Consider the following 72089-nt stretch of genomic DNA (forward strand, 5'->3'; position numbering starts at 1 on the left):
TCTCCAGGCAAGAATACTGGAGTGGGTAGCCTTTCCCTTCTTTAGAGCATCTTTCCTACCCAGGGGTTGAGCACCAGGTCTCCTGTATTGCAGGCGGATTCTTTACCATCTGAGCGACTAAGACAAGCTCCTATTGGTTCAAGTTTTTTGGGAGAGATGATATGGTTCAAAGTCAGTGAATCTGGAGTGCATGTGTGCATATATGTGTGTTTGTGTGCACATACATTCGTTCATACAAGTGTATGTGTTTATACGTGTATATGTGGTGTGTGTGTGTGTGGGGGGGTGCACAGCTGAGTGTGTGTGGCTGGGTGCTACTGATGGCTTTTACCAGGAAGACATGTCAGTGGGCAGAAATAGGAGCACTTGTATATAACATTGCTCCTGCCATTTTTGGTTCATATTATCTCTTTTCCCCCCTGCATATACCCCTTTATTTATTTTGGAGCAAAGCAACTGTTGAAATGATATCAACATTTCCCCACACACCCTGTTTCTCATTATCTCTCAGAGCAAAATGAGAGATAAAGATAAACAGCACAGGGTAAATTCAGACTTTAACAACTCAAATCAATGAACATTTTCTGAGAATTTTTTGTGCCCAGCTTCCATTCACTCCTGCTGCCATGCCCTTCTGCAAGCCATCTTCATGGTTGCCTCTCCTCTGGCCTGTGCCTTATCATTCCTGTTCATCCCTCAAAGGCTAACTCTGGTCCTCCTGCAGCCTGGAAGCATCTTCCAGCAACTCAGCAAATCTAGTGGGTTCCACATGCTTGCTGGTCTGGGAAAGGGCCATTCCTCACAATCACTCAGAGGCTTTAAAAAAAACACCAAAACCAAGGTCTCTGGGCCCTATAAGGTGATCAGTGGCTCTGGGGTGGACCCTGGCATCTTTATTTTTAAAAAGCTCCATAGGTGATTCCAATGCTTACTTGGGATGGGGCCCCATAGCTCCAGAGGCCTCACAACAGATTCAACACCCATGTGCTTTCCAGGTGGCCTGCTGGTTACTAAGCAACCTGAAGACAGGAACTAGCTTCTTGTCTCTCTGGTCTCTCCTGCAGAGCCTATCTGAGTTGGAGACAGTTGATACCATTAGTATTCTAGCAAATCACTGAATCACATTCACTGATGACTGGAGTTTGTGTCCCCAGTCCAGGCCTATCCTTTGGGTCCCAGTCTCACATAATTGCAGAGAAGGCAATGGCAACCCACTCCAGTACTCTTGCTTGGAAAATCCCAAGGACGGAGGAGACTGGTAGGCTGCAGTCCATGGGGTCGCTAAGAGTTGGACACGACTGATTGACTTCACTTTCACTTTTCACTTTCATGCGTTGGAGAAGGACATGGCAACCCATTCCAGTGTTCTTGCCTGGAGAATCCCAGGGTCAGGAGAGCCTGTTGGGCTGCTGTCTATGGGGTCGCACAGAGTTGGACATGACTGAAGTGACTTAGCAGCAGCAGCAGCTCACATAATTGTGTTATTAAGCTGATGTCTCTCAGCCTCTACTCCACCTTTCTGGACTTGGTCTCTGATGCTGAGGTTGTGGCTCTGCAGATAGCTTTTTTTTTTTTGCCAGCTGACTCCATGATGCTCTGCTACTAGGGGACACCAGAGGAAGATTGGGCTCCTGGGAGGGGGTGTAGGAAAAAGTTTCTTCCAGTCTTGCCTCCTCTTCGGGGCAGTGTCTCCTCCTAGGCTGTGGCAGCTCAGCTGTCACTGACAGTTTCCAGCTTTTCTTCCCACACCCTAGAACGGGCCTCCAGGAACTCCCCCAGAGATACCAGCATCAGCACCACTGGTCCTGACCCTTGCTCAGAGATCTGAGTCCCAGCTCAGCAGGGCTCCTCCTCCAGCCTCTGGTTCTGGTAACCACACCTTCTTCCCTCCATTTCCCTGGCCATGGGGGTGACGATGGCACCTAGGGATGACAGTTGCCACCTCTGTGTTATCCAAGTGGCTCTTTTCTCTCCTGAGTCTTCCAACATCTGTTGACCAATTCCTGTACTCAGTTCACTCTGTTAAAAGGGCTGGTGTGGTTTCTGTTTTCCAGACTGAATTAGATTGAGCAACACCCAGATGCCGCTGATTCCACGAATCCTTCAAGCACCCTCTTTCACCCAAGGCAGAACTGTAATGTTTCCCTAAAACTGAAACTTGTCTCTTCCCTTTCTGGATCTGTCATCCACCCAATGTTTAATCTGGAATCTTTGACACCATCCTTGGTTACTTTCACCTGCTCACCCATATGCACCATTGGTCAGAAAAGGCTCTTGTTCCACCTTGATTCTGTCCCTTCAGCCCAGGTACCCACGCTGGTGCTAACAGTCCTCCTGCCTTTGCTCTTGGCTCCTTGCAACTCACTGACCACACAGAACCAAAAGTAACACTGCCAATACATAAATAGGGTTGTGACATTGCCTGGGTTACAGCTTCCTTACATGCACACCCTCTCTGATGGCCTTTAAGTTCTGCCAAGGCCATTTACCACCCTTCTTTTCTCCTGATTTCCTGCAATCAAGCCTCGAGGATTGCTGTGCTCCTGTTTTCTTCCTGCCTCAGGGCCTTAGTACTGCTGCCACTCCATCTGGGATGCTTTTCTCTTCTGCTTGTCACATGGCTGGTTTCTTCCCTTTCTTAAGGAGATAGCTTTAAATTCACTTCTTGGGGAGCCCTTTACTAACAAAGTATCATAGACTGAATGTCTTATAATAACAGAAATTTACTTCTCACAGTTCTAGAGGCTGGAAGTCCAAGATCGGGGTACCAGCATAATCAGGTTGTGGTGAGGACCCTTCTTCTGTGGGTGTAGATGGTTGTCTTCTTGTTGTTCCCTCAAGTGATAGAAAGACAGTGAGTTAGTTCTCTGGCTTCATCTTATAAAGGCACTAACTCCATTCTTGAGGGTCCCATCCTCATGATCTAATTACCTCCCAAGGCTCCACCTCCAAACACCATCACATTGGGATTAGGGTTTCAACATGAATTTTGGAGAATGCAACATTCAGGCCATTTCACCCTCTTTTGAATTGATACCTCCCAGGTCCATGCTCCTTTCCTCCCTAGCACTTTTCATCATTTCTAGTCATCAGCATACTTATATCTTTGTCTTCCTCATTAGACTGTAAAATATGTGTGGCATGACCATGCCTATTTAATTCCCCACTGTGTTCCTTGTACCTAGGTCTCATTACAGATGTGTTAAATGAATGAATGAGTTTAGAGTGAAAAGAAAAAAAAAGAAAAAAGAAAGAAGAGGAGAAGTGCTAGAAAACTACCATTTTCTTAGCTAGCAATTAGAGTAATATACTACAAAGTCTTTTCAAGTAGACACAGCCACTAATTATCTGTTCCTGATCTCAAACACTGTTCTCTAAAGAAAGACTGATAGGGATGTTGAAATATGCAGATATACAGTGAGATTATTGCTCAACATAGTGGTGTATATTTATGAATCTCTTGGTTACATTAGTAACACACACATATATGTACTACCATGCACATGCAGAATTATAAATCACTGTTTTTTATGGCTGTAACTTATGAAATACTGTGCATCAAATATACTTAAATTAAAAAAACTTTCCTCTTTAGAACAGACTTGTAGACACAGTGGGGGATGGAGAGGGTGGGACTTGAGAGAGTGCCACATTAATGTATGTGAAATAGATAGCTAGTGGGAAGTGGCTGTAGAGCACATGGAGCTCGCCCCAGTGCTCTGTGACAACCTACAGGAGTGGGTTGGGTTTGGGAGGTGGGAGGGAAGTTCAAAAGGGAGGAGACATATGTGTACTTATGGTTGATTTACGTTATAAGGCTGAAACCAGCACAACACTGTAAAGCAATCATTCTCCAATTTTAAGAAGAAACTGACAAAAACTTCCTCTTTAATAGTATTTTCTACTTTGTTACATGCTTTCATGTTTATTACTCATTGGCATTTGACAACAGTCCTAAGAAGCAGGAAAAGGAACATTATTCTTATTTTATTAAAGATTAGCTGTAAAATATCTAAACAAACCACATCATCATATAGACAATAAAGCTGACATTCAGCTTTATAAGATGAGAGGGACTCAGGCAAGGTGAGAGAGGAGCTCATTCAAGGTCACACGGCAGGTTAGGGAAGTGCTGGTTTTACACCAGATCCTTGCCTCCCTTTTTATACCACAGGAAGAGTCCTGGGAAGTTGCACTCTGTGTAAACTATAACCCAGGGACCCAATGATGTGCAAGGATTTCTGCACCATTAAGAAACTCCATCTTGCATTTGGGAGAATAGTTCAGCTACCAGTGAAGTGGGCTTCTCAGAGACTCCCACTGACTGTCTTGGTTGCTGAACGCAAATTTACATGTTCTCTAGAGAGACAAGATGGGATGCTGAGGCTTATCTGATTCTGGTCATTCTTCTCGGCTCTGAGTAGGTGTGATCTTTGTAATACAAAATTGGTATTGTTCTATTTTTTTTTTCATCTAATTTCATTTTAGTTTATCAGTAGTAAAATCCCTGCCGGCATGTCATTTAATTTGCTCCCTGTGCTAATGATGATTCTGAAGTCTTTTACAAAAATGATTATATGGTAATACCAAATCTGATGGTGGATTCAAGCCATCATTTATAGTAATAGGATCATGACGAAGCTCCCTGCGGTACTGCTTCTTCTAATACTGTTGGGGGCAGGGCAGGAATCAGCTGAGCTTCATCTCACATTATTAGAAGATCATCACCAGGGACTTCTCACAGGGAAAGGCCCTTTTCTGGCTCTGATATTGAGCCTCTGGGCTAAATTATGGGTTGCAAATGCCATGGTCCTATGGGTGAAGCTAGGTTGGCTGGCCACATATGCCAATGGGACAGCTCATGAAAAGGATGGGATTAGAGAAAGGGGAGACCACTGACCACCTGTCCCTTTCCACGCCCCCTCCCACTTCTGTGTATAGACCCTCACAGTGCAATTTAACGTGTGGGGGGTGGGGTTCACAGGAGGGTTGTTCTGTGCACCTGTCTCCCAGCACTAGTTCCTCTGTCCCTGGTACTAATGTGAGCTTCACTAAATCAGCCATTGGAACAGAATAAATGAGATGCTGTCCCTGCCCTAGAGACTAGGGACCAATGAGTGCTTCTGAGCATCATGGACTGGAATAGATGACTCTGTGGGGGAGGGGGTGGGGAAGAAGTGCTCTGTGTTTAGTGAGAACCCAGGGAAAAAAAGGAGGTATCATTCCAAATTAGACCATCTGGAGATTCAGCAAAGACTTCCTGAAGGAAGTGGTTGAGCTGGGGCCTATAAGACTGGTGCTGTCTTCTAACCAGCAATTGGGTGCAGTTCAGGAGAGGGTCATTCCAGGCATGGGTCCTTGTCAGGCAAGAAGCTCTGGAGGCTTCACGTTGTCTGAAGGGCCTGGCCAAGTTCAGCGAGGTTGGAGCTGACACACAACTCTGCCATTCTTTACTGCCTTACTTCAAAGAACTGTAGGGGGGCCTTCCACCAGGCATTCTACTGCTCCTCCTTTGCTCTGGGGACCAGAAGGAGTGAAGAGAAGAGGGAGCACTCGCATTCTTTTGGTCCGAGGCATGCCATAGGGTTAAAGTTATGGGAAGGCAAGTCCAGGCCCAAATAATTAGGAAGTGCATTCTAACAATATTGGCTTTTTCGTATTAAAACAGACTGAATAGGAAGGGAGTGATAGGCATATGTTCATATGTGCCATGTGCTTAGTCATGTCTGACTCTTTGTGACCCCATAGACTGTAGCCTGCCAGGCTCCTCTGTCCATGAAATTTTCCAGGCAAGAATACTGCAGTGGGTTGCCATTTCCTATTCCAGGGAATCTTCCCTACCCGAGATCAAATCTATGTCTCCTACGTCTTCTGCCTCCCCATCCATCAGTGATTTGCCCAAACATTAGTTCTAGTAACTAGAACTACTTAGGCCAGGATCAGAATGCTCACCCAGGGACCTGACTTCAAAGACAGTGACTTTTTTTTTTTTAACCAATGCTGCCTCCCACGAAACACTACAGAATTCTGAGCCTAGGGTTAGACCTGAGATAATAAAACATACTGACTTGCTGACTGTTTTGTATCTTAGTTTCAATTTAATGAGCAAACAGCAAGCCAAGACATCAGGCATTTCCTTTTATTAGCTCTTAGTAGACTCCTGCTGAAATGGCTCAGAAGTCCAGGGAATATTGTCTACAACCTCACTGAAGAATGTGGTGAGAAAAATATTTTTACATATGTGTGTGTCTCTGTGTGTCTATTTTGTGTTGCATCTCTGAGGTTGCTGCCTGCTCTGCGGGGCTGCTCAGAAGCGTTTCTGGAGGGCAGTCTGGATATTCTTCAGCAGGCCCCACTTAGCTCGGTTCTTTCCACGCCCATCTGGTGTTACCACCTGCAATCAGAAGCAGAGAGCCCTGGCACCAACCACAAGGGGCACAACAGCTCCCAGAAGCCTGGCCTCTGCAGTGGGCCAGACACTACACACATTATCTGATGAGCTCCTCATGCCAACAATCACGTGAGGCAGTGCCATTGATTCCATTTCAAAGATGAAAAAACTGAGGCTCAGAAGAACCAGGTAGATTTCCTAAAGTCTCAGAGCTAGTATGTGGTGGGTTTGGGATTTCACAGAGAAGGTCCCACTTCTTTAAGGCAGCTCATGGGACTGGGTGCTGATTATTGTGTTGAGGTTGTGACCCAGGTGGGCTTCACCAGAAAGTAGCCCCAGGGTGCTCCCCACCCAACCCATGGAAATTGTTTCTGTCACAGCTCTTATCATTTGTACATTTCAGTGAGTGTGTTTCATTTTCTTACCAGAGTGTGGGCACCTTGATTGGGATGTGGAGGCAATGACAGTCTTTCATCTCTGTATTGCCAACATTGGACATGGTACAGAGAAGTGTCTTAGAAAATTGAATGAAAGGTGAATAGAACCATAATTTGTACATCTGCCAACTGCTTCTCTTTGATGCTTCATACCATCCCTGACCACAGTGCATAGTCAGTGCTCCCTAGAAAATGCAGCTTGCATTGGGTAGCAGGACTTTCCTAGAAGTCTCACTGACTGAGCTTAGATGTGGAGCTCCATGCCTTACCTTGAGCATGAGGGACTTACCCAAATCTTGCCCTGGTGGCATTTCTGTTCCTTCCCAATACACATTTACTGAGAAGGCATTTAGGGAGTGAGGTCAAAATCCAGGTGTGATAGACAGCACACAGGATCAATGAGCTTAGTCTCAATGGATCAGGACTCATGGGGGAGGTAGAGAGAGGGTGCAGTTTGGATTGTGAAGAGCAATGTTTGTACAAAGCACAAAGTCTGTCTATATAAAGATTTTTATGTTTGTATTCAAGGGGAAAGGACAAAAAATAGACACTATTACCATTATGCTCTCTAGTTTTACAAAATTTATTTTTAGTTTTAGAGAAAACAGGGCTTCATGCAAGATAAAGATTATATGTATGGTGTTAGATTACCCATCCCTAGATAAAAATGGAAATAATACGTGGAGATAACCCTGATAATGGTTATATAAATGTGTAAGATACACACACAGAGCTATTGGCGGCAATGAGGAAGAAATAACAGTGTTGCGACAGGTTGAGAATTGACTCATAAAAATAGGGGATTTAAGCTCTATCTTAAAGGACAGGATCTTCAGAGACAAAGCCTGAGTATGACATGTGAATGGGGCAGTGGGGACTGAGGTGTGTCTATGAACAAGAGGATCAGATGAAACAGGACAGAAGCAACAGAGAAAACTTGAGATACTAAAGACACTGAAATGATAGCTGATAGGCCTTCCCCTGACCCAAAACCTCAGATGGCTTTCCAAATCAATTCTATCAAACTTTTGAAAAAGAGTACTTTTATAAAATAGAAAAAGAACAATAGTTTCTTAGCTCATTTTATCAAGCTAGTAAAATATTGGTTCCAGAAGCAGATAAAACCACATAAGCAAAACAGTATAGGTCCAGTTTGTATATGATCATAGATGCAATACTCCAAAGCAAAATATGAGCTAACTAAAACCAAGTATATTATAAAAACAATGCATCATGATCATAGAGGGTTTATTTCATGAATTAAAGTAGAGTTTAACATCAGAAAAATTAATGTGATTTATTTCATTAATGCCTAAAGGAGAAAAATCACATGATTATCTTAAATGATATAAAAAATTATAAAGTTGCATAAGCTCTCAAAAATTTAAAAGTAGAAAGAACTTTCCTTAACTTAAGAAAGATTATACATCACAAAAACTAAATAAAAACACCATCAGGGATCAATGCAAAAACATTAAGATTAAGAATAAGACAAGGACATCGACTCTTACAGTTGCCATTTCTACAGGACTCCTAGCCCTGGCCAAAGGTATAAGGAAAGAAAAAGAAATCAACGAATGTTCAAGAATTGCAAGGAAAGAGATAAAACTATCATTATTTATAGCTGATATGATCTTATGCTTGGGGAAAAAAAGCAGAATCAACAGATAGACTCTCAGAATAATGAGAGATTATTGAGATTGCTGGAATCATGATTAACCTATCAACACAGTAGTTTTTTTTTTCTTAGCCAGCAATACATTAGAAAATATAATTAAATAAAAATAACATTAATAATATAAGCTAAGTCTGTAAAATATATAGTTTAACCAGAAACATGTAGTACCTCTACAAGAAGAATTTTAAAACCTTAGTAAAGCACACAGGAGGTGATTTGAACAAAAATCAGAACTATTACAAAAATATTGTCTCCAAAGTAGAGACTCAATGCCTCGCCAACTGAATTCTACTTGTTTTATCTTTTCTTTCTTTCTTTTTTTTAAGGAATTCAATTTACTTACTCCAAAATGGAGTTGGCCTTCAATAAATGAGACCTTTAAGAAGCATTAGTTTTCATGCTTTATGTAAAGGAACGCATTTCTATGATTAACTAAGTAGACCTTAAAAAAGAAAGAAGGACAATAGGGAGACTTACCTTAGCAGTTCATTAAGACATAACACAAAACTGAAATCAACAATAAAGTAGTGTGATATTGACATAAGAGCAAACAGACCAATGGAATACAACAGAGGGCTCAGAGAAATGCCTCTGAATATATGGCAATTTAATACCAGATCAAAGTGGCATCCTTTTTGTATTCGAATGGAGAAGATATTGCTAGGTAGATGATATTGGGAAAACTGGCCCATTCAATGCTCAAAAAAGTCAAACATACATACCTAGCACTACACGCAAAGGTGAACTCTGGATGGATTAAAGTCCTAAATTTCAAAGGTGAAACTAAAGTTAATAAAATATGTGGAAGACTACCTTTGTGATAAAAGCCTTCTTAAGGACTTCTTAAACAGAACTTCGAAAGGTCGAACCATGAAAACAATAACTGGTGACACTGATCACATCGGAACGGAAGATTTATGCTGTTTCATGAAATACACAATGAACAAAGTTAGTAGACAAATGTCAGAACTGAGAAGACATTGGCAGTATCTAAAACCATGATCTAGAATATATAAGGTCATACTGCAAATCATCTAGAAAAAGAAAAATGCAATGGAAGAATGAGTACATGATATTTAGCAGGCTATCTGCAGAAGAAGGAATCCTGAAAACAAGCATATGAAATGAAATTTTAAATAATAAGGAGACAGCACTTTCTACCTATTGGGCTAGCAGAATGGTAATGGGTTAGGTGGGGTCTAGAATATAGGGACCCTCATTCACTCCTTATGGAATGTACGTGCATCCAGTCAGATCAAGTACACACACACTCTATCCCCAGTAATTTCACTCATGGTATACGTCTGATAAGGGCTGAATTGTGTCTTTCGAAAATTTTTATGTTGAAGTTCTATTCCCAGTATTTCAGAATGTGATGCATTTAGAGACAGGGCTTTCAAATAGTTGATTAAGTTAAAATGACGTCATTATGGAGGGTCTTAACAAACCTAGACAGTGTATTAAAAAGCAAAGACATCACTTTGCTGACAAAGGTCCATATAGTCAAAACTATTGTTTTTCCAGTAGTTATGTTCAGACATTGAGAGTTGGGCCATAAAGAAGGTTGAATGCCAAATAATTGATACTTTTGAATTGTGGTGCTGGAAAAGACTCTTGAGAGTTCCTTGGACAGCAAGGAGATCAAACCAGTCAATCCTGAGGGAAATCAACTCTGAATACTCATTGGAAGTACTGATGCTGAAGCTGAAGCTCCAATACTTTGGGTATCTGATGCGAAGAGCTGACTCACTGGAAAAAGACCCTGATGCTGGCAGAGACTGAAGGCAGGAGGAGAAGGGGGTGGAGAAGAGAAGGCAGAGGATGAGATGGTTACATAGCATCACTGAATCAATGGACATGAGTTTGAGCAAATTGCAGTAGATAGTGAAGGACAGGGAAGCCTGGTGTGCTACAGTCCTTGGGGTCACAGAGAGTCAGACATGGCTTAGCGACTGAACAACAACAAATCCAAAGTGACTGTCCTTGTAAGAAGAGGAAGTCTGGACACACAGAGACACACCTGAGGTGCACTTGCATGAGAAAAGACCCTGTGAGTCTTTTCTCACAGGGAGAAGGTGGGGAGAAAGTAGACATCTTAAACCATGGGGAAGGGTCTCAGAAGAAGCCAGACCCTTCGATACCTTGATCTTGGACTCCTGGCTTCCAGAACAGTGAGACAATACATTTCTGTTGTTTAAGCCAACTAGTCAGTAACATTTACTGTGACAACCCTGCTGCTGCTGCTGCTAAGTCGCTTCAGTCGTGTCCGACTCTGTGCGACCCCATAGACAGCAGCCCACCAGGCTCCGCCGTCCCTGGGATTCTCCAGGCAAGAACACTGGAGTCGGTTGCCATTTCCTTCTCCAGTGCATGAAAGTGAAAAGTGAAAGGGAAGTCGCTCAGTCGAGTCTGACCCTAGTAAGCTAATAAAATGTCCCAGAGGAAGTCTCACTTCCCCATCCCACCCATGAATAAGGCTGTTCACCGAGCATTATTGGAGGTCACCTGAGTGTCTATTCTGCTGAGTAAACAGGTATAATGTGGTGAACACCAGCTCATTGTAAAGGATGGGGCAGTGTTAGGAGTTAGGGGCTAAATGTGCCCAACAACATGGGTGGTTCATAAAATCAGTGTTCAGAGTAAAAAGGTAAGACACAGTAAGCTATGTAACACCATGATGTTTGCTCAAATTAATAAGACATTCAAAATGATACACACCATGTAAGCATACATAAAAGCAACAAGATGCACAGAAAACATACTGGAATGGATATTTAGGGAGGAGTAGTCACAAAAGGAATTAAATACATAAATAAGAAAGGGCTTGAAGTCCTATGATTTTTTGCCCAATAAAACATAACTCTCAAGAGCAAAAGCACCCCCTAATACAAAAAAGTCAAACAAACAAAAAGAAAAGGGCCTTAAATAGACCCATGTTGGTAATGGACCATGGATTGAGGTGTCTGACTAATTCCACCTTCTGTGTGTGAGGTTAAAAAATGATAGATCAGGTCTGAGCCTAAATTATACTCATTCCAGGGCTCTAACTTATTGGCAGGGAAAATAGGAAGGGACCAATAAGGTTCTATTTACATGAACCATCAAGGGGCCCTTTGGAAAATAATGAATTCTAAGGAGACAGAGCATGTAAACCACTTCAACTTCATTTCAGGGCATGGAGTCACTGTGAGCACGTGGGTGAGTGAGAGGGTAGCTTCGGGGTAGTTATTTCGAATGTGTACTAGTGTTGGTCACTTAAATTATCCTCTAAACCCAGCCCCTGAATATGTATGTGTTACCCTAAGGCAGGGTGTCTGCAGTAGGGACAGAAGGAAAACCAGAAGGAGGCTTTTGTGAAACTGAACATTTCCAGGAAGGCGAGGTAGCCCTGGTCTGCGGCTGGACTTCCAGCCTAAGAGCAGCCTGAGCAGGAAGGAAGCAGCGCTGTGGATACTCAGGGTAGCTGGCAGGACCACTTCCTGAGCACACATGAGGCACAGTGAGGGGCGGGACCCAGTACAGCCTGAGAAGGAATTTGAGAGTATGGGTGGGGACAGGGATTGCTGCATTTCCTTGAGAACTATAGGGAATGATACAGAACAGTACTGGTTTGTGATTATTCTGGGGCCTGAATATCTGTCCTCAGACTTGATGTCATCTGGGACATCTGGTTTATGTCAGATTGTGGTAGGCAGAATAAAGTGAAAGTGAAGTCGCTCAGTTGCATCTGACTCTGTGACCCCATGGACTGTAGCCCACCAGGCTCCTCCCTCCATGGGATTCTCCAGGCAAGAGTACTGGAGAGGATTGCCATTTCCTTTTCCAGGGAATCTTCTCGACCCAGGGATTGAACCCGGGTCTCCTGCATTCCAGGCAGATGCTTTAACCTCTGAGCCACCAGGGAAGCCCAGGCAGAATAAAGCTCCCCGCAAAGATGCCCACGTCCAAATCCCAGGAGCCTGTGAACGTCATGTTACATGGCTCTGCTGTGCGTGCTTAGTTGCTCAGTCATGTCCGACTCTCTGTGACCCCATGGACTGTAGCCCGCCAGGCTCCTCTGTCCCTGGGATTCTCCAGGCAAGAACACTGGAGTGGGTTGCCATGCCCTCCTCCAGGGGATCTTCCCAACCCAGGGATCGAAGCCAGGTCTCCCACAATCCAGGCAGGTTCTTTACCGTCTAAGCCACCAGGAAAGCCCTGTTACATGGCAAAGGGGGACTAAGGTTGCTAGTCAGCTGGTTTTAAGATAGGGAGATTAAGGACTTCCTGGTGGCCCAGTGGCTAAGACTCCAAGCTGTCAATGCAGGGGCCTGGGTTCGATCCCTGGCCAGGGAACGAGATCCCACATGTTGTAACTAAAGAGCCTGTGTACCGCAGCAAAGACTGAAGAGCTCATGTGCAGCCGCTAAGACCCAGTGCAGCCAAATAACTATTAAAAACAAAAAAAGATAGAGGGATTATACTGAATCATCAAGCGGATCCAATGTGGCCACAAGAGTCCTTCAGAGTTGAAGAGGGAGAGGCAGAAGGGAACCAGAAAGAGGATGACGTGAGGACTCAGCCTAAAGTTGCTGGCGTTGAAAATAGAGGAAGAGGCCATGAGCCGAAGAACATGGCAGCTGCTTGAAGCCCAGAAAGGCAAGGAAATGAATTTTCCCCTGGAGCCTCTAGAAATCACATAGCCCTGCTCACACCTTAGGTATCTGATCCCCAGAACTGTGAGTTAAGAGGGAAATTTGTATTGTTTAAGCTACCAATTTGTTACAGCAGCAATAGGAAACCAAGGCACAGGGGAAAAGTTAGATTTGTCATGGAGAGACTTCCCAGAAGTTTGAAGACTTCCCTGGAGATTTGAAGTCAGAGGGAGACAATGGGGTGAGAACGGGGGCAGTGGTCATTAGGTGCACTGAGGTCTAGAGGAAGAGCAGGAGGAGGGACGGAGCCCACAGAGTACATGATTGATCCGAAACCACGTCTCCATTCCTTCTCAAACATCAGTGAAGCTCTTGGATGGTAGGAGCTCTCACCTGGGAACTAGGGGCCAAGAGGGGTGAGCAAGGCCAGCATGATGTCTGTCCTCACTGAATGGGCTGCCTAGTGGACTTGGGGCTTGGACCCAGGTACACTGCTCAAGCCCAGAACTCTTTCCGATGTATGATTTTGCTTCGTCAAAAAAAGTCCCACTCACTGCTGTTGTTTGGATGGCATCCTTCCAGAGTGTGAGGCCAGGTCCCCAAGGCTGAGCCCACCCTGCCCAGACTTCACTGCATGGGACGAAGAACTCCTGCCTTGGATGAAACCTAGGTTCCCACTCAACTCCTTCAAGTTACATGAGGCCAGTCAATTTCCCTGTCTGAGCCTCAGTTTCCTCTTCTGTAAACTGGAGGCAGTAACTCCCTGCCTTTGAGTGGTTGGGATGATCACTGATAATGAATATACAGTGTTGGACACAGAGTCAGCCTGCAATGAATGAGACCTTTAAAAAGTGTTAAAGTTAATTTTCATGCTTCATGTATTAGGCTGCAAATAAAATCCCTAAAAAATAAAATCAACAAGCCACAGACTATGAAAATCAAATATAAAAGGTGTTATTTCACTTCCTTAACAAAAGGATGGGAATATTGCATTTTGGATAAGAAATGATTCTGCTGTCTCGTTATGGCATTTTAAATGAAACCTTTCAGGAATACCTGCAAAGTACTGATGCCGAAGGAAAAATATTTCGATTTTATAGGAAAGAGCTGAAGTCATTACTTTTATGAAGCTTTATAAATGTCATTCAAACACACCATCTTATTTTCATTTGCTATTGAAGCCTTTACTTATGCAAATCATGACAAATGTTAAGGAAAGCTGAGTTTCCCCTGGAATGCTAATATAATCACAAAGAAGGAGGAAGAATTACTTCTGAAGGAAAAATCTATATTGCAGCTCTGTGAGTCAGATAAAAATGAAGCTTCTAGAAAAGCTCATTAATTAGTGCTCAGCTTATTTAGAAGTTGTGTTAAAAAGAAAAGAAACTGGAATGAGTTTTCTTCCTTTATAGGGAGTGCAAATGCTTGACATAAACAGTTTCAGGGGGATGTTGCTTCTCAATTGATTGTAAAATAGCACATAACAACTTTCAGGCCTTTTACAGTAGTTTGCAATTATTAATTTTACATAGCAGTTTCTTTCCTTGCTCTTTGATGTAGACATTTGTTCATATATTTATTTGGTTGGTCACATTTTCACTTGTGTATTCATTCAATAACCATTAAGAACCTGCTCTATGCACAGTGCTTTGGTAAGCATTGTGGAAGAAAGAAAGATGAATTAAATGTGAATTTTGTTTTCAAGCAGTTCAGACTGTAAGAGGGATGACAAAATATCTGCCTAAGGAAGGCTGACACTCTTTGGTCTCTCCACCCACATCTTTGTCCCTTGCATCTAAAAATGACTTAAGATACGTGTATTAAAAAAAAAAAACCTAAAAAACGAATAACAGCACTGAGTGCCCTTCATGGGCAAGACATTTCAGAGGAATGTCTAAAAAATGAGAAGGCAGATGGAATTGGATTGAAGGAAAAATCCATAGTCAAAAGGACATGCTGTCAAATGTGGCAGCAGCAGAGGGTGTTCTTTGCTCTGGAGAGAAGAGTACCAGCAAGAACTGGGCTGTGGGGCAATTGACTCACAGGATACCTGGCTGGGGTCTAACAAGGGGAGCAAGCAGGCGACTTTCTCATCACTCACTCTGCCTTCCCATGTGAGTATCTGACCTCCGTGGAGGGGCAGGGGATGCACAGGGGTGCTGTGCTCCAGAAACAGCACATCGGGGTGGAGTAGAGGGCCCCCACCCCCCAGGAGACTTGCTTCTAGTGTAATAAGCAACAGCGCAATCCTGCCCCACCCTACCTCCCACTTCCTTTTATCACTAGAGGTAGCAACCAGTCAGATTCTCTTCTGCAAACGTTTGACCAGAGTCCAAGGGCATGGAGTTAGTCAGACTGTGTTGGTCACACACCGATTGCATGACAAACCTCCAAAACCATATGCAAGCTGAATTTAGGGGAGGAGAAATGATGGGCTAGCTAACTGTGGTGCAGATTTGGACAGAAGCAAAGATGGAAGAAGGGTGTGTGTGGAGGGAGTAGAACGAGAGATATTGATGGGGAGACTGAGAAAAACTGATGACTTGCCAGTTTTCTTGCGTATCAGGTGTGTGTCTCATGTGGAAGTGGTCTCATGAAAGTCCTCTCTCTCTGTACTATAAATTTCTCTTTTCAAAAGTCAAAAGGAATGGATTTATTCTCTTTACTTCAAAAGAATCTCTGATTAAGATATAATTTACTCTGATTCCTAAGAGCACCATCATGATTGTACAGTAAGATAGTTCTAGGCAGTCTTGGCATTTTTCTTCCCTTTCTCTTTTGAATATCAATAAAATTATGCCCCTGAATGTATTTTCCCTGGAGATAAAAGGAAGAACCAGCCTTGCATCACATAAAAAGATAGGAATAATCTTATCCCTTCCTTTTTGGGAGTCCTTCCTGGCTTGCTCACTGGCAACTCCTTGACTTCCAGATACACAACAAATACATTTTTTAGTATAAGTATTTCCTAAATATGGCATAGGATACACTAACACTAAAAAATTTATTCATTGCATGCATCCTGTATTTATATCGGTTAAATCTGATACACTATCTTTGCTTGAGTCACCACTGGGGCTAATGTGTCAGTTTTTTGGTCCTTCTTACACCAAGATTATTTTTTCTAGACCTTGAGCTCCTTGAAGGCAAGAATTATGTCTTATTTTCCTTGGAATCTCTACATCCTAACCTGATACCTGGCACGAATGTTTTCTGAATCAGACGGAAGTGGATGATTCTCAGGCCTCATTGGCAAAGTTGATTGAGGCCAGGGGCCCTCTCTGTGTCCTTGAGTAGCAAGTTTTCTGGGAGTAGAGGGGCCTGTCACAGGGTGAGTTCCATGATCTCACGATCATCCTGACAGCTGCATCCAAAGTGGATCAAGAACATCTGTCTGAGAAGTAACGTGTACAGTACCTTGCAAATGTCACTCCACTGCCCGGGACCGTTATCATTGATGGCTCGCACTTTAAACAGGTACTCGGTGTTAGGGGTCAGGTTGTGTAGCTCCAGATTCTGCTGCATTATGTCCCGAATTTGTCCACAGAGCTCTGTCCGCACATTGTTAGGAGGGGAAGTAATGAGTTCATAGAATTCCATCTCAAAAGAGTCCACGTCTTCTGTTGGGCATGTCCAATAAACCTAGGAAGAAGTGAATGTGTTAGTGGGGTATTAGCAGACACCATGCAGTTTTCTTTTCCTTGAAGATCTGTGTTATTGACCCCATGGGGTAAGCTTGAACTGACTCAGCCCCTCTAGCTGCTGAAGACCTTGTGCAACAGTCTTGAAAGGCTGGGTGATGAGTCCTGACATGATGTTTATCATGCATTTTAAGAACAGATGGATGCTCCTCTGGCTTCTGTTCCTGTCAGTCAACGTCAAGGTGATCTTGCCCTCTGAACACCACTGACCAAAGTGTCTACCATTTACTGAACACCTGTTGTGCATCATGTCTGTGTCAGACATGGCCTGACTCATGTGGTCCTCACAACTTCCTTGGAGGAAGATTTTATTACCCCAGTTTACAGTGGGGGGCTTCCCAGGTGGTGCTGTGGTAAAAAGCCTGCCTGCCAATGCAGGAGACACAAGAGATGTGCGTTCAATCCCTGGGTCAGGAAGAACCCCTGGAGTAGGAAATGGCAAACCACTCCAGTATTCTTGCCTGGAAAATTCCATGGACAGAGGAGCCTGGAGGGCGATAGCCCATGGGGTTGCAGAGTTGGACACAACTGAGTGACTGACCATGTATGCAGGCATTTTACAGTGGAGCTCAGAAAGGTTACATTTAGCAGTTTCAACTAGAAGTTGAAAAGTGTATATATTTCAACCCTTCATTTATACACAAAAGAGTCCCAAAGAGGTGAAATGACTCATCCAAGTAGTGGAGAATATATTTTCACACTCAAAGCATAAAATGTCAACTCTTGGGAAGAGAAATATTAACAAATGTTAATTAGTAGATTGTGTCTGACATATAAATATTTTATAATAGCTGTATTTTTAAACAGACATTGCATACTTTATTTAAATTTTCATAAAATTAAGTGTTATTGTGTGCATAGGGAGCTCAGCCCAGTTGCTCTGTGATGACCTAGAGGGGTAGGATGGAGGTTGGGGTGGGAGGGGGGTTCAAGAGGGAGGAGATGTATGTATACTTATAGCTGATTCACGCTGCTGTGTGGCAGAAGTCAACCAACATTGTAAAGCAAATATCTATCAATTAAAAATATAAAAATGTTGTTGTGTATAAAATAAATTTATAACTACACGTATAAGTATACATATTTTAAAGTTGCTATGAATTTGCATGATTACTTTATAATTATTTTTATATATTTACACTTTTAAAAGTGTAAAAAGCCTGACTTATTAATAAGTCATATAAATGTATAAAGTTTTTAAACATTTTTTGATTATCAAAATGTACTCGTTTTAAATACAAACTTGGAAAACACATAAAAAGTATAAGAAAGAAAGAAAATAAGCATCTCTTATAATCTCAGAGTTCAGTTAATAATTCATTATTATTTCTTTCCAAGTTTAGAATACACACGAATATAAAAATGTATGTAATTTGGATTATATTGCTTGAATTCCTGATTTTTTCCACTTATTGCATTTTATATATGTCCCTATATCATTAAAAATTCAGTAAAGCACCATTTTAATAATTGCCCCATAAATGATTTGGTCCTTCTATAGTTGAACAGTTAGGTTGGCTCTAATTTTATACTCTAATAATGATGCATTGAACGCTTTGGGGCATGGATCTTCATCACATTTTTAATCATTTCCTCAGGGGGGATTTCTAGAAATAAAATGGAGTTTTTATAAAAAAATCTCTTTAAGATTTTTAAGATACATAGTGACAACTCATAAGACTAACTTAAAGAGTATTTCCTGTGCCAAAAGGAGACAATAAATTTAAGGTTATCAAAGGAGAAATGTGTACAGGTGGAGGTATAAATTAGGAGCTTGGGATTAACACACACGCACTACTGTATATAAAATAGATAACCAATAAGGACCTACTATATAGCACAGGGAAATGTATTCAATATTCTATAATAACATATATGAAAAAGAATCTGACAAAAATGAATATATGTATATTTGTAACAGAATCACTCTGCTGTACATCTGAAACTAAAAAATCATTGTAAATCAACTATAGTCCAATTAAATTAAAAAAAAACAATAACAAATATCCCCAAACAAAAGAGAACTGTTAGTCAATCATCACTTAAGAGAGATGCCAATACTGATTTCAACTTCTGTATCACTGAGCACTATGATTCCTGTGTGAACTATACCCCATGATCCTGAAATAGGTGTACTTCACCTATTCAGGTGAAAATATATATATAAAAAAAGATTTTTTTACACCAAATGCCACTGTCTGGCAGTAGGTTTAGGTGTCCTATTTCGAGAGTCAGTGACTTCACTGAGTTTTCCTATGTACGTTCCTTTCTTGAATTCATCAAGGGTGTGTTAATCCCAAGGGGCCCAGGGAGACTGTTCTTCAAGCCCAAGTATAGAGCAGACATCACCAGTCATTCCCATCCAGAGCTACTACTACTACTACTACTACTAAGTCGCTTCAGTCGTGTCCAACTCTGTGCGACCCCATAGATGGCAGCCCAGCAGGCTCCACCATTCCTGGGATTCTCCAGGCAAGAACACTGGAGTGGGTTGCCATTTCCTTCTCCAAAACATGAAAGTGAAAAGTGAAAGGGAAGTCGCTCAGTCGTGTCCGACTCTTAGCGACCCCATGGACTGCAGCCTACCAGGCTCCTCCATCCATGGGATTTTCCAGGCAAGAGTACTGGAGTGGGGTGCCATTGCCTTCTCCCATCCAGAGCTAGATCTTGCCAACCTCTCAAGTGGTCTGAGTTGCATGGAGATGAGACCTAATGCAATCCCTGATGCAATGTCACGTACATTGCAGGTGTTGCTGATCTAGTATCATTTGGAAGTGTAGGTTCAGCTGCTTAGTTGTGGGTACCTGTTATGTGAAGGGCAGAGATACATTTGCTGTGTCTGACAGCCCATGGGAGGATATGTGCTGTATGTTCTACCTTGCAACATAAGGTCATTCTTGGAGTCAATTATAAATGCCAAAACATAGATTAAGATGTTTCAGGAGAATAAAAAGGTAAGGCCTGGTCAGTGTCTCCCTTTAATTTTCTTGTTTCTAGATCCTTTGATGCTGAAGTGTGGTCTGCTAATTGGCAGCAATGCCAACATCTGGAAGTCTGTTAGAAGTGCAGAATCTCAGGCCCCACTGAGACCCACTGAAGCAGACTCTGTATTTAACAAGATTCCCGGGTGCACGTTAATGTTTGAGAACCACTAGTTTAGGCTTCAAGGACGTTAAGTGTCTTTGTGAGTGCTCTCAGATCATGAGGACAGAAGGTGGATTCTGCTACATGGAAGCAGGTCATGGGTTGGCTTGGGAATTGTCCCTCTAGTGGTCCCAAGAGGAGGCAAGATATGCTCTCATAGAATACATTTTTTTCCTTCCTGGATGCTAATAGAACATTATATAAACTATTCAATTTAGATTCAATCAGCTAGATTTGAAAGGAATGTTAAGAGATGGGCTATTTGTTCTGTTCATGTTAGGCCAAGAAGGTCAAGGAAGAGTCATATCCCTTGACGCTGAGTGATGGCAGTTGCAGAGGTCTGTGAGAGATACATACCCTCCCCTCACTAAAAGCTGAATCTCAGGAGATAAGAACTGGAATTCCACTGGGGATTACCTTCTAATCTTTCCAAATCATGAAGAGTCTAGATATTTTCTTTAGAAAAAGTAGCAGTTTAGAGGAATCACAGCTGATAGATCATGGAGGCTGCTTTTCTAATTCCAATTTCTGTTCTCTTTCTACTGTTACAGGCTTTCCTTTGGGAAATATTATTCTCTTCAAGCAGTCTCTTCAAATTACTTTGGTTCCAAAATTGCAGTCTCTTTAAATAGAGAAGCTGCCTTTGAAGTGGAATTGGGGCTTTCAGATGCATTTCTGGCTATGAGTTAAATATATGTTTGGTTTAAGCCAATCTCGGGCTCTTAAGATTTCAGGAACTTATCCCTTTTGAATGGGCTGACCACATAGAGTCCAGAGGAACAGATCTGAGTGACCAGATCCTAGTGGTCAAAGAACTAAGTGCAAACTTTCCTGACTACCCACCTCCATGCCATAGCTCACACCCTCCCATCTTTCCTACAGGGCCCAGAGCCTTTCTTACCTTGGCAGCTCTTGGATACACCAGAGTCTGGTAGATAACAATTGGGCCTGGAGTCTGTACAGAGCTATCGTTGAATGAGTACCAGTTGTGGAAGCTATTGCTATTCTGCACAGGCTGGTTTTCTACCCCTGTGCTCCAGTAGGTGTAGAGGCCGTCTGTGGGCTTGGCAGGTGCAGCTGACTGGGCTCGCCCATAGGCTTCCAGACCTATCTTGGTCTTCTCACAGGCAGGGGCATTGAAGGACAATAAGGAGGAGCTTCGCTGGTATATCTGCTGGTTGTTGAAGCTGTGGGTGCTGAAAGTGACCTTCCTGGCGATCATCATTTCTGACTGCAGGGGGTAGGGGGACGGCAGGGAGTCCCCAGAGGAACACACCTTCTTGGGTCCTGTGGGGAAGAGCTCGTGAATGGCACTGGAGAGCTCAGCAAAGTCCAAGGGCATGCAGTTCAAGGAGTGTAGCCGGAGCTGTGGGTCGGGCCTATAAGTGCTCTGGATGCCATCCTCGATCTGGTCCACCAGGATCTTGGCTGACTGCAGGAATGCCACTTGGCCTGTCTCCTTGAGCGCCTCCTTGGAGTAGGCAATCAGGCCATCCATTTCGTTCACCTTCATGGTAGTGACGTACACATACTTTTCAATTTCCTTTTGCCTGGACACCTCCAGATTCTCTATCTGCTCCATGATGGTTTTCTCTTTCTCCTGGAGAATGCTGCGCAGCTTGAGAAATCCATTTCTGATCTCTTTCCGCTTTACCTCCTTGTCAGCTTTAAAGCTGTTTTTTAAAATATTGAATTCCATGAGGTCATTATCAATTTCATAGCGGACTGCAAAACAATCAAGTTAGTTACTTCAGTTAAATTTTTCAGTTCCCCAGATATCAAAGCCAGTGGCAAACTGGAGCATACTAACTTGGGCTCCAAAGAAGTGGGTGGAAAGGGAGGAAAACCACTTGTTGCTGGGCTTAAAGATGCTAGCATAGGTTTGTAAAGTGACTCTGGCCCCTCTCCACACACCCTTCTCTTCCTCTTTGTCTAATATTTCCCTTAGGTATGACAGCCAGCCTTCCCTGGCATACTTCTATCTAATAATTCTTACAGCCTTGGGTCTAAAGGTGGAAGTTCAAGGCCACCCTTGATATTAGTTTTCACTCAACTTTACCTGTTAGCAAGTTGGACGTGAGAAGAGGTGATGTCACAAAGTGATGGATTTTCCCTATGTGAAAGCCTAAGCTTTTGCAGGGGTGGGAGAAGAAATAAATTTCTGATGACTACTTCTAAATATTGCTTTGTCTCATTCACCAAAACCCAGCCCTAGACAATAGTGGCAAATCAGCAAAGTTCCCCTCTTTGACATGTCCTTTTCCTCTGCTGGGGGCTTTGACTCCCTTGGGTTCAGCTGGACTCCCTGTCTTGCCTACCCCACTTCCCACTTCCTTTCCAGAAAGGGTCTGCTGTTACAAGTCAAGGAAAACCAAGTTCATCCTGCAGCCTTGACATGGCATTTGGATTTTAAGTCCACTCAACCATTCAACAACCATTTATGGGACACCTATTCCACATCATATTCTTCTAAGCTCTAGGGATACAGATATGAGTATGAGAGGCCACTGATGCTCTAGGAATGCATAAACCCAATGATACTGCAGTGGGGAGGATGCCAGGGCAGGGTGAGCATGTGGCCCACCTCTGTCTGTGAAATGGCAACTTCATTGGCTTTACAGGGTTTTAGGCGTTAGACAACAATATGAATACAGGTCAGCCTTCTGTGGCCTATTCTAGAGGTAAGGTCCTCGCCAGGAAAGGCTGACTCTGCAGTGAATTGATGGGCTATAATCCTTTCCAGATTTTACTCAGCCATGAGGGTGACCAAATCTTGGTTGGTAACATGGTCCTGGATCCACAGTAAGTTGGATCTCTGTGGGTGGTGGCCTTTGTGACAATGATGTGCATTAAACCCTAGGATTCTGGCAGAATGTGAGAACAGGATGACGACTGTCTTGGTTACCACCATGACTAGGATATGTAGAGGTGCTGGAAAGGTGTTTGTTGAGTGTAAGCCATTCTGTTGTGTTTTCTAACATCTGCAGGGTGAATGTCAACAGTGTTGCTTTCTGGTCTACTTTCTGAAGCCCTCATTTCCTCTGCCCACCTCCTTCCTCACACTGGCCCAGAAGGGTGGATGGAGAGGCAATACAGATAGGGGCTGAACAGGGGACTGTCAGGATGTGATTGCAGTGGTGCTGAGAAATGCTCCCTGCCGTCCCTACATGCAAGCCCTGCTTGTGACTTAGGGCCCCAGAAATTCCGCTTAATGATGCACTGATTCCTTTGACTCTTCAGCAGTTACTCACTGTTAAAGATATTTGAATAGGAAATTCCTTGCTTTATTAGGGATTAGTTAGGTATCTGTAGAGCGGAGTCCAGAGAGACAAGATAAAAATGTCCTGATGAGGGGGAAGGGGGGTTATCAGGAGAGGAGAAAAGAGGAGAGACCAGAAGCACTACCCGCCCCCACCACCACCCCCCAACCAAATGCGGTTTTGCAAGAGCTCTTCTTAGAACAAATTCAGAGCAAGGTCTCTTTCAGGCACTGTATTTAATTAACCACTATTTATTAAACATTTACTATAGATCCAATCCATACATTATCGTGTATCACACCTTGAATCATATCCATATATTATTTTACATTGCATATAACTTCCTATGAGGAAGACATCATTTCCATTTATAGAGGCCACTAAGGCTCAGAGAGGTTAAACGACTGTCCAGTGTCACACAGCAAGTAGAAACCAGGGCCTGTCCCTAATTCTATTTGCCTAACTCCAGAGCCTTATGTTTTTAATTGCCCCAGTTGCCCTTCTCAGCCCTCTGTGAGCACCAGAATCACCTGGGAAACTTAAAAAAAAAAAGAAAGAAATTTCTTAACTTTACTTGCTTAGTGAATCAGGCTGAACTGAGGCTTAGGAATCCAGGTGAGACTGTCTGCAGCTAGATTTAGAATCTAATCCAGGGAACCTTCAGGGGGTCTTATTAAAACTGCAGATTCTGATGAGGGTGGGACCTGAGACTCTGCATTTCTAATAGGATCCCAAGTGATTCCCATGCTGCTGGACTTGGATCACACTTTGAGCAGCAAGGCACTAAACTTCTGAGTTGCCTTTAAGTCAGTGGTTCGCAACACTGGTGTCACATTAGAATTACATGGGAGTTTTGAAAAATCCTTATTGTTTAGCCTATACCTCTATGGGGACAGGATACATATATCAGATGTTAGTAAAGCTTCCCCCGATGCCAGTGAGCAGCCGGACACTGCACAGCATCAACCCAAACTGAACCTTCTCTTCAGAGCCCAGAGCTTCTCAAAGTGTGTTTTCAGATCATCTGATTTTAAATTATGTGGAGATCTGTTAACAATGCAGACTTATAGCACCTTCCTGAAAATGAATTGAGTCCTTAAGAATAAGTTTGAGCCCTGGTTTAAAAAAAATTTTTTTTTAACAAGGATGGACAGGCTCAATTTTTCCCCTATACCTGAATGGATAGGCCACAAAGGTGGCCGTTTCCCAATGGCTGGGCTCATTGGAATTTGTAGCAATGTCCCCTTGTTGTCTGGTTTTCCAGGTGTCCTGGACTTTGAGAAAATGATCCCAGCATGACTTTGTTAAAGACCCAGGCTTTCTATGATTGCATGAGGCCCATAGCAGTTTACATGCAGCATCCCCTTCCCTAAACCGAGGCTCTGGAGAATCCAGTCAAACTCAGGCCATGAGTCCCACCTGAAAAAAATCCCTGCAGGAACAAGTGGGGCTTCCATTGGTCTGGCAGCATGGCTCCTGTAGGATTTCTTTAATATAAGGGCTTCCCTGGTTCTGTTCCCAAACTTAATAAATGTCCGTTGACAAACCATGTTTCTAGGCATGGAGCAATTGAGAAATCAAGGTGTTCTGAAATAAGATGGTGAGAGGTCCTGAGAGGCATAATTAGCAAAGTCTGTCTCTGACCCACCTCTCTGTCCAATGGAACCTTTCTGTGCAGTTCAGGGGAAAGCTGCCCCCTTGTCATCTGTTCAGACATGCTTCTATGGACACTAGGGGAGGAGCTAGGCTGATCTGGGGCATCCTGGTCACTTGACTCTAGGCCACCACTTAGAGGAAAAGGCCGCAGGTGGTGGCGGTGGTCACTGTTGTTTTTCAGCCTCTCTGTCTTTAGATTCTGGCCACTGTTTAGCAGAGTAGGTTGTCAAATGAGTGCCGTGGAATTAACACAAGTTTTGGACTCAGAGAGACTAGGTCACCATTTACGAGGGGCCTTGTGCCAATTACTTCTTGGAATCCCAATTGTCTTATTCATGGAGGGAATTTTAATGCCTGTACTATAAGATTATTGAAAAGATTAGACAATTATTCTGAAAGGTTTGGGTAAAGTAGGCTTCTGTTCAAGGAAGCTATTCCCACTGATAAAAGGGCCTAAAAGAGTCAATGAGATCCTCTTGTCTACACTGGTGGATATACACATGGAAATTATTGGGCTCTTTGCTGATATCTGTTGTACCGGGTTCCATCATGAGAACTTGAGTCAGTTTCCCTTATGGAAACTATAACTATGGTATGTGTAGTATTTACATATACCATGAGCAGGTATGCAGAGGAATAGCAAGCTGTGGACTAGAATATTATTGGCTATTTCTGGGTATTTGCTACCAGTTCATTTACTTTACTGCTTGCAGCTTGGGGGAAATTGAAAATCGAAGTAACTCTCAACATCACTTAATTCTTTTCCCCTTCAAATTGGGAAAATACTGCAAGAAATCCATCCTTAAGGACAAAACATATTAGACAGGCTCACAGAACTTCAGAATACTATAGGATGAAGTTCCTTCATTCTCCAAAGAGCAATATGAAGCCCAAGGTCATGAAAATTATAACCAAGATTATAGAATCTTTATGCATGTACTATGTGTGAGATCTGTTTTTACATGTTTTAGATAGAGTAATTAATTTAATCCTCGCAAGGAGTTATTACTATTGTAACAGGGAAGAACAAATCTGCCTCCATATTAGATCTGTTCCTTTCGTTTTGTGTTTTGTTAACCTGTGTTTAGTCCTGATGACTCTGCACGTTTTGTAAAAGAATAGTGCCTGTAGCCTGAAATATACATGACAGCCTATTCTGAAGACTGGGATCTTCAAGAGTCCATTCATATAGAGATTAAAAGTTGCAGAACAGAGAATAACATTTGTTTCGTTGCAGGTTTGCAAGAACATGGTGACCTGATCTAGGTGGACAGTTGCAAGAACAAAGGATATAGACACAGAGAAGTTTGCAGCGCCCAACCTTGCCCCTCCCTTACTCTGCCTTTAGAAAAGTGCTTTGCTGAAACCCTTTGGAGAACTCAGGAGTTGGGTGGGGCAGGAGCCACCTGTCTCCTTGCATGACCCTTCAATAAACCTTTCTCTGTTCCAAACTCCAATATTTCGTTGGTTTGTTTGGCCTCACTGTGCGCTGGGCACATGAGCTTGCATTGGGTAACACTATTATCCCCATTTTCCAGCTGAGAAAACCAAGGCACAGGGAGTTAAATGGCTGGCAGTAGTTGCCAGATGTGAATACCAGGCCACTGATGTGCAGACTGGCTCAGTGTCTCCCAGGACTTGGACCCCTCCACCAGGTGGAGCTAAGCCTCTGTTAAACAGATCCTCCCAAATCACCCTCCCCATCAGTTCCTGGACTAGGAGTAGTGGAGGGGGAAAAAGGGATCAGGACCTGCTTTGAACTTGGCGATGGCGCTGAAGAGCGCGGCAGCCCTCTCCGAGCAGGCGTCGATGAGGCTGATGGTGTCGTGGCCGTTGTGGAGGGCGGTCTTACAGAAGCCGCAGAGCAGCTCGTTATCGTTGCGGCAGTACTCTATGATGCGGCTGGACGGGTGGTGGATGCAGATCTTCTCGTCCTGGTCCTCCGTGCTGGTATCCACGAACACGTGGTCCTGCATGGCCACGTCCGAATGGAAAGTCTTGAGGCACTCGTTGCACAGATTGAGGCGGCAGGTGAGGCAGCGCTTGTAGGCAACGCGCTGGCTGCGGCAGACCTGGCAGACGATGGGCCCGCTGGAGCGGTCGAAGCGCCACTTGAGGTAGCCGTGCTGCTGCATGTAGCGCTTGGTGAGGCGGCCGCGCAGATAGTTCTCGGGCAGCTGCATCTTGTGGCTGTAGGGCATGCAGTGCGAGCGGCTGCACACCGGGCAGATGAGGATGAAGAAGTTCTCGGTGACCTCGGCCTGCTTCTGCAGCCGCCGCAGGCACTTCTCACACAGGCTGTGGTGGCAGGGCAGCATGAAGGAGTGCAGGCGCAGGCGGCCGCAGATGGGGCACGACAGGTGGCCGACCAGATTGCTGTTGGCCTTCGGCATCATCTTCACCTCCTCCAGCTGCGTGTCGCTGCTCCCGATGCGCAGCGCCGTCTTGGAGCTGCAAGGAGAAACAAACGTGCCAACTCAGGAGGGGGCCTCCGTTTCTCCCTCTCGGAAGGAACAGGTGCATCGCTGAGTCGCAGCGCGGTGTGATGGGAGGAGCATGGGTTGTCCGGCAAACCTAGTTCTAAAGCCGCCTCCACTATCCTTTAGCTGGGCTCCCGCATTTAAGTTAATTAACCTCTCTCTGCCTGTTTCCTCATTATAGAATCACTTGATGGGGCTTCTTGAGAAACTTAAAATGGAACTGAAAACCTGGATGGCCTTTCAGCAGTCCCTGGAATGCTGTACCTGATATGCAACTGCTTGTTGTTATTTTTGAGCAAGAGAAAAACAGACCAAAGGGGCAGGCACTTTCAGCTGGGTATTGGGATTCTGTTGGTCATAGACAATATCACAGAACACCCTCAGCAGACCATTCTGGGACTGTGGTGAAGCAAAGCAGAAACAAATCACTTCCTCATGTTTGAACTCAGAAGCAAGAACATTGTCCAAACCACAAAAATCACCAAACATCCCCTGTCCTGATTAAAAGCAGTGACTGCTGCTTTTTTTTTTTTTAACCCAGTTATTTCCATCTTCTATGCAAGATTTATTAAGATACCCAGTCGGAGATTTACCCCTGTGTCCTCACCTACCATGAGCATAAATCCTGTAATAACTTAGTGATGCCTTCCTACTGAGACAACTCACACTTGCTCATGGTGTATCTCTCTCTTGTTTCAGTGGGACAGTAAATTCAGTCTCCTTCAGCTACAGGTGTGTTCTTCATGGGTGTTACCTGGAGGGCACTGGCATCATTATTGTCGTTATGTGTGAGAGGGAACACAGAGATGGGGAAAGTGTCCTTCCCAGGACACCAGGCGGTCAGTCTCCCAGCCAAGCCCAGAACTTGAGTGTTCTAATGATCAGACCACAACTGTGGCTTAAGGGGGTAGAAGCCCCCTTAAGGTCGCACATGATGGAATGCACTGCTTTAGAGTTGCACCACTGAGATGCGTCATCACCTCTCTCATCCTCAGCTTCCTCCTCTATAAATCAAAGCTCACAATACTACTTCCATCATGAGGATTTTAAAGTCTCCATGGGATAATCCATGATAAGTGCTTAACTGCCTGGACACAGAAAGCATTCAATAAATGTGCGTTGTAATGACTTCGTTCTGCTCCTAGCCAGCCCATGTCCACAGCAGAGAAAGACAATGGTCAAGTCTGTAAGAAGTGTATATTTCTACTGTATGTGTCTGTTGAACCTTTATCTAATATCAGAGGCTGATTTCATATATTGTAAGAACTGTGGATGAAGTAAGTGCATACTTGTAAAACTCAAGTGCCTATTCTAAGAAACTACAATCAGGGCAGAAGCAGGTTGTGAGAATAAGTGAATTAGATGGAAGTATGATAAGATACTTAATTTGTGACTATTCCTATCTCTCTTATCCTCTGTATTAGTGATGCCTGGGAGTTGAGTTTGACATTGTGCCTGTGTTTTTTTTTTTTTTTTTTTTTTTTTTAACTTTTGCCTTCTTGCAGTCCTTATATGTCCCTGGCTTCTTCCCCCTTCCCCCTTCCCTTAGGTCTCAGAGCCCAGACAGTCAAGTGTGATGCCCAAACACGCTGGAATGGAGTGGCCTTTTGGTGACAGTGTCCTTATGGAGACTTGGGCACCTGGGAAGTTCTGTCTTGGAGATTTGGATGCTGGTGTCCAAGGCTGCTAGCCTCAGTATTTTCAGTCTCATTCCTTCTCTGCTTTCCCAGCCTCTCTGCTTTCTCAGCCTCTCTTTCTCCTGCCCAGGTCCTGAAGGGGTCACCTGGAGAAGCAGGCTAGTTTTACAAATGGCAGCTGGATAGACTACTCGAGTTTGATAAGGTGGGACTCTGAGAATCAGGGTGTAATATAAAGAAAAATAGCAAGAGAATTCAGAAAGAGAGAGGGAGAGACAAGGGTGTTGGTGGAAGAGGGAAAGAGAACACGGTGAGGAGACAGGTGTTAATGGCCCAGGGAGCTGGCATGGAGGTGAAAATGAAAGTGGGAAAAGGAGATGAGTAAGGCAAGGAGGGATGAATGAGCTCAGAGTGAGGCGGGATGAGGAAGATGCTGAGCAGGAAGCAGTGATGAAGAACAGGGGAGGCAGGGATCAAACACCAGGAGGGAGGCCAAATGGAAGGAATATGTCTCAGTGTACCCAGCACAAGCTGCCTGACACTTGTGGTTGCATCTCTGACCATCATCAGAAAGCCTCAGGCCTGGACTCGGGCATTCGGTGACCATCATTCCTGCCAAAACAGTTACCAAGCCAAGCACTTGTCTTCTTGTTGAGATAATGGCCTCTGCTCCTTTGTACAATGACTGCCTGCTCCCAGATTTAGGCCTGTTCCTTTTGTACTTGGGTTCCCATCATATCACCTGCAAGTCTCCTGGCTTCCCTTCTTGTTCCCTCCAGGCCATTCTGCACTGTAGCATCATCTGGGGGTAGGGGTGGGGCTTTTCAAATCCTGATGTCCAGGTCCTACCCCAAGCCAATGAAATCAGAATGTCTGGGGGTGGGGGCCAGGTATCAGTAGTTTGTAAAGATCCGCAAGTGACTCTCATACAAAACAAAGTTCAGGAGTTCCTGGACTAAGCATCCCCCAAAAGACCAATGTCATCCCCCTCTTGTTGGAATGGCTCCAAGATGCTCCATTGCTGATTTGCAGAAAATGGGGCAGTTGAGAGGAGAGAGGGGGTGGAAGCTACTTCCTGTTCCTTAGACCTTCGGGACTTGCGTTGAGAACCCCTGGGTTCTCTACTCATGCAAAAATCACAAGAGGTGAGTTGAGAGTAACCTTTACAAAGCATCTACTAAGTGCTGACCTGTGAGAGAGAGCATATCCTTCCCTGAATTCACTGAACTTTTGCTCACAGGATTGTTCTTCCAGCCTTGAAAGGCTTCCAGCCTGCCTCCCATCTTTCTGCCTTTCCGAATGCTGTTGTCCTAGAGGGCTGGGTTTTGGTCTTTCTCCTATAAGAAGTTTGTCTCTGCCACCCCAGACAAAGTGACATAGACTGCTGTGGTCAGAGCAGGAAGAGGATGTTCAGTGCCTGACACAGCGGGTTAATGCTCTAAGTGAGTAATTGAGACTCTTAGTGCTATGACATCTGGTTAGGAACAAAGAGAAGGCTGGCAGGAGTTCACAGCCATTTGGGGTATTTACTCAGGCCACAGGGTCAAAAGCAGCCTGTGGAAGCTACTGATTTTCCAAGAAGTGTTGCAGATATGAAGGATTCAGAGGAGGAAGAGGAAGAGCAATTTATATTTTTATATCACAAAATAGATTTCAAAAAGATATTAATCCTCATACCCCCTGAATCACTGCAGGTACCATACTCTGCATTTTGAAAGACAGCATTTCAATTTAATTTTAATTTAAGCACACAAGCTCTGGGTTCAAATTCTGACTACATCTTACTAGTGGTGTGATCTTGGGTCATTCAATGTCTTAAATGCTCAGTTTCCTCATAGGCGAGTGGCCATCGGGCAGGGATTATCTGGGGTCATGCACATGGGTCCTGGAAAGTTGTTTTTGCACTAAGCATCAGCTATTATTATGTTGTAAAGGCGAGAGAGGTGGAGTTTAGGAGAGCTCAGCACTCATACGGGGTGGGGCTTGGTTTGGAACTCAGGTCTATACTGGTTAGTGACTGTTTAGGGACACCTACACTTCATTGCTACAAAATTCTTTTTTGATGTGTAAGTCATTTTTATTGCTACATTTTGAAATGCAAACAAAAGTATTTAAAATAATAAAATCATTCAATATATATTTTTATTGTTACATTAAATACAAAACATTATTTGTAGTATTTTTTAGCTCTTCTTTCACCTTCTAGTTTTATTGAAATGTAGTTGACATTTAACAATGTATAAGTTTAAGGTGTAGAACATAATGATTTGATTTACAAACATCAGGAAGTGATTATCACAGTAAATTTAGTGACTATCCATCTTCTCCAACAGATAAAAATTAAACAAATGGAAAAAAAATTAAAAATTTTTCTTGTGCTAAGAACTCTTAGGAGTTATTCTCCTAACAACTTTCATATATAACTGACAGAAGCATTGATTATGTTCCTCCTCTTGTATATGATATCCCTAGTACGTATCTTTTTTAAAATTTTATTTTATTTTAATTGGAGGATAATAACTTTACAGTATTGTGATGGCCTCTGCCATACATCAACATGAATCAGCCATAGGTATAGATGTGCCCCTCCCTCCTGAACCCCCACTTCCACTTCTCTCCCCACCCCATCCACCGGGTTGTCACAGAGCACCGGCTTTGGGTTCCCTGCATCATACGCCAAACTCCCACTGGTGATCTATTTTACATATGGTACCTATCTATATTATGACTGCCTTCATCCAATGCCACAGCCCCACCTTCTGCCTCTGATAACTACACATCTACTCTTTTCCTGTGTTTGTTTCTTTTTGAAGTGTAACTGACCCACAACACTATGTTAGATTCTGTTACACAACATAGTGATTTGATATTTCTGTACATTTCCAAATGATCACCGCCGACATCTAGCTACCATCTGTCACCATACAAAGACATGTGATATATTTGTACCATGACAAAGTGTAACTAGGACTTCCCTCGTGGCTAGATGGTAAAGAATCCACCTGCCAATGCAGGAGACATGGGTTGGATCCCTAGGTGGAGAAGATCCCCTTGAAATGGCAACCCACTCCAGTATTCTTGTCTGGGAAATCCCACGGACAGAGAAGCCTGGGACTACAGTCCATGGGGTTTCAAAGAGTCGGGCATGACTGAGCAGCTAAACTAGAGTTAGAAAGTTGTTGGCCTCTCCTTTTCAGATAAGGAGGTGGACTTGGGGCGGGGTGGCTGGCCTGCCCTGTGCCCCTAGTTGGTGGGGCACTCCCCAGGTGTCCGGAGTCACGGTGGCCCGTGTCGGGCGTGCAGCACTTACGAGGTGCGGATGCTCCGGAGGCGGCCCTTGTGGAAGGTGATGGTGGCATTGCGGCAGCAGCGACTCTCGTAGTAGTAGCACTTGAGGTTGCTGCTGGCCGTGCAGCAGCACTTGCAGTTGGGGTCGTTGGCCCAGGAGCAGCAGCACCAGTGGCAGTTGGGGTTCTCGGAGCAGGTGCAGTGGCAGCACTGGCAGTTGCGCTCGTCTTTGTAAGGGCAGGGGAAGCAGGTGCAGTTCCGCTCCGAGGTGAAGAGGAACTTGCAGCAGAGGCAGGAGCACAGCCGCGGACAGCATCTCTGCCATGTACAACATGGAGAGCAAACGCACATAGCGGTATCCATGGCTCCTACATGACGGCCGCCCGCTCCTTGCACGCTTGGACGCCTCCTCTACCAGAATCCTGTGCAGGGGGTCCCTCCTCCCCCGGATGAGGCCCGTCAGCTTGGAGGTGGCAAGAGGTTGGCTGTTATGAGGCCTTCACAGGCGGTGTCCCTGCTAGGAAGCCCGTGGGCTGGCATTTACATAGATCAGCCCCAGCCATTTGCTTATGTCATAATCCCTGTCTCCCCACCATGTCTCACCATAAAGGGGAGGAGGGAGGGTGGGATCTGGGGGGCAGTGGCAGGAAGGCTGACAGACACTCCCTGCTTCCAGAGGGCCAGCTCCAGAAGAGTGTCAACGCAGAGAGCATCCTGGAGGTTTAGCTGTGGCTTGGCACCTTTGGGATTATGAGTTGGATTTCAGAAGCTATTTCTCTTTCCTTGGAACTTGGGCAAGTTGAGGCAGGGGTATGTCTTCATGGGCCGAAAGGCCTGGGTATGGGGCATTGGAGAAGCAGACATAATATTCCTCTCCTTGGGCTGCTTTTGCATTGCTAGACTCTTTATTTGATGGACAAAGTGAAATGCTTACAAATAATAATGCCATATATAAAGGGAATTACCATTTGTACAAAGAATTAAAGGGAAAAAAAGATAGGTTCTTTAAGGCACTTCTTTCTGTAGTCACTGAGTTTGTTAGTCACTGCATAGTCACTGCTGATTTTCATGAGGCTTCAAGCATAAGTCACTCTGAATATTTCTTGGCATTTTGTTTTTTTTGCAGGCTCACGAAGTTTGGCTGAGACTCAGGTTCTATTTTCTATGCCCCTGCCCTCCTCCCCAGTCCCATCCTACTGTATCCCTTTTATCAGGAGGCTGGAATTCTACACAAGACTCTTTATCTCTGCTTTTATCATTAATATATGGTCAGTATCTCTAGAAATGACCTTCTATTTTAGGGGAGAATTTTGCTTTCCACTTTATGCAGCTTGCAAAGATTAAAGGAGCAGAAATTTCATGATCATACCATATATATGGTATGAACACTGTCTTATTTTTTTGTCCAAAAAGAAACAGAAGTGAGAGCCAATTTGGCTGCAGGAATTTATTGCATAATATATTATCTCTCCCTACGATTATCACCTTTATAATAAGAAAGAACATTCACTGAGTGCTAGCTGTTCCATCCACACTGTGATTTTAGGTTCCTACAGATGAAAATTTTGGATCATAGGCTATGTGCTTTATGTATTCATTTGTAATTAATAAGTTGTTTACTTAAATGAATATGCCAGTTCATACCGATAGCAGCAGTGTATGAGACACTCTCCCCCACGTAGTTTCCCGAACTCAGTTTTGTCAGTATTCTTATCTGTTCTCCAAGCACAGAGGTTTGCATTTCATCCCTGAATTTACTTTCATCATTGCTCTCGGCAAGACTTCCTCTTTTTTTAGAAAAATGTTTTTAAAATTTTTATTAAGATATGATTCACTGACCACTGAACTCACTGTTTTATTTACTTATTTATTGGCCGTGCTGGGTCTTCATTGCTGTGTGGGCTTTTCTCTCTTGGGGTGAGCGGGGGCCACTCTTCATTGCAGTGCGTGGGCGTCTCACTGTGGTGGCTTCTCTTGTTGCAGAGCACAGGCTCCAGGCATACAGGCTATAGCAGTTGCAGCACGTGGGCTCCGTGTTTGAGGCTCCCAGGCTCTAGAGCACAGGCTTAGCGGTTGTGCCGCATGGGCCTTCGTTGCTCTGCAGCATGTGGTGTCTTCCTGGATCAGGGTTCGAACACTTGTCTTCTGCTTTGGCAGGCAGATTCTTTACCACTGAGCCACCAGGGAAGCCCTAAACTCACTGTTTTAGAGTGGATAGTTCAACAGTTACTAATATATTCACAATATTGTGTAACTACCACCACTGTCTAATTCCAGAACATTTTCACCACCCCCAAAGGCACCCTGTACTCATTAGTTGTCATTCCCATAGCTCCTGGCAACTATTAATCTATTTTATGTGTATATATATTTGTCTATTTTGGACATTTCATATAAATGTAATCATATAATATGTGGTTGTTTGAATTTGATTTCTTTCACTTCGCATAATGTTTTCAAGGTTCATACATGTATCAGTATTTCCCTTTTTATGACTGAATAATATTGTATGAGGGGCTTCCCTTGTGGCTCAGTGGTAAAGAATCCATCTGCTAATGCAGGAGACATGGGTTCAACCCCTGGATCAGGAAGAGCTCCTGGAGAAGGAAATGGCAGCCTGTTCCATATACTTGCAAAGGAAATCCCATGGACTTTCTGGTGGTAACCATTGCCCCAGTACTGCCTGAACTTAGTGTAATCTTTGAGCGTTAGTTTCCTAAGCTCCCAAATGGGAAAAAGCACTATTCTATTGCAGGATTGTTGTTCTAAAATATTAAAAAATAACATAGGTAAAATGATAACATAATGCTCATTGCATGACTATCATTCATTTCCACTATGATGATTTTGGCATGTAGGCATTAGAAAAGGGATTAATCATCTAAATAGGAACATGTGTTTTCAGTTCTTTTGAGTTTGTACCCAGGAATGGAATTGCTGACTTATATGGTAACTCTATGTTTAACTTTTTGAGGAAATGCCAAACTGTTTCCAAAACAGCTACGTCATTTAACATTTTACATTCTTACCGACAATGTTATGAGGGTTGCAATTCCTGTACATCCTTATCAAAACATATTATTTTTTTTTTCAAAAATTATTATTATAGCCATCATGGTGGGGTAAGAAGTGGGCTCTTCTTGTGGTTAAACTTGAAGTTTCCTTATGACTAATGATGTTGATCTGTATATCTTCTTTGGGCTTCTCTGGTGGCTCAGATGGTGAAGAATCTGCTTGCAGTGCTGGAGACCGGGGTTTAATCCCAGGGTTGGGAAGACCCCCCTGGACAAGGAAATGGCAACTCACTCCAGTATTCTTGCCTGGAGAATTCCATGGACAGAGGAACCTCTGTGGTATTGCAAAGAGTAAGACAGGACTGAGCAGCTAACATGACACTTTGGAGAAATGTCTATTTAAATCCTTTGCCCAATTAAAAAAGTTAAGCTATTTGCCTTTTTTATTGTTGGGTTGTAGGAGTTCTTTGAATAATATAGAGACTACACCTTTACCACCGAAAGATTTGTAAATATTTTTTCCATTCTGTTTTTAAGTTTAAATTTTATTTTTCACAGTGTCCTTTGAAGCACAAAAGTTTTAATTTTGATGAAGTCTAATTTATTTATATTTTTGTTATTATTGCTTGCCCTTTTTGTGTCATTTAAGAAACTTTTGCCTAATATAAGATCATGAAGACTTACACCTACATTTTCTCCTAATACTTTATAATTTGAATTATCACATTTAGGTCTTTGATTCATTTTGAATTATTTTTTAAATTTGATTTGAGAAAATCAATTTACCACAGATGGTTTACTACTGGACTCTATTATGTTTCTTTGTTCTATGTGTTTATCTTTATATCAACCACACTGTTTTGACATGGCAGCTTTGTAGAAAGTTTTAAAATGGGGAAATGTAAGCTTTCCATATTTTTTTCCCTTGTAGAACTTATTTAGGGTATTCTAAGCCTGGTATATTTCAATATAAATTTTAGGATCAGCTTTTTTTTTTAATAAAAGGCTACTAGAATCTTGATAGGGATTGCATTTAATCTGTAAATCATTTGTAGAAGTATTTTCACATTAAAATTAAATTTTCCAATCCATGAACACAAGATACTTTTCCATTTATTTAGGTCTTCAAAGATTTCTGTTAACAATGTTGTTTAGTTTTCAGTGTATAAATCTGACACTTATATGGTTAAGTTTATTCCTAAGCATATTTTTTGGATACTACTATAAATAAAATTTTTTCTTAATTTTACTTTTGGATTGTTCATTGTTAGGCTATAGAAATGTAGCAGATCTTTATATACTGGTCCTGTGTCCTATAACTTTGATGAATTCATTATTAGAGAGGGAGGTGGGAGAGGGGTTCAGGATGAGGAACATGTGTACACCTGTGGTGGATTCATGTTGATGTATGGCAAAACCAATACAATATTGTAAAGTAATTAGCCTCCAATTAAAATAGATAAATTTATATTAAAAAAAGTTTTTTAAACTTCATGTCACCTGTGAATAAATATACTTTTACATGATTTTTTTGGATATGACAACAGAAACATAGGCAACAAAAGCAAAAATCAACAGGTGGGACTATGCCAAATTAAAAAGGTTCTGCACAGCAAAGGAAACAATCAGGAGAGTGAAGAGGCAATCAATGAAATGATGTGAGAAAGTGAAACAAGAAAAAGAAATGGAAGAAAGTATTTTCAAACCATATATTTGATAAGTGGTAAATTTCTAAAATATGTGAAGGACTCATACAACTTAAGAGCAAAAAAAAAAGAAAGAAAGAAAGAAAGAAAGAAATCCCAGGTAATCCAACTAAAAATGGGCAGAAGACTTAAACAAATTTTTTTTCCAAAGAAGACATGCAAATGGCTAACAAGTACATAAAAAGTGCTCAACATCACTAATCATTAGAAAAATGCAAGTTAAATCCGCAGTGAGATATTGCCTCACATCAGTTAGGGTGGCTATTGTTGAAAAGCCAAGAAATAATAAGTGTTGTTGAGAATGTGGAGAAAAGGGAACCCTAGTACTCTGTTGGTGGGGATGTAAAATGATATAACTACTGTAGGAACAGTATGGAGGTTTCTTGAAAAATTAAAAATAGAACTAATGTAAGAAATCCCAGAAATCCCGCTTCTGGTTATATAACTAAAGGAAAAGAAGTCAGGATCTTGAAGAGACGTCTGTATTCCTCTACTCATTGCAGCGTTATTTACAATAGTCAACATATGGAAACAAATTAAGTGTCCATCAGTAGATGAATGGAGAAAGAAAATGGGATACACACACATACATACTCACGCTGGAATATTCAGTCATAAAAAAGGAAATCCTGCCATTTGTGTGACAACATGGATGAGCCTGCAGTATGTACTGCTGCGTGAAATAAGTCAGAAGGAGAAAGACAGCTATCATGTGATCTGGAAAAAACAAGTCAGACTCAGAGAAACAGAGAGTAGAATGATGGTTTCCAGGAGGTGGGGGTAGGGACATGGGCAGATGTGGGTTAGGGAGTACAACCTCCATTTAAAAGATGCATAAGTTCTGGAGATCTAATGTACAGCGTGGTGACTGTAGTTAATATTATGTACTTGAAATATGCTAAGACAGTAGATACTAAGTATTCTTATCACACTAAAGACTATGGATACATTGATTAACATGATTGTAGTAATCATTTTACAGCTTAGATGTGTATCAAGTCATCATATTGTATCCTTTATATATATATATATATACACAATTTTGGCACCCAATTATTCCTCAATAAAGCAAGAGGGAAAACAAAATTAACATTCAAAACTCAATGAACTTCATATACACAAACAAAAACCAGAAGATATAAAAAGAAAGACTGTCCATTCACATTCACAAACAAAACAAAAGCAAAAAACAAGAAGTAAATAGGTATAAACTTGACCAGAAAGTTCAAAATCTATATTGGATAAGTTCTAAAAGACCCTTGAAAGACTTAAATATGGGCTTGAATGAAGAGAAAGACGTACCATATTTATAGACAGCAAAACTCAACATCCTAAAGATGTTGGTCTCCCTAGATTAACACCTCCAATGTAATTCTAATAAGAATAGAATTTTTTTTTCTGAAGGTAGAGATGTTGCTTATAATGTTTACTTAAAGAACAAATAAGCAAGAATAGCCAGGAAAATTCTGATGGGGAATAGAAATAAAGGGGTGTATTGTACTTCCCTGTCAACTCAGATGGTAAAGAATCTGCCTGCAATGCAGTAGACATCAGTTTTATTTCTGGGATCCCCTGGGGAAGGGCCCGGGAACCCACAGCAGTATACTTGCCTAGAGAATCCCATGGGCAGAAGAGCCTGGTGGGCTACAGTCATTGGGGTTGCAAACAGTCAGATACGACCAAACAACTAACACTTTCACTTTTCACTTGTACTAAATATTAAAAATTTTTTGTGCCTCTATAATTGAACAGTACTGGTGTTGGTGAAGAAATAGACTGACCTTGAAAGAGAAAGATAAAAATCCTAGTAGACAAAATTGGACATGGAAATTTAACATATGTATAAAGGCATCATCTCAGATCAATGGAGGAAAAGACAAGATATTTAAACTATATGGTTAGGAGGACTGGATAGTCTTCTGTAAAAAATAAAATCGAATCCATTCTTCACACCAAGATAAATCCTGAATGGATCAGAATTTTACATGTGGTAAAAAATGAAATTATGCAAAAAAGGGAACATGGACTAATTGCTTATTAACTTGGGAGTGGGATAAACCTTCCTAATTGTGACAAAAATGCAAACACAATAAAGAAAAGAGATTGACAAATTTGATTACATAAATAGGAATATTTTAAAGGAGTGAAATGAAACATAAACAAAAAAGTGAATCAACCCCCCTCCCCCAAAACTACCAAACCCACTCACATTAACAAAGTAGAAAGATGATGAAAAATTGAAAACAATGGTAGCCTATGGGCAAAGATTTGATATGTTTAATGTCTAAGGAACTTCTAAAAATTTTGTATGAAAAATATCAAGTTTCCTTTGGAAAAATGACCTAAAAATATAAAGTTGATAGAAAAAATGTTATTAGCCTTGGCATGCTCATGTTCAGTTGCTTCAGTCACATCCCACTCTTTGTGAACCTATGAACTGTAGCCCACCAGGTTCCTCTATCCACAGGATTCTCCAGGCAAGAATCCTGGAGTGGGTTGCTGTGCCCTTCTCCAGAGGATCTTCCTGACCCAGGGACTGAACCCAAGTCTCCTGCATTGCAGACAGATTCTTCACTGACTGAACCACCAGAGAAGCCCTTGAAAGTGAAAGTGAACGTTGCTCAGTTGTGTCCAACTCTTTGAGACTCCATGGCCTATAGTCCATGGAATTCTCCGGGCCAGAATACTGGAGTGGGTAGTCTTTCCCTTCTCCAGGGGATCTTCCCAACCCAGGGATTGAACCCAGGTCTCCCACATTGCAGGCAGATTCTTTATTGGTTGAGCCAAAAGCAAAGACCAAGAATACTACAATGGGTAGCCTATCCCTTCTCCAGCAGATCTTCCCAACCCAGGAATTGAACTGGGGTCTCCTGCATTGCAGGTGGATTCTTTAACAACTGAGGTATCAGGAAGCCCAGAGAAGCCCTTAGTAGCCTTTAATGATAAAGTTTCTTACCTTTGCTCATCATAAGTGAAATGCAAAATAAATCAACACTGAAAAATCAACATTTTCTACCCGTTATACTACCAAAATTAAAAACAAAGAAAATTGAGAACATATTCTCTTGGCAAAGCTCTAGATGAACAAAAGTTCTCATGTATTATGTTACTGATGGGAATGTTACACTGGGGAGGACAGTTTGACATAACTCTCAAAATCTCATCTACCTGTTGACTCAGCTGTTTTAGTTCTAAGAATTTCTCCTAAGGATACACTGACAAAATTACAAACAAGATTCATTCATGGTGTTATTTATTACAGCACTATTTGTAATAGCACAAAACTGGAAACAATTCAAATGTCCATCATCAGGGAACTGATAAAACAAGCTAAAGCACACAATGGTGCTTAATGCTGTTACAGAAAAGAGTGAGAAAGACTTCAGGTGACTGTTTTAAAATGATTTCTAAAATATGTTACTGAGTGCAAAAAGGTGTAGCAATGTGTATATAACATGCAGCCATTCTTCTCAGAAAAGGTCTTAAGTTATTGGTTTAACTTGACGCATGAGATAGAAAGATAAAGCAAAAATTTAGATTTATAAGGGAGTGCAAGAATAAGGTGGAGGGGAATATATCTTTAGAAACCACTTAAATATTTTGTATAATTATAATGCAAAATTAAGCTAAAAGAGCAATCCTAAAACTTGAAGCAAAATGAAAGAAAAAGTGAGCCTGTAACTTGAGTTGATGGTACAATCATACCAAGAGGAATTATTTTCAGTTAGTTTAAAACACAGTAATTTGATTTTACCTAGTGAGATTGATCCCTAAGTAGAGGCAAAATAAAGCAAGGAGAAAGCTTATGTTCTTTTACTAATCGTGTTGTTAATGGTAGTGTTAGTATTGTTCATCGGAAAGGATTGTGTGTGTATTTTTCAATAAATAAGGAATTTTGTTGATGTTAATAAGTATCACAATCTAAGGCATGGGAGAAAAAACATAGATGACTGCTGAAGTTAAGAACATCCGGTAGTCCTGATATGAATTAAAAATATCAATGTCAACTCATGATGTATTTTACCTGAAGAAAATTTCTTAATTCTGTCCTCTGAAAAGGCCTTGAAACCATGACTCAGTTTAGTCATTTCAGTCACTTGGTGGTGTCTGACTCTTTGTGATTCCATGGACTGCAGCATGCCAGGCTTCCCTGTCCATCACCAACTCCCAGAGCTTACTCAAACTCATATCCATAGAGTCGGTGATACCATCCAACCATCTCATCCTCTGTCAGCCCCTTCTCCCCAACCTTCAATCTTTCCCAGCATCAGGATCTTTTCCAATGAGTCAGTTCTTTGCATCAGGTGGCCAAAGTATTGGAGTTTCAACTTCAGCATCAGTCCTTCAAATTAATATTCAGGACTGACTTCCTTTAGGATTGACTGGTTGGATTTCCTTGCAGTCCAAGGGACTCTCAAGAGTCTTCTTCAACACCACAGTTCAAAAGCATCAATTCTTCAATGCTCAGCTTACTTTATAGTCCAGCTCTCACATCCATTCATGACTACTGGAAAAGCCACAGCTCTGACTTGATGGACCTTTGTTGGCAAAGTAATGTCTCTGCTTTTTGATATGCTGTCTAGGTTGTTCATAGCTTTTCTTCCAAGGAGCAAGTGTCTTTTAATTTCATGGCTGCAATCACCATCTGCAGTGATTTCTGAGCCCAAGAAAATAAAGTTTGTCACTGTTTCCATTGTTTCCCCATCTGTTTGCCATGAAGTGATGGGACTGGATGCCATGATCTTAGTTTTCTGAATGTTGAATTTTAAGCCAACTTTTTCACTCTCCTCTCTCACTTTCATCAAGAGGCTCTTTAGTTCTTAGCTTTCTGCCATTAGGGTGATGTCATCTGCATATCTGAGGGTATTGATATTTCTCCTGGAAATCTTGATTCCAGCTTGTGCTTCATCGAGTCTGGCATTTTGCATGATATACTCTGCATATAAGTTAAATAAGCAGGGTGACAATATGCAGCCTTGATGTACTCCTTTCCCGATTTGGAACCAGTCTGTTATTCCATGTCCAGTTCTAACTTATGCTGCTTTACCTGCATACAGATTTCTCAGGAAGCAGGTAAAGTGGTCTGGTATTCCCATCTCTTGAAGAATTCTCCACAATTTGTTGTGATCCACACAGTCAAAGGCTTTAGTGCAGTAAATTAAGAAAATAAATGTTTTTCTAAAATTCTCTTGCTTTTTCTATGATCCAGTGGATATTGGCAATTTGATCTCTGGTTCCTCTGCCTTTTCTAAATCCCAGCTTGAACATCTGGAAGTTCACGGTTCATGTACTGTTGAAGCCTAGGTTGGAGCATTTTGATGCTACTTTGCTAGCATGTGAGATGAGTACAATTGTGTATAAATTTGAACATTCTTTGGCATTGCCTTTCTTAGGGACTGGAATGAAAACTGACCTTTTCCAGTCCTGTGGCCACTGCTGAGTTTTCCATATTTGCTGGCATATTGAGTGTAGCGCTTTCACAGCATCATCTTTTAGGATTTGAAATAGCTCAACTGGAATTGCATCACTTCCACTAGCTTTGTTCGTAGTGATACTTCCTAAGGCCCACTTGACTTTGATCTGGCTCTAGGTGAGTGATCACATCATAATGGTTATCTAGGTCATGAAGATCTTTCTTGTACAGTTCTTCTGTGTATTCTTGCCACCTCTTCTTAATATTTTCTGCTTCTGTTAGGTCCATACCATTTCTGTCCTTTATTGTGACCATTTTTTCATGAAATGTTCCCTTGTTATCTCCAATTTTCTTGAGATCTCTAGTCTTTGCCATTCTATTGTTTTCCTTCATTTCTTTGCATTGATCACTGAGGAAGGCTTTCTTATCTCTCCTTGCTATTCTTTGGAACTCTGCATTCAAATGGGTATATCTTTCCTTTTCTCCTTTGCCTTTAGCTTCTCTTCTTTTCTCAGCTATTTGTAAGGCCTTCTCAGACAACCATTTGCCTTTCTTTTTCTTGGAGATGGTCTTGATGATTGCCTACTGTACAATGTCACAAACCTTCATCCATAGTTCTTCAGGCACTCTGTCTGTCAGATCTAATCCCTTGAATCTGTTTATCACTTCCACTATATTTAGGTCATACCTGAATGATCTAGTGGTTTTCCCTATTTTCTTGAATTTCAGTCTGAATTTTGCAATAAGGAGTTCGTGATCTGAGCCACAGTCAGCTCCTGGTCTTGTTTTTGCTGACTGTATAGAGCTTCTCCATCTTTGGCTGCAAAGAATAGAATCAATCTGATTTCGGTGTTGACCATCTGGTGATGTTCATGTGTAGAGTCTTCTCTTGTGTTGTTGGAAGAGGGTGTTTGCTATAACCTGTGCATTCTCTTGGCAAAACTCTATTAGCCTTTGCCCTGCTTCATTCTGTACTCCAAGGCCAAACTTGTCTGTTACTCCAGGTATCTCTTGACTTCCTACTTTTGCATTCCAATCCCCTATAATGAAAAGGACATCTTTTTGGGGTATTAGTTCTAGAAGGTCTTATAGGTCTTCATAAAACTGTTCAGCTTCAGCTTCTTCAGCATTACTAGTTGGGGCATAGTCTTGGATTACTGTGATATTGAATGTTTTGGCTTGGAAGCGAACAGAGATCATTCTGTTGTTTTTGAGATTGCATCCAAGTACTGCATTTTGGATTCTTTTGTTGACTATGAGGACTACTCCATTTCTTCTAAGGGATTCTTGCCCACAGTAGTAGATATTATGGTCATCTGAGTTAAATGCACCCATTCCTGTCCGTTTCAGTTCATTGATTCCTAAAATGTTGACATTCACTCTTACCATCTCTTGTTTGACCACTTCCAATTTGCCTTGATTCATGGACCTAACATTCCAGGTTAATGAATCCTCTTGTCTCCTAGATTATTGTCTCTGAATTTCAGCAAAATGAACTAAGACTTTTTGGACAAATGGATGGTCCTAGGTCTAGGGCAGGAAATGCATAAAACAAATGTGGATCTGGATATAGATTTCACAAAAGTCAACAAGTCCTCTTTTGGCACTAGCTCATTTAGCCTTGCTATTGGAGAAGGAAATGGCAACCCACTCCACTGTTCTTGCCTGGAGAATCCCAGGGATGGGGGAGCCTGGTGGGCTGCCATCTATGGGGTTGCACAGAGTCTGACATGACTGAAGTGACTTAGCAGCAGCAGAGGATACAGGGCAAGAAGAACAGAATGTCAGGGGCAGGGGCTGGTATGACAGCTCATGTACAAAGGAATGAGACCAAATGAATGGGTACAACGATGCTGTAATGCACTATCCATGTATCCTTGTTAAGACTGAGGTGCTCACTCCTCTTGTTGGCTGCTTGCAGTCCACACCTGAGCCTTTCTTTGGGAATTGCTTTCAGTGGAGGAGTGCTGCCTTGCCCAAGCTTAAGCTCCAGTTCAGGGAGCAGTTCTGCCTAAATTGGAGCCACCACAGTTACTGAGGCTTCCCTGGTAGCTCAGTTGGTAAAGAATCCACCTACAATGCAGGAGACCCTGGTTTGATTCCTGGGTCAGGGAGATCCTCTGGAGAAGGGATAGGCTACCCACTCCAGCATTCTTGGGCTTCCCTTGTGGCTCAGCTGGTAAAGAATCCACCTGCAATGTGGGAGACCTGGGTTCAATCCCTGGGTTGGGAAGATGCCCTGGAGAAGGGAAAGGCTACCCACTCCAGTATTCTGCCCTGGAGAATATGAGGGACTGTATAGTCCATGGGGTCGCAAAGAGTTGGACACGACTGAGCGACTTTCAGTCACCAGCTACACTGAGGAAGTGCAATTGGATTGGCTGAGGTTTCCAGTTTCAATTATGATACAGTTTAACTTGTCCCGCTGTACAATCCTGTTCCCCTCACTCCCCATGAGCCCTCTCTAGTACACCTCTAGTGCATAAATTTCCATCTCATAGTCTGTTTCTTGGGGAACCCAGCCTAACTGATGGGTATGGGAGCCATCCCGGCTTATGAGTGCCATTTCCCTTATGAAACAATATGTTTTACTTCCTCCCAGGGGAATAGTTTCCAGGGGTCTTAGCAAGGGATATGCAGTTACAAGAATGCACTGCATTCAGAGAAGCTCAAGCTATGGATCCCGTTTAGATATTTGTAGTTAATTCACAATCCTCCAAGGCCAGGTGTAGTTTACCAATTAGAAGTAATTTTATAAGCCATGTTGCCTGGTAACATAGACAACTTCCACCTTTATTATGTTTCCAGGGGAACAGAGCTAGGAAGTTAACTCAAGGTCATTTTTCTGGAGAGAAAAAGAGTGAGTTTGTTAACCATTCACATTTAAAGATAATCACAAAGATAACCGAAACAAAAGGAAAAAATCCCAACAAACCTCACTTGGATGATACTAGGAAACTAACTTATTTTGAGACCTGGTAAATAAAGGGAGAGAATAATTTATCTAGATATTGTTATATGAACTGTATAAGGGGAATTTTCTCTTCACAGAAGTATCCTGGCCTTTTGTGAGGATCGAAGAGGGATTGAATTGTGATATCATGCATTGCAACTCCTACTGAAAAGGTGACTCTAGACAGGGGTCCCCAGCCTCCAGGATCTAATGCCTGATCATTAGAGGTAGAGCTGATGTAATGATAGTATCAATAAAGTGCACAATAAACGTAATGCCCTTGAATCATCCCCAAACCACCCCCCACCTCCTGGTCTATGGAAAAATTGTCTTCCATGAAACCGGTCCCTGGTGTCAAAAAATTTGGGGACTACTGATCTAGACAATATCACCAGAGACAGCTAATAGTTCCAAAGGCCATCAGACTTTGTGCACCCCCTGGATGTACATACACAGCAGAATCTATAATGTGTTGCAAAAAGTTCTCACCTGAATTTGACCAGACTCATAGATCTAACTGCCAGTTGTTCAGGACAGTTGATATCAAGGTGAAACAGTTTGCAAAAAGCAGGTTGTGGAAAACACAATGACCTAGTTTCTTCAACAGAGACTTTGCAAGGGAGACACACACATTACAGATATAAAGGTGAAAATTTCTGATTTAAAAGAGACCTAAGACACAAGAGACATATAAACCAACTGTAATTCTTGAGTCTACAATCCTGATTTGAACAAGTTGTAAAACTATTTATTATTCATGATTCAACTGAGGGATTTGAATACTGCTGGAAGATTGGATGATAGGAAGAAGTGATTGTTAATTTTTCAGATTTGATAATGGTATTGTGGTTATGTTATTTAGAAGAGCCCTTAACTTTTACAGGTAAAGACAGATACATTTATAGGTTAAGTGATAAAATATCTGTTCCCCTTCCCCCAAATAATCTAGACTGTAGCGAAGTGGGTAAGAGATTACATGAAAGAGATGAAAGTGGGTGAGAGATTACAGGCTGGTCATGCCCTGATAACTGCTGAAGCTGGCCATTAGGTTTATGGGGGTTCTTTATACTATTTCCATGACTTTTATATGTTTGAAAATTTTAATTGTAACAAATAGAAGCATATACGCATTTACTTTTTAATATAATCATCTCACTCCTGGAAATCTTCCATAGGTCCAAGGATTCTTAATGTAGCAACACTAACAAAAAGAAAAGAAACCCTGGAAATAAAATGAATACCCAACAATGACATATGGTTGAATGAATTGTGATAGTGTACTGTCATTAAAGAGAATAATTTAGAGCCAACCCAGTTCACCTGGAGGGGTTTTGGGGAATAATGTTGAATGAGAAAAGCAAGATGCACACAGGAGTATATAAGACCTCATTTTTTGAAAGAAAAAAAGGACTTGTGCCTATTTGTCTGCTATGCGTAGTGTATATTAGAGGGTGTCCAGAGAGGTGTTCACACGGTTTCCTTGGGATTGGGGAGTGAGAAAGTATGAGCCCTGGTTGTGGGGTCAGACTGTGTTCTCGTCCAACTTTGTCACCAGTGGCGTTGCTACGGAGAGTTCAGCAGTGTTCATGGAGCATTTCCTGTGTGCCCAGCTGGCCTAGCAGCTGATGATACAGCAATATAGATGCTGTTCCTGTGACTTCCCTGGAGGTCTAGTGGTTAAGAATCCACCATCCAGTGCGGGAGACACATATTCACCCCTGGTCAGGGAACTAAGATCCAACATGCCTTGGAGCAACTAAGCCCATGTTGAAAATAACCAAGCCTGCATGCCTCCATGAAGATCCAGCTTAGCCGGAAAAAAAAGATAAAATGCTGTTCTTATCTCTGGGAAGCTGCCATGTTGAGGAGGGAAGGTTGAAAGGTCAACATGCATAAATTGCAGGGTGCTGTGGGCATATTGCTTAACTTTTATGAACCTCAGTTTTCTTATTTGTGAAACGGGGTTATGACATATGCTTTATAGGGCAATTTTGAGATTTAAATATGTGCAACACGAATCTAATTGCACCGTCTTGGGCCACAATCTTCTCATTGTAAGGCCCTAGCAACCTGCTGGGTTGGGGCAGAAAGATGGACCCTGAGAGACCGTAAGGTGAGGGAGGGTGTTGGTCAGGCAGTCAGTCTGAGAGCTAAGACAGAAGAGTGAGGTAGAACTGTATTATGGTTTCTTGAGAACATAGAAGAAAGGAGGCAAATGTGTGCATTTATCCTTCATTTGAAAGCATTCACTTAATCTGTGTGTGGGGGCTTCCTCAGTGGTACAGACAGTAAAGAGTCTGCCTGCAATATGAGAGACCCAGGTTCGATCCCTGGGTTGGGAAGATCCCCTCAAGAAAGAAATGGCAACCCACTCCGGTATTCTTGCCTGGAGAATCCCATGGACAGAGAGCCTGGCAGGCTACAATCCATGGGGTCGCAAGTAGTTGGACATGGCTAAGGGACTAACACTCAATAACTGAAAGTGTGTGTGTTAGTCACTCAGTCATGTCTGACTCTTTGTGACCCTGTAGACTGTAGCTCGCCAGGCTTCTCCGCTCATTGGATTCTCCAGGCTAGAATACTGGAATGGGGTGCCATTCACTTCTCCAGGGGATTTTCCTGACTCAGGGATTGAACCCAGGTCTCCTGCATTGTGGACAGGTTGTTTACCATCTGAGCCACCAGGGAGGCCCATTCACTTAATTCTTTATATTAATACCTTATACACAAGTGAACAAAGTAGACGAAGACCTGTGCCCCTTCAGAAGTGATGGTCCAAAAAGGGGAGACAGATTCTAGACATTAAAAGGATGGGGATGACCCACAGAGATGTTATGGGGAGGGAGGTGGGAGGGGGGTTCATGTTTGGGAACGCATGTAAGAATTAAAGATTTTAAAATTAAAAAAAAAAAAAACTAAAAAAAATAAAAAAAAATTAAAAAAATGGAGATAATAATAGAAACAAAGAAAAAAAGGAAGAAGTGAGTAAATCTGATGATTCATTGAAGTTTCATGGGAAAGAGGAAAAGCACAGCAGAGGAAGTATATTAGTTAGCTAGGGCTGCTGTAACAAAGTGTCACAGACCAGGTGACATAAACAACAGAAATGTGTTGTCTCACTGGTCTGGAGCCCAGAGGTCTGGGATCAAGACCGTGCTTCCTCTGCCAAATCTAGAGAAGGATCTGTTCCAGGGACCTCTTCTAGCTTCTGGTAGTTCCTGGCTTGTGGCAGCTTAACTGCAGTCCTCACCTGGCATTCTTCCTCTATGCATGTGTGTCTCAGTGTCCAAATTTAATCTTTTTCTAAGGACACCAGTCAGATCAGGGGTCACTCTACTCCAGTGTGACCTCATCTTGCATTGACAATGACCCTATTTCCAAAAAAAGGTCCCATTTGGAGTTATTAGGGGTTGAGACTTCAACAAACAAATTTACGGAACAGGAAGGGACGTGAAGTGCCCGAGATAGTGGGCAGCCTGCAGTGTTAAATTGGGAAACTTGGTGAGAAGGGGACATTGGAGAGAATGTTTGAAGAAGGTAGGGAATGGGCCATGCGGCTATCTGGGGAACTGAAGACTATCCCAGGTAGAGAGGACAACCAATGCAAAGACACCTTGGCAGGCGTGTGCTTGAGATTTTCTAGGAGCAGCAGGAAGACTCTGCGGCTGCAGCAGAGAAGGAGTGAACAGGAGATGTCAGATGGGATCAGGCCCTGAGCATGCGGCCCTTGGACACTCGTGAAGGACTTTGGCTTTTACTTGGAGCGTAACGATCGGTGGTTCTGGGCTGAGTGGCTATGTTGATAGACACAGTAGATGGGTGGGGAAGCAGTTAGGAAGCCATGTCTATGATCCATGTGGGAAATGACTGACTTAGGAGAGAGGGGAGAATTGCTGGAGCAACCTCCTGAGTAAAGAAGGGGAATCGGTCCAGTGCATAAGCAGAAGGATTGGTATGGGTCCTGGGCCTTGGTGAATATATTTAATTTAAATACTTTCCCCTTATTGCATGTTTAAAGAATCTAGCAAAATATGTGGTGGACAGAAGATTCTCAGTACAGGTTAGTTTTTCTTTCCTCTCCCTTCCATCCCAGAATCTGGTCTCCCCAGCACCCACCCATCATTCTCCATTCCCATCGCTCAACTTGCTCTCTGTTAGTTCTTTAGTCCTTAAAGAATGTGAGCTGGTAGTGGCTTATAGAAATGTTTTGAATGGTTGCTCAATGAATCCTAGGTTTTGGAGTAGTACCTTGGGACCATGAAAGAGTTTAGGAAATCCTAAATGGAGGAACTCCAGGGCTTCCTGCCCATTCCCATGCCTACTCCATTTCTCACTTTATCCAGAAAATTCAATATCTATGGTTTGTATGAAAGTATTAGTTGCTCGGTTGTATCCAATTCTTTGTGACCCCATGGACTCTAGTTCGCCAGGCTCCTCTGTCCATGGAATTCTCCAGGCAAGAATACTGGAATGGGTAGTCATTCTTTTCTCCAGGATATCTTCTTGACTCAGGGATCAAAACTGGGTCTTATGCATTGCAGCCAGATTCTTTACAGCCACCAAGGAAGCCCCATGGTTTGTACTGAGGGGCACATTCAAGAATTCCATTTAAAAGCAAGAAGATTTCTGCTTTTTAAAAGTAACCCATTGCCTCAGAGCATTTCTTTTGTCTGAGATATTTTAAAGCCCTCTAACTCAAAAGAAATAAATCTTTAATGGTAGAATTTTAGATCATGATTCTACTTATTTTGCGGCAAACAGATTTTTTCTGACTTCACCCAATAATGATGATGACAATGATAACCAATATTAATTCAGGGCTAAACTTGCCCTTGTTTAGGATCCTGCCAAGGAATTATAAAGAACGAAGCTATTTATAGTCAAAGCATAGATTTGTGAAGCCATTATGTTAGAGCTTGGAGAGCTCTTAACAATACTCTAGTTTCAACCCTTTCATTTTATTAACAAATAACTAAGAGAAATGTTGATTTGATCAAGTTCATCTGAGCATGGCTGGGTCTAGAATCCAAGCAACCTATGTCCCAGGTCCCCAATTTTATCATTATATCCTGCTAGAAGGCAGGTGTCCTCAGATTAGGATAAGGAGTGCCATATCACAGCTGTTGAAACAAGGGGTAGACATGAAATGAATACTGAAGACATTTGATGTGACATTTACCGTCCCTGGGAGTTCACGTTTATAAGCTCCACCACATTTAAGAGCCTCTTAAAGTCTCTAATTGCTCATTTATCTGATGTTGCAAAAACAGTCTCCACAGATACAAACTGGCAGGTAAATAGGTTGTTTAGAATTTATTTAAAGTGATAAACTAGCATAATACATCTTCCCTTGAGAGAATTACCAAAAGCACAGGATTATACCACCATTTGTAGTCATATTTCTTTTGGAGTCATTATTGGCTGTGGCCTCCTAATTTTCTTGGGGAAATATTTCATTTCTTACTCCATGAACGACTGCACTGTAAAGAAACCTGCCAGCTCCCATGGGGACATGTGAATCAGAGCACCCTGGTGAAGGGTAAAGAAGACAATTCGGGGGTTGGCCAGATGTGGCTGTGGATTCTACCTCTGCCTCTTGGATCTCTCTTGCTTGGGGTGAGTGCTTTAGTTCTGGATACCTTAATTTTCTCTTTGGTAAAATGGGAATTATAATATCTGCCTCATAGGATGGTTGTGGGGATTAAGGGAATGAAGGCTGTAGGCCATCTTATGCCATGGCTGGCTATGGTGGGGGTTCAGTTGCTAAGTTGTGTCCGACTCTTGCAATCCCATGGACTGTAGCCCACTAGGCTCCTCTGTCCATGGGATTTCCCAGGCAAGCATACTGGAGTGGGTTGCCATTCTCTTCTGCAGGGGATCTTCCCAACCCAGGGATCGAACCCAAGTTTCCTTTGTTGCAGGCAGTCTCCTGCATTACAGACACATTCTTTACTGACTGAGCCACAAGAAAAGCCATGGCTGGGTATGGTAGGTGATAAATAGTGAACTGCTCTGTTGGGAGGCAGAATAGAGATGTGATTTACAGGCCAAGTATAGCCCCTGGACCAGCAGTTCCAGTTTGGGGGCTTTGGCATCAGTCTGGTTGGATTCAAGCTTCAGTGTGGTTAGTAATTAGCTATGTAGCTTTGGGTGAAATCACTTTCTTAAGTGACTCACCTATGAAATGGGAAGGATGACCATAGGAGTACCTATTTTGTGGGTCATTTTTACCTACCAGTGAGATGTTACAGTATCTCACCCTGGCTGGCATTTGAGGAATCACTGTTAGAATTTTCTAGAGCCTACTGTCCAGAAGCAGTAAGCCTGTGGTGAAAGAAAGTGAAAGTGAAGTTGCTCAGATGTGTCCGACTCTTTGCGACCCCATGGACACCAGCCTCCTCCGTCCATGGGATTTTCTAGACAAGGGTACTGGTCTGTGGTAAATAAAACTGTGACAGTTAGGGGAAAGGAAAGCTATTTCTGTGTTCCTGTTTTAAATCGAAGTATGAGATGGATCTTTGGTTTCCAAACCACAATCTACCACGTTTGTGTTAGCACTAAGTCTTAACAGTGATTAGTGCACTTCCGGAGCAGTTGCAGAGGAGGTAAGGGGGTGAGAGGGCTGGAAGTTGGCTCAAGCTGATAACAAGAGGCTTGTACCAGCAAGACTGGAATAGACCTCAATGGTCATCTGCTCCAGGCCCTCTTGATATGCGAACGCTCTCTCAGCATCCCTGACTCATGAACCCTCAGTTTCTCCTTGTACTCCTTGAGCTTCTTCCTTCCACCAAAAAAGGTCCATTTTTGTTCAATTTGTGAGGTCTCTGGTTGGGAATTTATTTTAAGTTAAGATGTTCAGTTCAGTTCAGTTGCTCAGTCACGTTCAACTCTTTGCAATCCCATGGACCGCAGCACACCAGGCTTTTCTGTCCATCACTAACTCCCAGAGCTAGCTCAAACTCATGTCCATCAAGTCAGTGATGGCATCCAACCATCTAATCCTCTATCATCCCCTTCTCCTCCTGCCTTCAATTTTTCCCAGTTAAGATGTAGTAAGTTAAGATGTAGTAAGGCTCAAAGAAACATTGAGTCAGTTTGGAATTGCTGTAGACTGTTTGTGTCACCACCAAAATTCATACATTAAAAGCTAATCTCCAGTGGGATGGTATTTGGAGATGGCGTCTTGGGAGGAGATTAGGTCATGAGAGCAGAGAGTTCACAAGTGGGATTAGTACCCTTAAAAAGAGACCAAACAACACTTTGCCCCTCCTGCCATGTTGAGAACACAGCAAAGACTGCTGTCCTCAACAAGGCCGGAAAGGGTCCTCACCAGATCCCACATCTGGGCCTTGATCTTGGACTTCCCAGCCTCCAGAACTGCGAGAGATAAATGTTTGTTATTTAAGCCACTCCATCTATGGTATTTTTGGTTATAGCAGTGTGAATGGACTAAGACAGGGACTGTCTCAGGGCTGGGAACCAGGTTTTCCAGGGTGATGTTTCCTTCTTATGAAATCATTCTAGTGTGATTTTTATTCATTCACCAATCTTGGGGGACATTTATACTCTCAAAAGGTGAACCACATTTTTATGACATATTCATATGTTTAATTTGCAAGGAAAGGTTTAGAATTCCACAGGAAAATAAGCACTTTCTTGATTGAATTAAGTAAATGAACTGTTTGCTTTGTATTAGCCCCAAGCTACTCTCAAAACCTCAAATTTCTCTTGTTCTGATTATATGAAAGGGAACATTATTAGCCTTATTATTCAGAGCCCTCATTTTATGACAGCCCTGACTTAGCTTAACAGTAACTGGTCAATGTCGTTTACTGGAACAATCTGAATCCTTGCCAGTACTGCAAACCCTGTCTTTACTGGGTAGACAAGGTTTAGTACTTGGGTTCCAGGCACTGACACTCCTTGTGGCAACCAGATTTCTCCTCAATAGACAGGATTAATCATTCCAGGCAGAATTGTGATCCATTTCTTCACCTACTGGATCACCCGCATGCAGAGTCCAACCCAATCAGATCTCCATCTTGACTTCTCAGTCAAAGGAAATGTGGTGTCACATAGCAGCAAGATTTCCCTCTTAAATCTAAGACTATTTAAGCTAGTAGAGCCCAAAGGTGTAAGGACAGCAAGTAAAAATTCTCTTAAGTGGATTATCAGGTATACTAATGAGAAGGACTACTCCTATTTCACCTTATGATTCTCAGGTGGACGTACACTACCTATGGGGGAAAACTACCATCTATCAGATGTTTACCCTCCTACCCAATCTCGTAAGGTATTGTTTCCCAGCTGGCTCTGTGCTGAGTCTTCAGCAAGCTGTTCCATGATTCTATGAGTCCAGTTGCTTCTAGGTGATGAGGTAGGTGCTAGGATGTGTGGGAATTCTGTGAGCATGAGCCAAATTGTACTTCTTTGGCCATGAAAATGAGTTATTTGGTCAGAAACAATGTGGTGATGGTTAAGAGAGAGTGAATAAACATTTAAGTTCACAGATGGCTGTGTGCTCAGCAGGGCTGATCTGGATTCAGTAGAAGGACCTGTTTCAGTGAGGTCACATTGTTTCCCTTCTACGATGGAAGGGCAGCATGGAAACCCCCATACCACTGGGTGACTGGATGACTCTGCAGGGAACAGTGCCATGTTGCGGTTTCAGCACTGATCTCTGCTGTTGTTCAGGTCACTCTCAGCAGTAGTTTAGGTGGGTTAGGATTGGTAGGGAAGGTCCATTTGGAGCTTACATATAGCCTCCATCCTTGCCACTGTATTTAGGAGCCCATTGAGCAAGCACTGAAGTGGCTGGGGAAAGAGGTTGAAGATCAACAGATTCTATTGGGTTGGCTACAAATTCATTTAGAGTTTTTCTGTAACGTCTTCCTGAAAAGCCTGAATGAATATTTTGGCCAACCCAATATTTTGTCCACTTGATTATAACAACCACCTTTGAATGAGCAATCACATAGGACATAAATATCCAGATTTTGTACCCATTTTGAGAGGACCATTCATATACTTTCCCCACAGACCTCCTGGTCACCAATTCTTTTCTTTCCCAACACTGACCTTATAGCCAGACTTATAGCCACTGCTTCTGAATCAATGTAGGCTTTAACTTTCTGTAATGGGATTCATCAGCCTTGTTTTTGCCTGAACTAAAGTATTTACAGCTATGTAGATAACATTAATTCCTCAGTAGGTTGTCAAACTCTTTCATTCCAAGGAATGCCGTGATCAATTATCCATTGCCAAAAGTCCCATGGAGTCAAGACATTGGTAGTCCCTTTATCTCTGTTTCCCCTCAAAGTGGTTACACCAACTTTGTTTCTGGTGATTAATTTCTACCACCTGGCCCCTCTGCCTCTTCCAGATACCATTATTTCCATTAAAATAATGGAATCATTAAAATGGCAGTGGTAGTCCACATATTTTATTAAATATATTCCTAAAGGAATAAGTTTGTTGACTGCATTGTAATCAAAAACTTTAATTTCATTTTCCGATTATTTTCTGCTGAGCCTGATTTTAATATGTTGAATTTGTTTCCTATGAACTCACTAAACTCACTTACTAACCCTAATAAATTTCATGGTAGATTTCTTAAGATTTTCTATGCTATCATGTCATCTGTATATAAATATTTTACTTTTTCCATCTCATTCTTTTCTTTCTTATTGCACTGACTGGAACTTCCAGTACAATGCTGAACAGAGGTGGTGATAGTGGACATGCTTCCCTTGTTCCCAATCTTAGGGAGAAAGTATTCTTTTACACCTGACAGTGATATTGACTGTAGTTCTGTTGATATTGCCTGTAGTTTTAAAATTATATTACTTTTACAAGTTTCTTCTATTCCAAGTTTTAAAGTTGTTAATGGATGTTATTTTATCAAACAATTTCCTGCTTTTATTGAGACAATAAATGGTATTAAAAATGTTTTTAATTCATGAATGAGACCATCTGTCCTTCACTACAGGAACTTTTTTTGTTTTTACTATGAATTCAATGTCTCTAATAGTTATAGGGCTATTCATATTATATATTAAATTTTGTCGGTTTTGGTAGGTTGTGGTTATAAAGGAACTTATCTATTTTTTCTGATTTGAATGCATTGGCATAATGTACATAATCTTTTCTTTTTTAGTATTTACAAGATCTATAATGATATTCATGTTTCAATTTCTGAAATTGGTAATTTGTATTTGTCTCTTTTTTTCTTGTCATTCTTACTAGCGATTTTTAAATTTATTAGTTAAAAACCTTTGTTTTATTGATGCTATTTGTTTTCCATTTTATTGATTTCTATTCTTGTTTTTTGCTGTATCTTTCCTTCCAGTTGCTTTGGCTTAATTTGCTCATCATTTTCTAGATTCTTAGGGAAACTTAGAGTATTCATTTAAACTTCTATTTCTAATAATAGCATTTGAAGCTATAAACTTCCCACTCACTTCTTTAGCTATATCCCATAAATGTTATCTTTTAATTTTCATTACTACTCAGTTTTTAATATTTTTAATTTTTCTTATAATCCCTTAATTTCATTTTTGGCTTAAAAGTTATTAAAATCTGTTGTTTAATTTCAAATATTTAAGATTTTTCTAGATATATATTGCCATAGATTTTAATTTAATTGTATTGTGGTCAAGAATATACTCTGCAATTACAATTTTTTGAAATGTCTTAAGCCTTATAATCTAGACCAACATATGGTCTAGATTGAAGAACATCACACTCATGCGTTCTTCAGTTGTCTTATAAATATTAATTAGTCCAAGGCTCTTGACAATATTATCATCTGTATTTTTAGTGACTTTTTTGACTGTTCTATAAACTCCTCAGAAAAGTATGTTGAAAGTCTTCAACAATGATGGTGGTTTTATCTATTTATTTCTTTAGTTCTGTCAGATTTTGCTTTATTTTGGAAGCTCAGATATTATGCACATAAGCATATATGGTGGTTATTAGTTCCAAATGAGTTGATTTTTAAAATCATAATAATGGCCATCTTTTTTTCTACAGTAGGTATTAATTTAATTTTTTAATGGAGTATAATTGCTTCATAATGTTGTATTAATTTCTGCTGTACAACAGACTGAATCCACTATATGCATTATATTAATTAATCACCAATTTTTTAATGTTCAATATTTGATGGACAAATACAAAATCTTTTTGCCTTTAACTTATTTTCCCTTTATATTTAAAGCGCATCTCATGTTGACAGTATATTATTGGTTCTTGCTTTTTTATTCAGTTTGACAAACTCTGACTTTTTAAAAATTGGAGTATAGTTGATGTGTAATGTTATATGTTACAGGTATACAATATAGTGATTCACAATTTTAAAGATTATACTCCATTTATAGTTATTATAGAATATTTTCTGTATTCCCAGTGCTGTACAACATATCTTTGTAGCTTATTTTACACCTAAAAGTTTTGCCTCTTAATCTCCTACCCCTTTATTGCCCCTCCCACCTTACCTCTCCCCACTGGTAACCACTAGTTTGGTCTCTACACTTTTGGCTCTGTTTCTTCTTTGTTATATCCACTCGTTTGCCGTACTTTCCTTTTTTTAACTTTTTATTTTACATGGTCAGTTAACAATGTTTTAATAGCTTCAGGTGGACAGCAAAGTAATTCAGTTAATTCAGTTCCTCATGCACATGTATCTTTTCTTTTCCACCTTCTTTTCCCATTTAGGCGGATAATAATACTGAGCAGAGCTCCCTGTGTTTCTTGTATTTAATTTTGTTGTTGTTCAGTCTCTCGGTCATGTCTGACTCAGCAGCTCCATGGACTGCAGTTTGTGAGGCTCCTTTGTCCTCTACTGTCTCCCAGAGTTTGCTCAAATTCATGACCATTGAGTCAGTGATGCTATCTAAACATCTCATCCTCTGTCACCCTCTTCTTGTTTTGCCTTTCAGTCTTTCCCATCATCAGGGTCTTTTCCAATGAGTAGGCTCTTCATATCAGGTGGCCAAAGTATTGGAGCTTCAGCATCAGCATCAGTCCTTCCAATGAATATTCAGGACTAATTTCCTTTAGGATTGATTGGTTTGATCTCTCTGTAGTCCAAGGGACTCTCAAGAGTCTTCTCCAGCACCACAATTTGAAGGCATCAATTCTTCAGCACTCAGCCTTGTTTATAGTCCAGCTCTTACATCTGTATGTTACTACTAGAAAAACCACAGCATTGACTATACAGACCTTTGTCAGCAAAGTGATATCTCTGCTCTTTAATACATATTTTCTTATTCTCCTAGTCCATTTCTATTTAATTTTTTATTAAATATAAATATATTTAATTTATATTTAATGCAGTTATTGATGTTGGATTCAACTATATTATCTTATTGTTTTTAGTTGCCCCAGTTATTGTTTTTCTTTCTCTCTTTCTTGTCTTTTTTTGGGTTGATCAAATATTTTTTAGTATTATACTTAAGTTCCTTAATAAGATTTTTCTAACAGTTTGGTTCTTTTTTTTACCCAAGTCCTCTGTGCCTATTCTTTTAACATATATTGTATTTACATATGTTAAAAGCCTGCAAAGCAGTGTTCTAATTTTTGTTTTAAATAGTCGTATGTCTTTTAGAGGAATTAAGATTTGTATAATATCTTGTATTCACACATATCTTTACTTCAGTTCTCTTCAGTCTTTTTGTGTGGATTTGAATTCTATCTGATATCAGTTCCTTTCCATCTGAAGCACTTCATTTAGCATTTCTTGAACAATTATTCTCATGACAACAGATGTTCTCAATCTTATTTTATCTAAAAAAATCTTTATTCATTTTTATTTTTTGAGGAATATTTTCCATGGGATACAGAACTATGAATTTTTTCTTTCAGCACTCTACAGATGTCACTTCTTTGTACTTTGATCTTGGTTGTTTTTAAAGAGAACTGGTCATTATTCGTATATTTTTTCCCTTTATCTAGTGTGCTGTTTTCTTGGCTGCTTTTGAGATTTTTCACTTATCTTTGGATTAAGCAGTTTGACCACAGGATGCCTAGCTCTGCTTTTCTTAGTTTTTTTTTTTTTTGTTTGTTTGTTTCTCTGAGCTTCATGAATCTATGCGTGCTAAGTCACTTCAGTTGTGTCTGACTCTGTACAACCCCCTGGACTGTAGCTCGCCAGGCTCCTCTGCCCATGGGATTCTCCAGGCAAGAATATTGGAGTGGGTTGCCATGCCTTCTCCAGGGGATCTTCCCAACCCAGAGACCGAACCCTCATCTCTTATGTCTCCTGCACTGGTGGGTGGGTCCTTTACCACTAGTGGCACCTGGGAAGACTTCATGAATTTATAAGCTGACATTAAAAAAATTTGAAAAAATTTCATCCATCATATTTTCAGATGTTCCTTTCTTCTGTTGTCCATCTCTTCTCCTTCTGGGACTGCAGTTGCTTGTTATTGTCCCATAAGAATAGGACACTGTGACCCTTCTGTTAAACAAAAATTCTTGTTCTCTCTGATCTTCACTTTGGAAAACTGATATTGATCTCTTTCAAGTTCAATGACTCTTCTGCTATTCTCAATTTTCTGTTAAGCTTATCCAGTAAATTTTTATGTCAGAGATTATACTGTTTTAGTTTTTAATTTTCTATTTGGTTCTTTTAAATTTCTCTGCAGAGGATCCTGTTCTGTCCATCCATTTTTATATTTACCTTTAAGATTTTGAAAATATAATAGCAACTTTAAAATCCTTATCTGGTAATTCCAATATCATCTCATCAGTTGATATTGATTGACAATTTTTTCTTAGCTATGGCTCACATTTTCCTGTTTCCTCATATTGTCTAGTAAGATATAATTGTAGGCACTTTCCTGATGGTCTAGTGGTTAGGAATCCGCCTTCCATTGCCGGGGATGTGGATTCAATCCCTGGATTCAAGACCATGAACCACAGTGATACATTCAAATAAATAAATAAATATTAAAAAGACCATATACTGAACATTAGGATGAGACATTATTGAAACTGTAGATTTTCTTATTTTCCTCCAAAGATTGGTGCTTTTTAATTTAAGGAAGCAGTTTTCTTATTTGAACTCAAATTCCAAACTCTATCTCTTCTATGATTGGCAAACACTGAAATATGCATTCAGTTCTTTCTGCCTTTTGACTATTAAGTGAAGTGAAAGTTGCTCAGTTGTGTTCAACTTTTTGTGACCCCATGGACTATACAGTCCATGGAATTCTCCAGGCCAGAATACTGGATTGGGTAGCCTTTCCTTTCTCCAGGGGATCTCCCCAACCCAGGGATCAAACCCAGGTCTCTCGCATTGCGGGTGGATTCTTTACCAGCTGAGCCACAGGGAAGTCCTGCCAAAGCGCCAGGTATTTTCTCCCAGGTGTGTGCATTTCATGGGTCAACTGAGGATTTGAGCAGGCTTTACATGTAGATTGCAGGCTTTATCTCTGTGGCCTTCTTACTTTCCAGGCACCCTGGCAGCCATGAACTCCATCCTCTGAGTCAGTAAGTCTGCAGGACTGTGGACATTTGCTAGATTTCCAGCCTGGCTTTGTATGGACTGGGGAAAGACTGAAGGTGAAAATATGCACAAACCATTATCCAGTGCTGTCCTCTTTTAACAACCTCCTCCAGTATCTGCCTGTATTGATTGCTTTTTAATGCTTTCAGGTAGATTAGATTTTCCTCAAGTTTGTTCAGAGTTTATACTTGATATCCATGGGACAGTTTATCTGATAGTAGCTACTTTTGTTACAGAAGCAGAATTCCTATAACTTTAAATTTTACTATAAAATATATACTTGCACACAAATTCACCAAGTTTTTCAGTGAGGCCATTGCATTTTCTTCAAGTATGTTCCTTTTTTGAGTATGTATGTCCACAGCTTCCAATTTGGATTTCTTCAAGAGTAAAACAAGAACTTAAAAACCCTTGTGAAGGACAAAGCCTTTCTTCGTAGTCTTAGGCTCAAACTGACAGTTGTACTCACCTGATTTCAACAAGCACAGCTGGCTTCAGCTTCAACTAGAAGGATTGTTGTTGCTTAGTTGCTCAGTTGTGTCCGACTCTGGGATCCCATGGACGGTAGCCCGCTTGGCTCCTCTGTCCATGGAATTCTCCAAGCAAGAATACCGGAGTGTGTAGCCATTTCCTTCTCCAAAGGATCTTCCCAACTCAGGGACTGAACTTGCGTCTCTTGAATTTGCAGATGGATTCCTTACCACTGAGCCACCTGGAAAGTCCTTGACTAGAAGGATGTAGGACAGTAAATACAGCAGGACAGCGTCAGGGATGCTTTTGTCCACGGTGTTCTCACACTAGTCAAAAGTCTATTTTTTAGTGCTTTGAAGGACAGCTCAGATTCTGCAAAGTATACCAGAATTGTGGTATGGAAGTGAGACATATTTTCCAGTTATGGACAGGACAATATCTCTCATCTTATATGCTCTTCTTAAAATGTGAGCCTGTGATTTCTGTCACCTAGTGGTAGAGAATTTGTTCCCTTACTTTGGACCTACTTTAGAACAATTTTGAAAAAAATATGAGAATTATCTACCCCTCAAATATTCATTAGTAAAATCACCTGACTATAGTATTCTGGGCAGACGTGAAATCTTGACAGGGTGACTCTTTGACATATTTCTTAATTTCTACCATGATTTTCTCCTCAATTTGGAAGTTTTGGTAATTTATATTTTCTTTAACAAATCATATTTTCCATTTGCATCTTCAAAGTTACTAATTCAGTATTGGGCAAAATATACCTTTGAATTTTTCTCTGCATTTGTGTTTTCTTCTTTATTCATTTCTAATTTTTATATTTTTGCACTTTCTTTCATCCCTGATTAGGCTATGCAATAATATATTGTGAAAGGGGAAGTCATTCAGTTGTGTCTTACTCTTTGTGACCCCATGGACCGTAGCCTGCCAAGCTCCTCTGTCCATGGAATTCTCCAGCTAAGAATACTGGAGTGGGTAGCCACAGTTGTGTTCATTTTATTCCTCTAAAGGACCTGATCTTGAAAATCTTTAGTTCTATTATTTGTTGATCATAAATTAATTGTTTTTCTTTGAGCTTCTTTTTTCTTTCTTTTTAAACATTTTATGTTTCATGCTAATTTAATTTATATTCATTCTTGTTTATTGTTGTAATATGTGTTTAAAGTTATGAATTTCCTTGTTGGTACAGTTTGAATGTCTCCCAGTTCTAATTTGTGATGTTATTATTTTATTTTTAAGATATTTGACAATTGTAATTTATCTATTATCTTTGACACAGTGGTTAATTAAGAGAGATGTTTCCCCCTTAATTTCCAAGTGTTTGGCATTTCTTTGTTTCTGTTTGCTACTTATTATTATTTTATTGTATTACATTCTTAGAATGTAGTTTACATTATAATAGCTTCTTGGAATTTATGTCTAAAAGGTGGTAATTTTTACAAATGCATCATAGCTTCCTGAAAAAACCCTAAATTTAATTATATAGTTCATGTAATTTATATCCTCATTTGCATCTGCTTGATCTATCACAGAACTAAAGAGGTATATAAAAATCTATTAGTTTTATACTTTTGTCAGTTTCTGTCTGTATTTCCTGTAGTTTTACTTTACAAATGTTGATGCTTTGTTATTTGATTCCCAATGGTTCATGACAGTATTATCTGTACTGTGGATTGCAGCTTCATCATTTTAAAGTGACTGCTTCTGCCCTCACACAATGCTTTTGACCTTGAATTTAACTTTATCTATCAGCAGAGTCACAGCTCCTGCCTTGACTCCATTTAGGCTTTTGCTCCAGGTTAGGAAGCTGGTTTGGGAACGGAAGTGGTGTTGCTGCCCATCTCACACCCTCTGCCCTGCCTACATTGCCTCTCTGTGTAGTGGAAGGACGAGATCCCACAGAGGGCCCTGCTTTCCCCCTGGCCCATTAAAGCCCAATGTCCCCATCTCTCCTAGATGAGGGCTTTTCAGGTCCCCTTCCCTGATCTTCTCAAGTTTACCATGCACTGGGTATTCACTGGTGAATAAGACATAGACCCTGGGAGACATTCAGAGGGAGAAGTCACCTAGAGAATAGCAAGTGTTACCTCTGATGCAGCCTCTGTTCTGTGTGGGTGGGTGCTGTAGGACACAGGGCACCTCCCCAATCCAGTCTTCCCAAGGAGGTGACACAGGTGACATACAGCCTCCACAGAAGACAGCCAGGCAAGTGGCAAGGAATCTGTGCACTTTCAGGACAGAGAGGGTGTACTGATCAAAGGCAAGGAGATAGGTATTTATATACTTGCGTCACAAAAAAGGTAGTTGAATTTCAAAGAAATGAAATAATCAGCCCAAGCTAACAGTTAGTGACACTGTTTCCACTGTTTCCTCATTTATTTCCCATGAAGTGATGGGACTGGATGCCATGATCTTCATTTGCTGAATGTTGAGCCTTAAGCCAACTTTTTCACTCTCCTCTTTCACTTTCATCAAGAGGCTTTTTAGTTCCTCTTCACTTTCTGCCATAAGGGTGGTGTCCTCTGCATATCTGAGGTGATTGATATTTCTTCCAACAATCTTGATTCCAGCTTGTGCTTCTTCCAGCCCAGCATTCCTCATGATGTAATTTGCATATAAGTTAAATAAGCAGGGTGACAATATATAGCCTTGACATACTTCTTTTCCTATTTGGAACCAGTCTGTTGTTCCACGTCCAGTTCTAATTGTTGCCTCCTGACCTGCATATAGGTTTCTCAAGAGGCAGGTCAGGTGGTCTGGTATTCACATCTCTTTCAAAATTTTCCACAGTTTATTGTGATCCACACAGTCAAAGGCTTTGGCATAGTCAATAAAGCAGAAATGGAAGTTTTTCTGGAACTCTCTTGCTTTTTCGATGATCCAGCAGATGTTGGCAATTTGATCTCTGGTTCCTCTGCCTTTTCTAAAATCAGCTTGAACATCTGGAAGTTCATGGTTCACGTATTGCTGAAGCCTGGCTTGGAGAATTTTGAGCATTACTTTACTAGCGTGTGAGATGAGTGCAATTGTGTGGTAGCTTGAGCATTCTTTGGCATTGCCTTTCTTTGGGATTGGAATGAAGACTGACCTTTTCCAGTCCTGTGGCCACTGCTGAGTTTTCCCAATTTGCTGGCATACTGAGTGCAGCACTTTCACAGCATCATCTTTCAGGATTTGAAATAGCTCAACTGGAATTCCATCACCTCCACTACCTTTGTTCGTACTTTATTTTAGAGGGCTCCAAAATCACTGCAGATGGTGATGTCAGCCCTGAAATTAAAAGATGCTTACTCCTTGGAAGAAAAGTTATGACCAACCTAGATAGCATATTAAAAAGCAGAGGTTACTTTGCCAACAAAGGTCCACCTAGTCAAGGCTATGGTTTTTCCAGTAGTCATGTATGGATGTGAGAGTTGGAGTGTGAAGAAAGCTGAGCACCGAAGAATTGATGCTTTTAAACTGTAGTGTTGGAGAAGAGTCTTGAAAGTCTCTTGGACTGTAAGGAGATCCAACCAGTACATTCTAAAGGAGATCAGTCCTGGGTGTTCATTGGAAGGACTCATGCTAAAGCTGAAATTCCAGTACTTTGGCCACCCCATGGGAAGAGTTGACTCATTGGAAAAGACTCTGATGCTGGGAGGGTTTGGGCACAGGAGGAGAAGGGGACGACAGAGGATGAGATGGCTGGATGGCATCACTGACTCGATGGACATGAATCTGAGTGAACTCTGGGAGTTGGTGATGGACAGGGAGGCCTGGCATGCTGTGATTCATGGAGATGCAAAGAGTCAGACATGACTGAGTGACTGAACTGAACTGAACAGTTAGTGATAGAATCAAGATTTGAATCCAGGTCCTTCTGACTCGGAAGTCTATGCTCTGCCCTCTTTCTTGTGCCTTGCCTAAATGCCATTTCCCCTCAACAATGTTCCATTTCCTCATCCTCTTCATGTATTTATGTTCTTAGTTACCACACTTTCTTCTTTAGTAACAAATCTTTCACAAAGAAGAGCAAATGACTGACAACAGTTTAAAGTCTGAGTTATTTTCTCTCCAAGGAGATGTGGATTTTAATGAGATTGAAGTCAGAGGCTAAAAGAATGCAACTCTAGTGGTGGAATTCTGTTCCTTGTTTAGAGATGGGAGTCTAGCAACGCTTGAGAAGTTTCACCTCTGGAGCTGAACTGAAGGCTGGCCTCCCTCTCATCATTTTTCTTTGGTTTTCTGTCCCTGTTGTTCCTTTATTCACATAAATCCCCAGCTCCTTTGTGCCAATGAGTCCTAACCCATCTCTTGTGATTGAATCCACACTGGAACCTTGGACCTCTGGGAGGAAGGTGCTGAGAGGCGGGACACAGGCTTCAGTGAGTGAGAGCCAAACTTTGTTGAGTTTACAGTTTTCTAAAGCTGTTCCAGCTTATGTACATGTTATTCCTTCATTTACAGGTCTTTTGAGGACTCCCTTCTCTTGGAGTCCAAGGCCTTCCAGCTCGGCAAGGTATTTTGAATTGCCAGGAATACTTACCTGACCTGTGTCAGGAGGAAGCCAGCTTCTTCCTGCCATGGACCTCTGGCTCTGAATGAGTTTCTTCCATAAATTCATGCTGCCTCTTTCTCCCCACATTCCCACACCCCTTTGAGGCAGGAGGCACTCTGAGGTCCTGAATCTGATTGTTCCCTGCTGCAGAGGCCCATCTGAAATGGGGAAGTGAGAGTGATACCTATCAGGACTCTTGGTCCTCCCCAGTCTACAGAAATTGATAAGATGCCAGACACGACATTCAGGCAGGGCTTTATTTGGACTCCTGCAGCTATAGGAAGGAATGAGAACAAACAACAGATTCCTTTGCTAGCTCCCTGAGTAGGGTGTTAGTTGGTTCCTTATGTAGGGTTAGGGTAGGGGTGTGTCCAGGGGGTCAGGTTGGAGGGTAGCTTAGCTGATTTGCCCACCCCTTTGGTGGTGTTGAGTGCAATGGACATGTGCAGTACCCTATTTTTGCTCCTGGGTCTTCATAAGTGGTAGCTGGGTTTTAGGCGGGATTTTTGTATCTTGTCCAGAATTCACTCCAATTGCACATGTATGCAGTTATTTTCAGTCTCTTGTACTTTCTTCGTATTTTGTTGCCCATGGAGACATTTGTCCAGGTGCAAGCGCTGCAACACAGTGCCAAGTCCCAGCCTGTCTTGAGAAGGAAGCCTTCCCTTAGGTTTTGCTCTTCTCTCTTTGGCCTTGTCAAGAGTCTGGCCAGTGAGAGCACAGCAAATACAGAAATGTAAGCACTTTGTTACTCAGTTTACACTTTTACCGTCACTGAACGTATTTTTCAAACAAAATCAGTGAACATGGTGGGGCACTCAGGATTTTTTGTTTAGTTTGAAGTAAAATAATATCCAGTCAAAACCTGCTTAATCAGAAAAAAGGAAATTTTGACTCATTTAACTGTTAACTGAACCACCCAGATGGTTTCAGACATCTATAGATGGATTTATTTCAGAGTTTTAGATGGATTTAAAGATTCAAACAGTGTTATATCAGACTCAGTTTCTCTCCACATCTCAGCTCTGCGTTTCAGCTCTGACTTGGCTGACAGTCTCAGGTTCCATATGGTAACATGACGGTGGCAACAAGTCTCAAACTCTTTCCTCCTTACAGTTTAAATCCAGAAATGAAGACACTTGTGTCTCTCCTAGAAGACCTGCCGTGCTTGTGTGTGCTAAGTCATTTCAGTTGTGTCTGACTCTTTGCAACCCCATCCATGAACTACAGCCCACCGGGTTCCTCTATGGGCAATTCTCAAGAATACAGGAGTGGGTTGCCATGCCCTCTTCCAGGGGATCTTCCTGACCCCGGCACCGAACCTGCTTCTCTTACGTCTCCTGCATTGGCAGGCAGGTTCTTTACCTCTAGCGCCCCCGGCAAGCCCTAGCAGCATCTTATTGGCTTGGGTTGGGTCATGTGACCATTCCTAAGCCAATTGCTGTGGCCAGAGGAATGCACTGTGCTGACGGACTTAGACCCAACTTCCAACTTACATGTTCACTTCTGAAGGTGAGCATGGGCTGAACCTACCAAGAGCACATGGATTGAGTGTGGGAGGGGGTGGTTTCCCAGAGAAATACAGGGATGGGGTGGGGTTACCAGTACCATCGGAGGTAGATGGTAAGGAGCAAAAGTACAGATACCACACCTGAACTGACCAAGAATTTTGAACTTCCAGACTTGAAGCCAGATTGAGAGAAGTGATATGATGCCAGTGTATTGTCATTTCTGGAACATATTTCTCTTTCAGTGACAAGCCTATCACAGAGTATCAGTGATTTATGGTCACTGAACTGTTACCTCAGCCCCTCTGGTCTTTATACTTATTTGGTAATATCTCCCAGGGGAAACCAACAGAGAAAAAAAACCGAATTTCACCCAGTCTAGATAATGTTGGAAATTTTAAGAGAGATTGTTTTGAAAACCTATTTGTTGTATGAGCTGAGAACCTATAAATTGCTCTCAGTATTTTCCAGAGAAGTGTGAAGTGCCCTGAAGGCTGTCAACAAAATGTTAAGTCAGCCAGAGAAAGGTAGAGAAACCTTTGGAAAAGATGTTATTGTTTCCCATTAGCTTTCATTTTATCTGAATCTGAGCAGGTGACCTGAGGAAGGAAAGAGAGAAGAAAGGAATGGAATGCTGAATAAGCCCTTTACCAATAGTTTCAAAGGGAGAGAGGCCACCTTCATCATTTTAATTCTAAGGGACGCACTCATGGTTTCAAAGACTTTGGAGTCTCTGCTTGCAGAACAGGACTTTACAGTGTGAAAAAGAGATCTCAGCACAAATTTTGGGTTGGGGCAGAGGGGACATCTTTTATAAGTAAACTCTAGCTAACCAAGTGATTTCCTCCGAAGCTCATCAGATTTCTAAGTAGGCAAGAAAAATTATTAATCATGGCACATATTTTAGAGTGAACACAGAACAGTGAATTTGTTCCATAGTGATCTGATAGTGTTGGGGAGAGAGAACCAGGCTGCATAGACCAGAAATCAAGGTAGCAGAGGAATGGATACAGGTGAGTGAAAGCCATTTAATTCAGGAGTCTCCCTGAGAAACTTCCATTCCACTAGAGGAAGGGTCTCCCTGCCACCAAAGGAAGTGTTTGGGCAAATTCATTACCCAAAAACCTTGGTAGTTCCTAGAGAATCGTAGGCCCATAAACTTTGTGAGGATTTGTCTCTTGGGGCCTTGGGTGGCAAAAACACTGAGCTGGGTGGTTTTTATTTTTCATTTTGTTTTTATAAATTAAATTAACATAATGTATTACTTTTTGGAAAAGTTTTATGTCAAAAGGCCAAAGGTCATTCCTATGGTCCTGAGGTCTTCTAAAGGACAAATTTAGGGACTTAGGTGGGCAAGAAAAAACATTAAAAGCAGAAGATGCTAGTGGCCTTATCTGATCTAGAGCTGTAAGTCCTAAAGAACTAGTCAAGTTTTCTCTCTCCTTTCCCACTTCTATCATGTCCCTACATGTAAAGGTCAGGGCACCTTCTGCCTGGAAAGGGCCTCACCTAGAAAAGGCCTGGGTGGTGACCTGAGAAGGGCAGTTCTACTCTCCATGTTAGAAATTTCTTTCCAGCTATTTTTGGGGTGGCTTCTTTTGAGAATACCTTTCCTCCCCTTTGGAGAGAGGTAAGACCCTAAAAGGAAGCATCTCAGATGGTTTCAGTTACAACTGCATCTTCCTCAGGCGACAGAAGTCCTCTCCATGGTTCAGCCTAGTTTACTGAATGAAATTTGGGGCCATAGTCTCATGATTACGCATAACATGTCTCTATAGGAGGTTGCTCCTGGGAATATGACTCCTGGGAGATATGTAGGCAGGAGGGGAAACTGAGACAGATGAATATGCAGAAATGGATCCTGAATATCTTGTACTCATTCAGTCTCTTTGCATCATTCATAATTACCCTAAGTTGAATTTAAACCCAAGTCAGTCCAATGTCAAACTCATGCCCTTTTCCTTTGCTTCTCAGGATTAAGGCCTTGAAGTACAGGTAGAATTTAGAAAAGCAGAGGGATGGGGAAAGAAGATCCATCAGAGGGCAGAGGAGCAAGAACAGGCAGAAGGATGAGAAGGCCCTGGGTGTGCTAAGGGTGAAAGGTAGAAGGCTGATTGAGGAGGACGTCAGTGCTGGGGCAGGAGGCCCATGAGCAGTGGAAGTGAAAAGGCATGGTGGAGAAAAGGCGACCAGGATGGGACTCTATTTTAGGAAGCAGATGGATAGTCTGGGAGCTTTGAACAGATGGGGGATGTGATGGAACAGAACGTCAGGGGCAGCAACTTACTAGACGCCTTTACAGACAAGAAGCCTATCCACTGGGCTCCATTTCCATTATTGCCTCAGAGAAGGCTATGCTGTTGACTCTCTCTGCTGCCTTGGGGACCTGTGGGCCCATGCCTGAGGAGGCGCAGCTCCCAGCCTGCCCTCAGCACTGTCAGTCAGAGGAAGCTGAGTCCCAGGGCTCTTGGTGGATGTTCCAGAGTCCCCACAGTCATGTTATGGCTAGATTTACTTGAATCTTAAGTGTGGAAGAGATCTTGAAAATAGAAGAAAGGGTTTAGAAAGAAAAAAAAAAAACGTTCTTTATTAGCTGCTGCTGCTGCTGCTAAGTCGCTTCAGTCGTGTCTGCCTCCGTGCGACCCCATAGACGGCAGCCCACCAGGCTCCTCCATACCTGGGATTCTCCAGGCAAGAACATTGGAGTGGGTTGCCATTTCCTTCTCCAATGCATGAAAGTGAATAGTGAAAGTGAAGTCGCTCAGTTGTGTCCAACTCTTAGCGACCCCATGGACTGCAGCCTACCAGGCTCCTCCGTCCATGGATTTTCCAGGCAGGAGTAGTGGATTGGGGTGCCATTTCATTCTCCAACGCAGGAAAGTGAAAAGTGAAAGGGAAGTTGCTCAGTCGTGTCTGACTCTTAGCGACCCCATGGACTGCAGCCCACCCGGCTTCTCCGTCCATGGATTTTCCAGGCAGGAGTGCTGGAGTGGGGTGCCATTGCCTTGTCTACTGCAAATGTGCAAAGACAGTTCCTGGAGGTAGGGTGGCATTCTGGATAAACAAATGGGGAAGATGGCTTCCAAGACATAAATTGCCTCCACCTCACTTCCTACTTATTTTTAGCACTTTGGGACTAGTGTGGCAAAGATACATTTGGTTTCAAGTAATGTGGAAAAAAAAAGACTGGCTTTAACAAATAGTGACTTGCATGACGGAAATGTCTAGAGGTAGAAAACTCCATTTTCAGGCTCAGTCTGACCAGAGTGCTGGCTGCATCTCTCCAGCATTTCTTCTGCTCTGCTGTGCCTCAACTGCATTCCCAGACTGGCTTGCTTGAGTTCAGCCTGGCAGCAGCAGTTGTAGGCTTCATATCCATACACGACTCCATCCAGAGAAAAAGAGCTGTTCTTTTCCAAATCATCCAAAGTCCTGAGTTGTATCTTAATTGGATCAGTTACTGTAGTGACGAGGAGGGAGTTATCCTGATAGATTTAGGACATTTGGGGCCGATATCAGGAATGAGGGGCTTCCCAGGTGACTCTAGGTGGCCTGCCAACACAGGAGATGTAACAGACCCAGGTTGGATCCCTGGGTTGGGAAGATCCCCGGAAGGCACAGCAATCCACTCCAATATTCTTGCCTGGAGAATCCCACAGACAGAGGAGCCTGACAGGCTATGGTCCATTGGGTTGCAAAGAGTTGGACACGACTGATGTGACTTAGTGTGCACACAGACACAGACACACACACACCAGGAATGAGAGTGGTAGGTCAACCTTAGTCAGACCCTATGCCTACTAATACAATGGGATGGTGAGCGATAGATATTGTGGGTGGAGGGGGCAACTAACAATGTCCTGTGCAAGGATGGTCACTTTCTCATTAGGGTAGAGGACAAGTACATCCATTTTATGGTGAATGTGTGGAAGAGATTACAAAAATTAAAAAAAAAAACAACCCCCCCCCCCATGTTTATACCAATACAGATCCAGGACCACAGGTGGAATGGGCATGCATTGCAGTGAAAATGCCATACAGTTCATAATGCGCCATTCTTTCTTGGAACTAATGAACCGCCTTATAGACATAGTGAAAGTGAACGTGTTAGTCCCTCAGTCAAGTCCAACTCTTTGCAACCCCATACACTAGCCCGCCAGGCTCCTCTGTCTGTGGAATTCTCCAGACAAGAATACTGGAGTGGATAGCCATTCTCTTCTCCAGGGGATCTTTCTGACCCAAGGCTCAAATCCAGGTCTCCTGCATTGCAGGCAGATTCTTTACCATCTGAGTCAGCGGAATTCATATTAAATAGTTGGTCTAGATGTGCCATTTACAGATGAGCTATTTGCTCAACATAAGTTATTACTTGAGTATATAATGGTATTTGCCAAGTCATTGAATACTTAAAGTGAGTAACAAAAATTTACTATGAAAATGAAGTGTCTAAATAAATAATGTTTTCTTTTTTTCCCCACAAAAATATATCATTTACAGCAAAAGCAATGATACAGAATTATCTGCTCTATGACACTGCCATACCCTTGTTACAGAGATAGATAAATTGATGGATAAGGTGAATTATCTCCCTTTACCATGTTTTTCCTAAAGATCTTGATAGACATAGGCTTCTGGTTGCTTCCCTTTTGATGAGACACAGAAAAGTTGATGACAGCTGTTCACCTCCCCAAGCTAGAGCACAGTATCTCTCTATGTAAAATTAATTTGAAAACTAGTACGTTTTCCTTGGGGCTTCCCTCAAAGCTCAGTTAGTAAAGAATCCGCCTGCGATGCAGGGGACCCTGGTTCTATTCCTTGGTTGGGAGGAACCACTGGGGAAGGGATAGACTACTCACTCCAGTATTCTTGGGCTTCCCTTGTGGCTCAGCTGGTAAAGAGTCTGCCTGCAATACAGGAGACCTGGGTTCAATCCCCGGGTTGGGAAGATCCCCTGGAGAAGAGAAAGGCTACCCACTGCAATATTCTAGCCTGGAAAATTCCATGGACTATGCAGTCCATGGGGTTGCAAAGATCAGACACAACTGAGCGACTTTCACTTCACTTCACTTCATATTTCCCTTGGGCTTCCCAGGTGGTACTAGTGGTAAAGAACCCATCTGCCAATTCAAGAGACATAAGAGATGCGGGTTCAGTCCTGGGTCAGGAAGATACACTGGAGTTGGGCCTGGCAACCCACTCCAATATTCTTGCCTAGAGAATTCCCTGGACAGAGGAGCCTGGCGGGCTACACTCCATGAGGTCAAAAAGAGTCGAACAAACGTACACAATGTTTTATTTAGCACACATATACACATGTTTTATTTAGCACACATGTACACATGTTTTCCTTGCTCTCTCTGTCTTTAAGGTGATTTGATACAGGTAGAGAAAGTCATTGCAATAGGCCCAGCAGGTGCAACAAAAGACCCACATGTCCCTCACTTCTTCAGGGGATGAAGAAACTCAAGATGGATCTTTCCTGTTTTAGGTGTGGAGAGGCTTCCTTTACGTGCTCAAGGAAATCAAAATGAGAGGAGTTTGCCATGGTGTTGGATTTTTAACCTCTTTTGGAATGTGCTGTTCCATAATGTTGGGATATAATCATCAACATCAGCAAACTAGCACCTCTAAAGAGATGGGACTGAGCCATGCGCTGGGGACAG

The 72089-nt window shown here is 41.9% G+C and overlaps 1 protein-coding gene across 1 annotated transcript; it reads right to left on the minus strand.

The window, feature by feature from the left end:
• TRIM42 (tripartite motif containing 42) lies at positions 6308–32669 on the minus strand. The gene is made up of 5 exons (XM_005675503.2): positions 32329–32669; positions 26652–27352; positions 20887–21710; positions 16558–16782; positions 6308–6394 (listed from the first exon to the last, which is right to left on the minus strand). The coding sequence occupies exons 1-5, from the start codon at positions 32667–32669 to the stop codon at positions 6308–6310; spliced, it is 2178 nt and encodes a 725-aa protein (XP_005675560.2).

This window comes from Capra hircus, chromosome 1 (genome assembly GCF_001704415.2).
Source record: "Capra hircus breed San Clemente chromosome 1, ASM170441v1, whole genome shotgun sequence".
Taxonomy (NCBI): domain Eukaryota; kingdom Metazoa; phylum Chordata; class Mammalia; order Artiodactyla; family Bovidae; genus Capra; species Capra hircus.

What these genes read in the sequence shown, in the direction of transcription:
- TRIM42 (XM_005675503.2), bottom strand. Translation starts at nt 32,669, where the DNA reads ATGGATACCGCTATGTGCGTTTGCTCTCCATGTTGTACATGGCAGAGA. An exon ending in CTCCGGAGCATCCGCACCTC is followed by an intron (nt 27,353 to 32,328) that starts GTAAGTGCTGCA and finishes TTCTCCTTGCAG; the next exon opens with CTCCAAGACGGCGCTGCGCA. An exon ending in AGTGGAGTGACATTTGCAAG is followed by an intron (nt 6,395 to 16,557) that starts GTACTGTACACG and finishes TTCTGATTGCAG; the next exon opens with GTGGTAACACCAGATGGGCG.